The sequence below is a fragment of the Maniola jurtina genome, chromosome 20, assembly GCF_905333055.1.
Source record: "Maniola jurtina chromosome 20, ilManJurt1.1, whole genome shotgun sequence".
Classification (NCBI taxonomy): Eukaryota; Metazoa; Arthropoda; class Insecta; order Lepidoptera; family Nymphalidae; genus Maniola; species Maniola jurtina.
Genome location: NC_060048.1, coordinates 12,742,139 through 12,814,227, shown reverse-complemented (window position 1 = coordinate 12,814,227; position 72,089 = coordinate 12,742,139). Strand labels below are relative to the sequence as shown.

Genomic DNA, 72,089 nt, shown 5'->3' with positions numbered 1-72,089 from the left:
ACTTTCTGCAGCCAGGTCTTACTTTCGGTAGCCAAGTCTTACTTTCGGTAGCCAAGTTTTACTTTCGGTAGCCAAGTTTTACTTTCGGTAGCCAAGTTTTACTTTCGGTAGCCAAGTTTTACTTTCGATAGGAGTACTTTCATCTCGTTGCTCGTTGAGAGATCTCCCTGCAAGGATTTAAGTGAGATTCCTTTTCAAGTCAGAGTAATAGCATTCACAGCTTCACAAGAAGCTATTTACTTCTTTTCTACAAGCCAGTCTGTTGACGGTTTTTCTTTCAAAAATGTCTCTAAAGTAAAACGTGGAAAAATAGTACAACTGAAAACGATAATAATTTATAAATTTATTTTTTATTTTTTAAAGTAGACAAGATTGCAGTTTAGATCACAAACCAATAGCATTGGATTAGAATTTTGAAGAGTTCATACTGACCACATTTTGTAAAACCATTTTGTAAGACAGCGAAAGGATATCGCTCATCAGTAGTGTAGGTACAATTTGATTATTACAGATGCTTTTGCAAAATTTGTTATTAGCCGAAAACGATCAGTTTCGTAGAATATTATACATAATTTGCCTTATTTGGACATCCTAGTAAACTTATAAAGTGACCGTAAGAATGCTTTTACTAGTAGACATTTTGAGTTTCCGAGTGTAGACTGATTAATAGGTATGTTTTGACCTCCATGATACTACCACGAGCCAAGTGCCTAGTCAAGCCAAGCCAAGCACTAACCAGACTATGTTAAACGCGTTGTGCCACAGGTCCTAGCGAAACTGCGAATAAAATGATTGGACAAACTGTTAACTGATATTATTTGGACTACTGACAATACTCTCAATGAATGTGATATCCATAATTTGGTATTTACCTAGGTCACGATGCCATGTTACTATAAATGTAAAATTAGCGAACTCGGGATGGTTATGCGTAACAAGGCAAATGCTCGGTAAAGGATAGCAAGCGATAGGATAAAGCTAACTAGATAATGTAACTGACAAAATTAATATTTCATTTAATTATAACAAAGGAATTTAGTTATTTAGTGGCAAGTTCCCACAAGCATTGCGATAGAAGTAAACACTGATAGCATTTACTCAGGTTCATTTTCGTAACCAAGCTGGTAGGCATTAAGAGAACCCGAAGTGTTAAGGGGTTTCGAGGCTACGAAGCTTGTACATGCCTGAGCAGACTCTTTAAAGCCATATCACAGCGCCTACGGCTCTTATATCCAACAGTGCTAACTGTTCCGATAAATAACTTGAAACCGAAGACCTTGTTGAGCTATTGTCTACCAGAAAGCTAACCAAGCATTTTCCCATTGCGGGAGCAATTCATTATTTCAGGACGGCCGAATGTAACGCCACACAGCCAATCGCAACGCGCCAACGCCAACCAGACTATCCGAATCAAGTCAAGCTGGCCAATCACCGCCTGTTACAGCAAATAACCGCCAAGACGGCCAATCATAGCCTACTGCCGCCATGACAGCCAATCAACGCCAGCGCCATTGACAGCCGAACGCAACTCAGCCACCACTGCCGAATGCCTTCGGAGGGGATAACGCCATATAAGGCCATGCGAGCTCATTTTTAGTATTATTGTTCTATCGTACGCATTGTAAGCTGAAACTATTTCCATTTGTGTAAACAAGTGTAAATTATATAAATAGTAACAAAGTAACAATAGTAATAAAGAAATGAGTGATTTGTATTAGTGTGTTAAGTGAAGTGATATAATAAATTTGGGCGATTATACTGATTTGCTCTTTTTATTTAAACCCACTGTTTCAATAGCTTATAGACAGATTACTGATGGATTAATAATGAATATCGGCTGTTAGTAAAGTCATAAATTGGGAGGTAAAAGTACTCTCCCTTTCTTTCTATGTCTAGGTCTACTCCTAAACGTGATGCTATATTTTGAAGGCGCCGTTTGTAGGTCTGGTACACAATCAAATTATAATTTACATATTTTACTCTGTAATTTATGAGAAAAATTTGATGAAAAATTGTCATGACGATCTCTAGGGCTCTTAGTAAACCAGATTCCAAATATTTCTTATTCGGTGTAGGCATTTACAAGCTCTTTTGAATCCAGACCAGAGGAGGTAAAATGGCATCTATTTCTTTCTTTTCATTTCAGAGGCTATCTGGTTTAGTATGGTTCAGCAAAAGAATTAATTTTTGAGAAAACATGCGGGTTTGTACAGTATTGTTTTCTTTAAAATCTATCACGTCAATCAAATTCCTGTTGTTCCTCACAAATCGCGTCCAAGATTTAATTCTATAAGTTACATTTATATATTTTTATATTCTAACGGCCACGGGTGCCAAATCGGTTTGCATCAGCTAGTGTAGGTTGGAGTTGATATTTCGTAACCCCTGAACGAAGCAACTCTATACAAATAGGTGCAGCAGAATTAGTGAGTATTTGTAGTTATAAATTGCGCGATCGGATCGTAGAACTACTGTTACGGGCAATTTGATAAGTCCGGGCACTATTAATAAGGGCCGGTCTGTATTAATAATGCCCGACTCAATTGGGCAATGTGATTAAAACAGCATAATTAATCACTTTTCCCGGCCATTATGAATAATGCCCACCCTGTCTTGGGCAAAGTAATAAAATAGGTGAACTGTAGTGTTTTTGTTAATTAAATGAAAGAACCTAACCTAACCTAAGCTTTTTTTTTATACGTGGGAAAATCCTCATGGATACCACCGTGCTCGGCGAGGCGAGGTGGTTATGTCGGACTCTTAACGACTAAAACCCCACGGCTTACCGTCTCAATCGTTGTTGCTGGGCACAGGGACACGAGCGTTTTGAACTGCGACCCGGCTAACGGTGCCCGCCAAGGCAGGCACAGCTCTGGGACTAAAAGGGGCCCCAACACCGTTTAAGGCTCGCTGGAAACAAGGGCTTGCCTTCCAACTCGAGGACCTACTCTCCCGCGGGTAACAGACTCCCCGTGTCTTACCCGTACCGTGTATTACCCGTACCGTGTATTACCCGGAGGCCCTACTCAGGGGGGCAAGCGACGGTCGTGTGCAGCTCGCCTGCGCCCGATTCTCTTGCAGCGCATGGGATGAGAGCTTTCGGCTTCCTCTCTCAGCCGCTCCGCTGCCTCCTTCTGCGTCATTACTTCCTCGCTGAAGGAGACCATCGCTTGCCAGGCTCTGTCACTGTCCACCATGGATTTAATCACTGCGGGAAATGTGAGCTCCTGCCCCATAATATCCACCAGTGACTGGCGAGGCTTCGTCCACGCCTGGCACTCTGCCAGCGTATGTTGTGCCGTGTCTGAGACACTACCGCACTGGTGGCTTTCCTCTGTGGGCTCTCTTCGCGCCACCCTGCACAGGTATCTTCCAAAGCACCCGTGCCCCGTAAGAACCTGTACAAGGTGGAACGTGAGTGCTCCATGCTTCCTCTTCGTCCAATCCTCGAGGATGGGATGGATAGCTTCGATAATCTTATGACCAGCAGTGGGTGACTCGAGCTTCCTCTGCCAATGGAAGAGGAGCTAACCTAACTTAACCTTAGCTAACCTAACCTAAGGCCCTCCCCCCGCACGTACGCGCCCCTGCCAACGGCCGCGGTCCAATTTATCACATTGCCCGGCTACAAGTAGGGAATTATTCATACAGCCCGGTCCAAGTGATAAATTCAAGCTATCTTAAACACTGATTTATTACATGGACCACGGGCCGTCGGGAATTATTAATAATGGCCGGTCAAAGTGATAAATTAATCACTTTGCCCATGGCTCTTGGGCATTATTAATAATGGCCGGTCCTTATTAATAATGCCCAAATAATCACGTTGCCCGTAACACTACTATCTCCCAACTCGCTGACGTTCTGTTTGTTCGCCTCGTCTGTTCCACCCGACGATCCCCTACTGCTAATCCATCCGCTATCTTTAGATTAATATTCTAGGCAAAAGTTAGTTATTAGGAGTGCCTAATAAGTATATAGTGCGCGACAGGTTGAGATGAGACGCCCCGCACACCCGCACAGCCCCCGTTTACAATTACAATGTCGTTTACAATTATTTATTTTTGGTACAACACCACGACAAACTTTACCTACTTATGACTTTAAATAACGGAGTGGTGTCAGCAATGGTATCATTGATAAGACAGTGGAGCATGTACGCGAAATCATCCGCATGGACTTATATTTTTAGGTATTTCATGAACTAATAGGTAGAGCTCCCTGAAATAGCAAACTCCTGAAGTAGTAACCACTCCTTGGGTGAATAGATGACATCAGGCGAGTCGCAGAAGCCGCTGGATTCAGGCGGCTCAAGACCGTGGCGTGTGGAAGTTCATACAAAGACCTCTGTCCAGGAGGGATGATGATGATGAATATACAGTTGAATTAATATTCACAGTGTATATTTCTATAGCCGTTTTCATACGTAATTTAAAATGGTTGTCGTGGTTGTCATGGAAATTAAAAAATATTAAAAGTAAATACATTCAATGCTCGGATACAAACCTAGGACCTTCCATTTAAAAGAATAATGATCAGCACTGTGGCAGAAAGGTTTACTAGAATAGTCGGTGAATTTCATAAAGCAACGGACAGTACAAAATAGTGTTCATATTTCCTTTGCAGCGACATTGCCAGTGTACATTGCAGCGATCATCAAGAAATGCGGGCGATTCGTTGTGAAATGTAATTAAGCCGGGCAAGTGCAAGTCCGGCCGGCCGGCACTGGTAGACGCTGTTAATCCGGATAATAAAGAAAAATACCCGGGAAGCGGCGGCTAATTGTTATAAAGTGGGGAAACATGCAAATTACTCCGGCGGACTTCCACGCCCTTTTAATTCTCCCAGTTATCTCGGCTTGACTGAAATCCTTGACTCATATCTTAGAAAAATTATGTTTTTGTATCTACCAATAAACTTTGGCCTTTTCACTGACGATCTCTTCGTTTACTGTTTCATAAGAATAATAATAATTAATCAAATCCAAAGTCAAATTAATTTATTCGATTAGGGTTTAACCTAATATCTACTCATATTTTATAAATATTTAAATGAATCAATTTCATTTAGTTACCTATTTTTAAGTAGTACTTTTATAATCATTTACATTTAACTTTGCAACATCACATTGACTAGAGTATTTTATTCGAATTTACTTATTCTTATACTAGCTGATGCCCGCGACTTCGTCCGGGTGGATTTAGGTTTTTAAAAATCCCGTGGGAACTCTTTTATGTTCTGGGATAAAAAGTATGTTACTCTGCGTCCTTTCTATAATAATAATCTGTATGCTAAAAATCAAGTCGATTGGTTGCTTAGTCAGGGCGTAAAGGAAGAAGAAACAAAGAAACAAATACACTTTCGTATTTATAATACTAGTATGATATTACGGTTATTCTAGTTTTTACTAAGATATTATACTGATCGCGATCGATTTACTGTTATCCGTTGAGGAGTTGGAACTCGATTTTTGATCATGATCCTCTATTTCCAAAACTGTTCATCAAATCTTCACCAAATTTACATGGTAGCAACCTGACAGTAAAACCTTTGTAAAGAAAAAATAATTGTGGAAACTGCTCATTGCCACTTTAGCTTCGCAACCCGTTAAGCTGTGTCGGTTACTCTAACTCTCCTAAGGATTTTCTCATTTCTATTTTGATCACGTAGAGAAACTCCAAGCATAGCTCTCTCCATCGCCCGCTGAATGACTCCAGGAGCTTTCTCATGAGGCCTATAGTTAGCGACAATGTCTGGGATCCATATACATATCATAAATCTACTTAATGCAATGCCTTTTAACCGACTTCCAAAAAAGGAGGAGGTTCTCAATTCGTCGGGATCTTTTTTTTTATGTATGTTCCCCGATTACTCAAAGACCCCTGGACCGATTTGGAAATATTTTTTTTGTTTGAAAGGGTATACTGTGCAGTTGGCCCCATATAGATTTGTTGAAGATCTGATGAATATCTTCGGAGATGGAGAACAGAACTCCTCAAATTGCTCGCGATCAGTGTAATAGCTTAGTAAACAGTTAGGGTTTTAACTGGGCATAGCATATTATAGTACAGTGGGGCCACTAAAAATTGTGAAATAAAAAAATTTCAAAAGAAAAATAAAACCGACTTCAAAAACCAAAAAAACACTAAAAAAAAATTTCTTTTGAAATTTTTTTTTTGTGAAATCTAATGAATAGTTGGGCGTTAAGTAAACAACAAACCCTGACACTTGTGGTTTAAAAACAGTCCAAGTCCAAATCAATACAAGGGAATATTTTCCAACCTTCCTTTACCCCGGATCTTTCTACCACTTTGTCGTCAGTTGTTCGGCTCTATTTTATTTTCACCCCGACAGGAGACGACGACGCCCGCGGCCAAGTTTCGGCTATAAGCGGAGTTGACAGGAGCATCTTCTGCCAACTTGTTACTTTGCCACAGTTTGCTACTCTTTGCTGTTTTTCCTTTCCCGTTTACTTAGCTTTTTACTGTCTAACCTTGTTTTGTTGACTTACCTAAAACCAGACTTTTTTCATACCAAATTCATTTGTTTTTTTGTATGAAATGGCCGCCATGTTGGATTTGCATTGATGCCATAACCTTACGCCTCATTTATCGAAAGGATAAACCTTGGCGATACGAAGAAAAAGTACCTATTTACAGACAAACAACTGGTAAACTAATGACTCTTCGGCAGCGTTCCGTAAAAGCAGCTAAGTCCAAAATGTAATGTGAGGAATAATTCCTGTCTATTATTTATCTTGGATCTTTTTGCCACTTACTTTACTGTCTAACCTTATTTTGACTACGACTTTTTTGCTACATCTGCTACAGGATACAGGAAAACTTCGACGGTTTGTTAAAACGACAGTTGAAATCACCTTGTAAATTATGCCTGCATCCTCATTCATATGTAACCATCAATCTGTACACTTTTTGTGTGTACCTAAGTACTTTTTGCTCGTCACACGTATTTGAACATTTGACTCTTGAGCCGTTCAAGGTTAGAGTTTAACTATTTTAACTTACAAATAATTGTTACTAAGTACCTATTTCAATAGACAGCAAAAACCGCATTCACTTTTAATAAATAATAATCACGGACTGGATTTTTCGTTTTTATAAAGACTCTATACTCTGGCCAGATTACTGAATTTTGCGGGATTTTTAAGCTAGGGGATGGTTAGGGGCAGTGGATTCTTAGGCTTCAGATCTGTAGGTAAAAAAAATTAAATTAAAATCTAAACAAAATCGAAGTAGTTAGATCATAGATTTCAATTTTAGAAAAAAAAATACTCCGCAATCAATAGCTTCTTCTGGTAACATGAGAACCGATTAATTTTTTGCGTCAAGAATTAGCTCAGCTGCTTAGAATAAAAATTTCATAATGCCACGCGGACATGACTTCCACATAAATTGATATGATTGAGTCAGGTCATAATATTTATTGCAAACATGTTCTTTTAAAAACATGGCTCCTAACTCATTACTCATAAGAATTATAATTACCATACATATTATGTATCTAGCTTATCATTTGCAATCTTAGATTTCATCGCCATTTAACACGTGGTACATTACGCTCATGCGCAATAATTGCCAAAATACATGAAGATAAAATCATAGTTACAATGTAAAACTATTAAAAAAAAAAAAAAAACACGAGAAGACCCTTGGCAGTGCAAGAGGTTGTAAAGGGAGTAGAATAGGTACCACTAAGATAGAAATTATTCATGAAAAAAGTTATCTAGGACTTCTTATAAGCGCGAGGTGCTCTGATATAGTCGTCAATTAGCGCTGATAACTAAGAAACATAAAAAAACACATTTAATATACTATTTATTGAATCTTAAACGGTTAATAGACTAGATATATATCACCTTTCGAGAACATAAAAACATTATTACCTAATTATCACAAACACCATAATGACTATCCTTAATTACTTAATTTGTTTTTTATTACCTTTTGGTGTCATTGTCTATGATTATATCGACTCTATCATAAAATCAGGACATTATAATTTAGTGAGCTATAAACTATTACGAAGACATCTGCAGGCTTTTTTGAGTTTTTTACCCGACTGCGGCAAAGCCATAAGAAGGGTTATGATTTGGAACTTACGGAACTTATAATAATAATAATAATAAATTTTATTGAGCAAAACATAAACACATAAACACACAAATTTAAACACTGTTGAACAATGTACTAAGACTAGATTATTATACAATTTGGTACTTAAAAAATTTTTGATGACAAAGTAAGATAATTAGTAATTAGTAACATAACTTTGTTTTTGAGTGTTGCAAGATCAAGGACTGGCTAACCTAGCTAGATTTTTTACATCTGTGTTAAGGATAGCCAGCCCTCTCCCTCAGTTATCAAAAATAAATAGGGAAATAAAAAAGTAGGGTGCACAGTGTGTGGGTGTGTGTTTGTATGTGAATTTCAGTGTGTATGTGTGTGTGTGCGTGTGTGTGTGTGTGTGTGTGTGTGTGTGCGTGAGTGTGTGTGTGTGTGTTTGCGCGAGTGTGTGTGCGTGATAGAGAGAGTGAGTGAGCGAGATTATAAGAGAGTGAAAATGTGTAGGGGTGCGTGAAAAAGCAATTAATTAAAAAGTTAAAAATTTAGAAATCTGTAAAATGATTAAGATAAAAAATAGAAACAATTAATAGGTTTCTTATTTTAATTCACGTTAATTATTATTTTTTATGGTGAATATAGTAGATTTACTGATAGACTGTAAGAAATCTTCTGTTTCTTCATAAGATTTATTCATCAAAAAGGATGTAACTTTCTTTTTACACTGAGTAAGCGGTAAGTTATAAATGGGTAATTCTGCATTAATCTTATTATATAAAAAAGGGCCAAGATAATAGAAGAATCGCTTGGTAAAAGCTAATTTAGGCGCACGTAAAGTGCAGATCTTATCTTGACGCCGCTTTTCAATATGTCTATATGGTGTGTTTTTATGCTGATGTAAAATTATATTTAAAATAAAAAGCTTTCTGACACTAAGGACGCCACAATCTTTATACAGTATGGTAGTAGGAAATAGGATAGGCCGAAAAGTTGCCACCTTTAGTATGGCTCGCTGAGCAATTTCAAGAGGCTTTAGAGTAGTTTTAGCAGTGCCACCCCAACAAGTGATGCAGTATAGAATTATTGATTGGCATAAAGCATAATACACATTACGGATTACAGTGGAATTTGCAATGCTTCGTAGGTTTTTGAAAATAAAAATTAATTTTCGCACTCTACTAGTAAGTAATTCGACATGGTCTTTAAAGTTTAAATTTTGATCCAGAACAATACCGAGATATTTAATTTTATCAGTAGGAGCTATACAATCACAATTACAGTTGGTATTTAGCCTATTTGAGCAAGAGTGAACTTTGATGGTTAAAGGAGTTGTAGGCTGAGTATTTGTACGTATTGAATAGGTCATAAGTTTGGTTTTGGTAATGTTAAGAGTTAAAAAGTGAGAAAGTAGCCAATCGTACATAGTGTCAAATCCAAGTTGGGCGGCTTTTTTAAGATCAGCCCAAGATTTAGCATAAAAGGTAATGGCTGTATCATCGGCGAAGGAGACTAACTGGGCATTTGGAATTTGAAGGTTGCAGAGGTCGTTGATAAAGACGAGAAAGAGAGTCGGGCCTAGTATGCTACCTTGCGGAACGCCATAAAAAATTGGTAACTCATCACTCATGTTATTATCAATTTTGGTCATTTGTGTTCGCCCAGTAAGGTAACTGCGGAAGAAATTTAATTGATTACCACGAATACCCATTCCTTCTAACTTGACCAGGAGAGTAGGAATGGGTACTGTGTCAAAAGCCTTGGCAAGGTCCAAAAATACGGTTAGAACTTTATCACCGTTATTTAAGTGGTTAATAACATTATTTGTTAGTTCAAGGACAGCATCATTTGTGCTTTTATTTTTCCTGAAACCGAATTGTTGGGTAGAAATTAAATTGAAGTGCTCAAGATAATGAACTAGTCTTTTGCAAACCAAGCGTTCAAGGATTTTTGACAATGCCGTAAGTATAGCAATCGGCCGGTAATTATTTATTGATTTATCATCACCACTTTTGAAAATTGGAATTATAATCGCCTTTTTAAAGGCTGTTGGGAACAGACCTAAAGAAAAACTTTGGTTGAAAATGTGACACAGAATAGGCGCCAAAATTTGTGAATATCGTTTTAGTATTGTTGGAGAAATTCCATCCCAACCAGTGGCAGCATTAGGTTTTAACGATTTAATAACAGAAATAATTTCCTCAGTATCTGTTTGAACAAGTACAAATGATGACAAGCAAGCAGCAGAGGTCGAGACTGTGGTAAAGGTAGTAGTTGCTGGATTCTGACTTACTTTGTCAGCAAGATCTTTGGCTACGTTTACGAAGAAGCTATTAACATAATTACAAGATTGTAGTGGAGTATAGTCACACCTTAATAATTGTGGACTGTGTTGTTTAGGTTTTGAAGTGAAACATATTTTTTTGAGCGTATCCCATAACTGTTTCATGTTATTTCCTGCATTATCTATTTCTTGTGATTCATATAACCGTTTTGCTGTTTTTATAGCTTTAGAACAAAAATTTCTGTACCGTTTATATGTAAGTTTAAGGACTTCATTATCTGGAAACTTTTTAACTTGTTTGTGCATCGAATCTCTGTTACGCATACATCTTAATAACCCTTGGGTAATCCAGGGTTTTAAGGTTCTCTTTCTATTGGCGATTTTTAAGATAGTTGTATTTTCAGTAATAGCTTGGGTCAGCGAATTTATAAGACAGTCAGTAGCTATGTCAGGATTTAGGATATTATTAATATATGATAAATCTAGTTTTTCAATAGTTTTATCTAGTGTTTCATAATTGACTTTTGAAACTGTATGATATACTGGAGATGTGTGAATATGCTTTTCAAGGGCTATTAAAGTTGAATAATGATCAGTAACAGTAGTATCTAGAATAAGCGTTAAAGCTGGCGATTTAGTACGTAATATGACATGATCTAGACAGTTGTTGTCTCGCGTTGGTGATGTGTGGGCTGGCAAATAGCCATAGAAAGCGAGTGTGTTAAGGTAATCCTGAGAACGAGAATCTAAAGAACCGGGCTTGATGTCTAAGTTTAAATCACCTGTAATCATTACGGTTTTAAATTTAGCGAGTGAGCTAAGTATGTTGCTAAGAGCAACAATGAACGTATCAATATTATTATTCGAGGGAGATCGATAAACACAAAGAATTGCTACGTCACAGTTTAGTTTAATAATTAATCCTGAGGCTGAAAGTTGAAAATCCGGCTCTTCAATGCTATGTCGTATATCTGAGTCAACAAAGACGACAACACCGTCACTCTGATTGCGGTGCTTAGTTGTGTGACGCATGGAGTAGTTTTGAATGGGTGGTATAATTTGATTATTATTACACTGCAGCCAGCATTCCGTTAAAACTATGATGTCGTTATCAAACTTTAAGCGCTTTAAAAGTGTTTGAAAACTGTTAAAATTACAACTTATAGATCTAATATTTTGAGTTAAAACTTTTAGATATATTTCCGGGGTTTGTAGGTAGGTATGTGCTATTTCAGGAGTACATGTGTAAGAATCCGATACAGAAAATACGTCAACATGTTCATTTAAATTATTGATTTGATTATGCATTGGAACAGATATAATATTTAAGGGTAGAAGGTTGATGTAGAACAGGAATAATAATAATTTCTTGGTCATAATGAATTGAGAGAAAATAAGTGCGGTTTATGCCAAATACGTAATAATACATAGCAGGCGTTTTAAATATGTATTAGGTATGCTCATTGAGGAATAACAATAATAATAATTGCTTTTGTGTTTCAGTTTGTGTGTGTAACTTTTGTATGAGTATAAAAGTGTTGTAATTGGAATTTGTATAAAATGTATAGTGTAAGTTAAGATTTCTTGATATAGTACATCTCAAAGTAATAACAACATGCAATATAATAAGAGAAGGAAAAGAGAATAACTTATATCGATATCCTACTAGTCATATTTTTTGAGGCGGCTGAACAAGTTGTTGGAGTTGTGGCTCGTTTTTAATAACGATATAAGGGCTCTCACTGTCTTTCCTTATCATTACTCGGCCATTGGCCGTCCAACAGTATTTGAAGTTATGTAATTTGGCAAAATTGCGGGTGACATAGAATAATCGCCTTGCCTTTGAAGTCAATTTCTCAGCTACATATAGTGGAGCCTTGGTGTCACTGAGGCCGACATGTGATAAGTTCAGTTTATTTGACGGATTTTTATTATTAAACTCCTTTGAAGACTTTAAAAATTGCGACTTAATCAAGGTATTCGAGAATTCAACCGATAGGCTGGAATTTTTGTATTCTTTTTTTGATGGTTGTCTTACCACGTCACGGATGTCCGATCTATGCAAATCAATATTTAGAGTTTTTGAAAAATGTTGGACCATGGCATATAAGTTTTCCTTGGTTTCTCGCGGGTTTTTGGGTATATTGCGCAACTCGATGCAAGTTTTGATGAGGCTGTGGTCTAAAATGTCCATTTTTTCATCAATTTCGGATAGATGGCTTGCAACAGAAGCTTTTTCTTTTTCTAAGCAGGTAATTTTTGCCTCCAAGGAACTCAACTGGTTAGACACGAACGTCATAGATTTTTCGATTTCTTTGTTGGAGTTTTCAATATAAGAGTATTGTTTCCTTATTTCAAGAATGTGACTTTCCAGCTTATCCAGACGCGAGTTTTGTGCGGATAGTAGACCGCTTATTAAGTCCCTTATTTCATCCTTGAAATCGGCCAGCTCGTCGGCAAAATCTTCGTTAGACGACCGGCGGCGTTTTGCTCGTTGAGATTTTGCACTGAATTCCGGTAGTATTTCACTTTGACACAATTTACGGATATCTGTGTCCGAGTGCCGTGTAGGTGAATTTTTCGTAGACATTTTGCATCGGAAATCACTAAATGCAATAACAATATCGCGTTGGCCGCATACGAGACTTCACAGTTACGATTTTTATTTTACAAATCACTATTTTTAACCGCACACTGCACCACAAAACACGTCCATCGCTCATGACGTCCGAGGAGGGATTTAAGCAGTCTATGTATGTATGTTTGTATCCAAATTCTGTACCGTATCCGCACTATCCACCGTAGTGCCTAAACTACTGGACTACGTTTATTAAGACGATCGCAGTCGGGTTTTAGTTTTCAACTTTATCTTGTTATATTTCAGTGAATATGTGCTTTATGTGGTTTTTCGATCAACGTATACAATATACTCGACAAATGTACCTATACAGGGCCCTTTCTGAGGACCAGGTCTTCGTCATCTATGTATTACACTTCTATAACGGGTCTACGAGTTTTGGACTATAGATGTCCACTATTGAATAGATAAAGGACTAAGTAGTCAGCGCCACCACCTTCTAGAACGTTCAGCCGCTTTCCGTCATCCTCTTTATATCGTGAGTCCATCGTGCTGGAGGGCACTCCACAATATTCTTACTTGTACTCGGTCTCCACTCTAGGCCTTCTCGGTTTATGGTTTTCGCAATAGTTTCCAATACTTGCTCACAAAATATCTAAAGTCCTGATTTTGTGACATAACATACCTGTCCTGAAGACTTGAACAATACGATAAGTTAATAATAGCCATAAGAATCGTTGCTAAGATGTCTGAACCCGTATCGCCTTCGCCTGTACTTGGAGTAGGTGCAGTTCCAGAAGCGCAGCATGTCCTCGTCCCACAGCGGCGCGGTGCGCAGGCGCCGGTCGATCACCAGCGCCATGGGGTTGGACGAGCGGCTCGCGCGCCAGCGGATGGGGATGAGGCTGGACGTCTTTGGCGTTGGGTCACTGGAAAAAAAAACTATTGTATTCTTCTCAGTCGACGAAGACGTATAAGGGGCCATTTCACCAACGTAAAATAAGTCTTATCCGAGAGTGACATTTTGGCAGATTTTCGTACAAAAATCGGTCAAGTGCAAACTGGACTCGCACATGAAGGGTTCCGTACCATCGTACAAGAAATAACGCTTTTTAATTTTGAATTTTTTATGGCGGCCATTTTATAAATTTTTATAGTATTTGTTGTTATGGCGGCAATAGAAAAACAAACTTTCTGCCTATTACGGTTTATGAGATACAGCCAGCTCAGCTTTACTCAATAATATGAGTATCTAGCTCTTAAGAGCCCGCTTCATCGAAGCGATAACTCGTTGGCGGGTGGAACCTAAAATAGTTTTGTTTCCACAGATGACGGAAACAAAGTTATTTGTGCATGCCACCCTTCCCCTCTCTAACTGCATCCACCCCTGGTGAGGCAGAGAGAGAAAGGCCTGTTGAGTGAATTTTGCTTGTGAAGAGCTGGCCCTCTTAACAACCAATAAAAATTTGCATCAAGTTAAGGAAGGTTAAGATTTTTGTTTTTAAAATGGGACCAAACAAGGAAAACCGAGCACACATTGCTTAGCATTCAGCATTGGAGCGCTGAACGAGCGGGCGGCGTAAATATATTTGTCGATATAATAACGCGCGAAGACGTGACTGCCGTACCAAATCGCGGCAGAGAGGAGTTCTCACTGAATCCACATCCATGCTAAATTAATATATAGGGAACTTACTAAAAATCTATCAAAAGTATGTTCCTGCAGAATTCTCTACCAGATTAAATCAGAAATGACGGGATCCATAGAAGAACCAGAGTAACCGACATACATAGCTCAATGGGTCGCGATGCTGAAGTGGCAATGGGCAGGTCACATAGTTCGAAAAACCGATAGACGTTGTGGTCCCAAGGTGTTGGAGGACCCCCCCCCCCCACTAGGTGGATAGACGGCATCAATCGAATCGCAGGGAGCTGCTGTGTGGACGCCCCAACAAGAGACCTAATATGTACAGCAGTGGATAATGATGATGATGATGATGTTACTGAAAAAAGGATATTACACGACCGATAACAGGTTTTTCAAATTATGTGCCCATTGCCACTTTAGCTTCGCAACCCGTTGAGCTATGTTGGTTACCCTGGTCCTTTAGGTAGATACCTCAACAGAGAACGATGGCATAAGTTCTTGGAGATGGAAGATAAAGACTTGATTTTTTACAAAATGTAACCAATTGTAGTGATGAGAGAAGAGATGTTTTTTTTAATATATTTTTTAATTTGATGACAGTTAGTTCTTGTCTGCGGTCACAGCTAGTGGAAAGTGATCTAATGTAGACTGAAGATGGGAAGCAGGCTTGCCTTGGAAATATGTATATGGCAGGGTCTACCTACTGGAACTCTATTAAATCGTTGAGCGGCATGCCTTTGCCGGAGAGTGGATAACCAGCGAAGGCCGAAGACATAATTTTTATAATAATATCTAGATTCTAGACTATTCAAATTAATTAACGCTAGACTAGGATAACAGTCACAAGTAGACCTCGTCTAGCCATTTCTCAAGGTTCCGTCCATTTTCGTGTTATTGTAGTTATAACACGTAATATCATGAGGTCAATTGTGATTCAATATAAAACCTTGGCCTCCTTAGTTTTCGCCGGTTAAATTTAACGACAAACAATTCTGTGACGCATCGGTGCGAATATTAATGTCCTGTATCCGATTTCTGAAAACGGTGATATAGACTAATGATTAAGACGTGGGCTTGCTATTCGGCAGGTCAGGGTTTAAATCCCGGGCACGCACATCTAACTTCTCGGAGCTAAGTGCGTTTCAAGCAATTCAATTTTTATATTACTTGCTTTAATGGTGAAGGAAAACATCGTGAGGAAACCTGTATGCCTAAGAGGTCATCATAATGTTCTCAAATATCTGTGAATTCTGCCAATCCACACTTGGTCAGCGGCGTAGGACTATGGTCAAACCCTTCTTATTCTGTGAGGAGACTCGGACTCATCAGTGAGCCGACGATGGGTTGATCATGATGATGATTTTGAAAGCTTACCTATACTTGGCGAAGTTCGTCCACAAAGTGACCATACGTTCCACCATCTTCATTTCAAAATATCTCGTGGGCAAAGGAAATGTATACGGCTTGAACATGTACATGAGCTCATCGCCATGTGAAGCTCCTCCATTGAACATAAAACCTGATATAAACTTCGCCATATTTATATACCCGTTGTATTTAAAGAGGTAGTAGTATATAGGTTGGTCTGTTGTCTTAGCGTACATACTGGATTCTATAGCACTCGGATACTTTATATGAAGATCAGATGATAAGTCTACCAGTTGCATTATCAGATCTTTCTTCGAAGATAAATAATGATTCAAAATATTTGTAACTGTATCATTTTTGACCGCTTCCGAAGGGAATTCTAAGTCATCTTGAATGAAATCGTAAGGGTCTACTTCGTCTTCGATTTTGCTTATTTCACTACCGTGGGTTTTACTTACGAAGTATATACCTTCGTTGTCGTTGTAGCCAATTATAATAGGCATTTTGTTATAATTCCCTGATTCGATTATATCAGTTGGATATTCAGTTATTATTGAGTTAACTCCTGGTATATTCTTCTCCACGCATGGAACGAATAGGGTTTCTGCCGTAACATACTGTCTATGTTTTGAATATTTGATAGCAGATATTAATTCTTCAACACTTCTATTTGAAAGTACATTGTAGATTTCATGAGGATCGCTGCCATAGTAACCGAATTCTTTGGAAATTGTACCCGCTGTTTTTATTGGGTCATGTTGAATTGCCCAGGGAGCTACTGTGGCACCACTTTGTAAAATGGCTCTGTGAAACAGACCTTTGGCTGCTGGTGATAGAAATAAATATGAGATGGATACAGCTCCTGCGCTTTCTCCAAATAATGTGATATTATCAGGGTCACCTCCAAACGCTGCTATGTTTTTTTTCAGCCATTTCAGAGCAGCGATTTGGTCTTTCAACCCAGCGTTCCCAGGCGCTTCTTTGATACCTAGACAAAGGAATCCTTCGATATTCAATCTGTAGTTGATTCCTACGAAGACAATTCCATGTTGCACGAAAAAATCTGGTCCATATAGAAACGTAGTCCCAGCACCTTCGAGGAAGCATCCTCCATGGATGAAAACCATTACTGGGAGAAGTTTCTCTGGGGTTTGGCCCACTGGGGTGTAGACGTTTAGTTTCAAGCAGTTTTCGTCTCCGACTATGATGGGGCCAAACATTCTTTGAGGGCAACGAGTGTTTTCGTTTCTTGCTTCGAAGATTCCTTCCCATTTTGGTGGAGGCAGTGGTGCCTGGAAAGTTAAATTAATGGGATTTGAATGGGATATAATTTGAATTAAAGATTTTTGACTGATATTCATATTGTGATTAGCGAGCAAACGTTGATTTTGTTATTGCTACCCTTGAACATTCAATAGGTACCGGCCGGCTTTTTAAAATTCTTTATATTTTTTTTTGTTAAAATCAATTTCTAAAGTTGCCATCTGAGTATTTAAAATTAGTTGCCACACATCAGTATCTCTACATTGCAACCGTGCGAAGCCGGGGCGAGTCGCTATAGGATATAAGTTGTCACACGGACGAAGTTGCGGGCATTAATTAGTAACTCATATGAAGAGTTTATTAAGTTGCAGGCATGCAGAAATAAAATACCAATAAGTACATAGTCAAGATACTTAAGTAATTCACTTTATATGGCAAGAGGTCGTCATAACAAATTAATTATGCAGGTATTTTATTGCATTGATATTTTATTTATGTGAAAATTTGAAGACGTTTGTGTGTTAGTATATGTTAGTTATTAGTAGGACCTAGTAGGTACCTACTTACCGTACCTTCCCTCCCTTGTATCTCCCAAACTATCGCCTATGTTGTTTGAACCTCATAAATGCAGTGGTTAGGAAGTGGACCGAAATCTTCAAGGTTGACTTCGATCCCCATCCCTTACACTACACACGCACACACACACACACAAGTCCCACAAGTAACAGGTCTTAGTTGTAGGGGAGGTGCATTATACTAGTCTTAGAAAAAATTGAAAATATAAACTTAATTAGATACCTACCTGAAATCGATTCCTTTTATCGACACTGGCATAAGGGATCCCCAGATACATGTAAATCCTTCCATCGTCACTCACTATCCCTCTGACTAGTCCACTCCCCACTCTCACCACCGGCGCCGGCTCTTTTACTAAGTTCGCGAAAATCAGCGACAATAGCGCCACCCACTTCATTTTCTTTCACTAACTTTCAAATATCGAACACACGCACTGTCATTTTGAAAGACCTAACATTTTCAAGGAGGCATTTTCAGAGACCGATTCACTTTTAAAAGAAAATGTTTGTTATTTACGAACTTTCACATTTTAAAAAACACTCGAATCTTGAAACATTATAATCCATAATTTTAAAGAAATAATTATTTTCACAGGCCCAAACTTTCCGCTCCCGATTTTTTTTTAAAGTAACGCACTACTTGCACTTTTTGAACGAAACGATGAAGGATTTTCAAATTTCGAACATTGTTTTGAGAGACCCGAAATTTTCAAGGCATTTTGGGAGACCCGATTTTCGAAAAGATCCTGCACATCGTTGGTTTAGTAAACTCGTTAATAATATTTTCTACGCGATTTGTTGTCTGTTTTTCTTGTCAAGGGCACACACCAACACGTTCGGAACTTAGCGAGTGGAGCAATACAATGTGTAATGTTAGCGACGATTAATGTGTGCGTGTTCCGTTCCAAGTTTAACTTTTAAAATAACTAGCGACCTTCCCCGACTTCGCACGGGTTGGATTTCAGAAAATGTTATAGTAGCTTTAGTAAGGTCTAAAGAAAATCTATATGCCACAAGTTTCTAGTCACAGGCGGCGTTTTGAGAAGTATCCACTATTCATATTCATATTCTTTATTTTGCATACTACATAACACATGAGATCCTGTAAGGGTATGGCAAAAATAAAGATACTTACATTAAAAATTAAATTTATATCATTCTTAAAATAAATAGTAAAACAATAATTTGCTACTCAAATTGCACATTTATCATTAAAATATGAAAGTAAAGTAGTTACGTTGATAAGTCAGTCTGTTTATTATATGCCTACATAATATTATTATAAAATAAACTTTCCTGACTAATGCCGGACTAATTTATCAACGTACTTACAACGTATTTATAGGCGTACACCCTAAACCACTGGGGTTAAAACTTGAAAAAATAAAAAGCCTTTGGTTAAAAAATAAAGAAATTATCATGATTTATGATTTTTAAAAATTCTTTTGGAAGGGGGAACAAAGTTTGTGTAAAAGCACGTCATATAGCATAGGCTTTCGGGCCAAAATGGAGAAAGATGAATTTCAAAAATTCCGGCCCAGCGAAGCCGGGGTGGGTCATCTAGTCTTTATTATATTTCTAGTTTAAACTATATTATTATAGTTTCATTTCTATTTTATTAATATGACACGCAGTTATGATAGCGCAACCCCATTTTCTTATCAATTTGTTTCTATTCAGGTCCTTAAGAGATAAGAATATTATTTAATAGAGAATAATATTACTATTATTCAGTAACAGACATATTTAACAAAATATATTGTCTGTTGCCGAACACATCCACACTCATAGGTCTCTTGCAAGGATTTTCACTCGCCACGGTCTTGATTCCAATGGCTCCCTGCTCGCCGCAATTTGTTTGATGTCGTCTGTCCGAGCGACTCCTGAATTTACACAAGTTTAATAATCTATTAAAACTATGCTCCTGAAAAAGCATATTATTACTACCTACAATCGAAGATTATGTGATTGATAAAAAACGTGGATTTCAGCAAAGTGCAGGACTACAATTACTCATAAAACATGGCATAAAATTAGTTAGTAAGGGCTGAATTCTTTCTAGTTCTTCTCGGTAGGAATGGCGTTCTGAAACAGTGTTTGAAAATACTTGTACAGTTTGATTTTTCTGTAAGACGTGTGCTCCTCCTAAAAAACGCAAAGCTCGCCAGAACCGAAGACGAATGTGGCTACAGGTTATTAAGTATTATACTTTAGCAGTGACTTTTTTGTGATATGTCTGGGATACTTACGAGTACAAATTACAATGACTTTGCAGAACCGCGCAAAACTCACTGGCAGAGTTATTTCCAAACGTGTGACATGTAGCGTACAGCAAAGTAACAGATGGACACTTTTGCTCAATATCTAGATTGTGAAACTGTTGCGTTGTGCGAAAGTATTGAGCCTATATAGTGTAGGTAGGCATGGTATACAGTAACTAGTAGTTACTATGCACCATTACCTACTAGTACTAGTATTACAGGTGTGCCAATCAACATAGTCATTCATCCTGCCCGCGTTTCCAATTTCATCAATGTATCTGCAATGCTTCACTAGTTTTACGAAGGATTACAGATTGCTATCTAGTCTTAGAGACCGAATTTCGTAGCTTATACCACTTTGTATTACTCCATGAACTCGCATTAAACATCTTTCGGCGTTAGTACAGAGTCGCATACTAAAGTTCGTCGGACTCGTTTCTCGGCCATCACCATCATAATTCTCAAGTTTAGCTGCGTTTAATTTTTTATTTATTTACTAATTCTACTGTATACTGTTACATTTCCTATTAGCATTTTGGAATAGTATAAATAAAGTGGCTAGGAATTGTATGCAATACCTAGGGAATGTATGAAATTTTGTCAAAACAGGCCCGATAACTTCATGAAAAGACTAGGTATTCTAGAGAATCGCTGAAATATAAACATTTCCGGTAACACATGCAATCTTTACATATTATTACCAACTAAGGTGCCTACGCAGGTAATTTTCCCTTTACATTGTTTAAGGCGCCCATGACATTGTCAAGGGCGAGTTGCGCACCTACCATCGGTTATTAACGTGTTTTTTACGCTTTCAAGTCATTGATATGAAAACCAAAGACTAGGACTATAAAAAGCTGTTACTTTTAAGGGCAGCTGTGGAATACCCATAGTACGATTTATAAAATCTATACTGTTTTTGACATATTAAACTACGGATGGTCGAAACTTTTTACTACACTATTTCCCTAATTAATTTATAAAATGATTGTCTGCTGAGGAGTTTCATCCCGTCTCTATAAAAATCTTCATTTTATCGCTAGGTACCTAATTTATATAGGACCACTCTAATGGCAAAAACTATGCACCTACCTGTAATTAGGTAGAGGTATATACCTAACTAGCTGGCGCCCGTGACTTCGTTCGGGTGGATTTAGGATTTTTAAAATCCCGTAGGAACTCTTTAATTTTCTGGAATAAAAAGTAGCTTATGTTAGTTAGTTAACTCAGAATATAATCTATCTCCATTCCGAATTTCGAAAAAGTAGTTTTTGCGTGAAAGAGTAACAAACATAGCTACACACATACATACACACAAACATTTGCCTCTATAATATTAGTGTGATAGTGTGAAGTGTGATATTCAAATATTTTTTTAAAATTGCAGGAAAGGCTTGGGAGAACACTTACTTGGAAGATAAATATCATGCGATTGAATGATGCTATTTAGATTGTAGATAGGTATATCTTGAGTTTGTATATCAATGCTTCGAAACTCAAGTAGCCAGTATTCCAACATTCCGTGACAAGCAAGTTATGACGACACCCTATTTACTTGTAGCTGCAGCTTGGGCAACTGACTTTGACTTAGATTCCGGCTGTCGGTCTGTCTCACCGTATACACATCAAGGTCGACGCTGCGCATGAGTTTATTGCACCTGTTAGAATCTTATAGCAATCCATACTAATATTATAAATGCAAAAGTGAATCTGTCTGTTTGTAGTTTGCATACTTAATATTTTTTCTTACCGCGACTTCATCCGCGTGGATTTGGGTTTTTAAAAATCGCGTGGGAACTATTTGATTTTTCAGCGTCCAAATTAGTCTATGAACATCTCGAGGATGCAAACTATCTCTGTACCAAATAAATGATGCCAACAACTTCGTCCATGTGGATTTAGGTTTTTAAAAATTTAGTTGAAACTCTTTGATTTTCCGGGATCAAAATCCTTCCCTGGGAGCTATCTCTGTAACTAATATAATCAATATCGGTTAAACGGATGGGCCGTGAAAAGCTATCTAATAGACAGAGTGACACACTTTCGCATCAATATTAGTACATGGATTTTGCTTGGACAGCTCGCATTTTCGTCTATTGCATGCACTCAGTGCTGGAAAAGCAACGTTGATCTTAAACGAAATCTAGGAACTATCATATACGATCTAGTAACCGCAGGTCACATTATAACTTTGTCCCTAGATCGTACTTTAGGTAAACAAATAAATAATTACTAAATAAATAATATTTAAAGTTTTATTGTGTGTATTTATAAAACATTATTCTTACATATTTATAAAAATGCCATAATTATTATCTTTAAATCTAAAAGTTTACAGCACCACAAAAAATTATCTAAGTATTACATATTCACGTTTTTCTCCTATATTTAGTGTAAGTTCTGTTCCAAAACCGTAAGCTGGGATCATTCCACAGTAGTTCTGTTGAAAACTCCTTGTCTATGATCAGTAGTTCTGGTTTCCTTACATCCAGTGGATACCATTTCTTTGGCAAGAGTTGCGTTACATTGGGCGTGGGCATTCTGAAAATAATAAAAACATCGTTTCTCATATTATCCGACTACGGTATGATTCAAGTACTGAGGAATTTTCAGTTTTAAAATAGTGCGTGCTGTTAGTGATGACTGATGGAGTACAAGCCTCACGAGAAAGAGTCAGAGTCACTCTGTGGGCAATGGGTAGAACTACATAGTATTATGAAAGTTTCTCTACGTGACCAAATCCAAGAAATAAGGAGATCGGTAGAAGAACCAGAGTAACCAACATAGCTCAACAGATTGTGAAGCTGACGGTGGCAATGGACAGGGCATCCAAAGGACCTTTAGAAGTTGGGGTTCTAAGGTGCTGAAATGGCGATGCAGGACAGAAAAGTACAGCGTTGGGCTGGTGCACGAGCCCAACGCTGTGCTTGTGCTCTGTCCACAGAGAACATCAAATAAGGCTCAGAGAGCTGCTGGATTCAGGCGACGCACGCAACACTGCAGCGAGGAAATCCCTACAAGAGATGCCCAGTAACGTCTGTCTGTTGATGACAATGACGACAACCGCGACGGTAGAGTATAGAACATAAGAATCATTTTAAGAGTGTTAAAATCCGATTATTTATATAAAAAAGTACACCTTAGAAAAGGGCTTTTTGTGCGCATTGATATGACCCGCCAATTTTTTTACATTTCTGCTAGATGAAGTTCAAATTCACTCACCCATATTTTGCAAAATTTGTCCACAAGGTGGTCATTCTATTTATAGTCTTCATTTCAATAAACGACTGAGGTAAAGTGACACCAATTTTAAAAATATAGAAAAGGTCATCAGCATGAGTGGCTCCAGGATACCTCCAGAATTTGAAGAGTGCTTTTACTAGATTCATCCATCCATCCCGACAAAATTTGTACATGTATACCGGATAATCCATAGATTGTGATAAAAGCACAGCTGTGATGGTAACGGGGTATACAATGCCTATGTCACCTTCATATTTAGATAATTTTGCTAAGAAATCATTTTCTGTATCATATTCATTAAAGTAAAGCCTTTTAAGTTGATCTGCTGTCTCTTTCTTTTCTAAATTAGTCGGGAATAATAAATCTCGTGGAAGTGAGCCAAATGTATTAAAATTACGCATGGTCGTATCATTCTCCTTCCCGACAAACATGTACCCTTCAGCATTAGTATGCCCTATAATAAGTGGAACTTTATTATAATTTCCTTTGGTGATTAAATTATATGGAGAATCAGGTAGGAACTGGTTAGCTTCTGGAATTTTTTTCTCGATACAAGGAACGAATATATTTTCTGATAACACTATATCTCCATTATTTCTAGGAATACGTGTACTTAGCAATTCTATAACAGATTTGTTCTTGAACAATTTGTATAGCTCGTGAGGATCCTCTATATTGTAACCCATTTGATTGGCTAATAATTTAGCTGTTTTGATTGGTTCAAACTGTAAGCTCCAAGGAGAAATAGAAGAACCACTCTGCATTATCGCTTTGTGGAACAGTCCTTTAGACATCGGTGATAATATATGGAGTGACACTGATGCCGAACCGGCACTTTCACCAAACAGTGTTATATCATTAGGGTTTCCTCCAAATTTTCTTATGTTCTTTTTTATCCAACGTAAAGCTTCAAGTTGGTCCTTAAGTCCAACGTTTCCTGGAGCTTCCTTGATGCCAAGACATAGGAATCCAAGAATTTCTAATCTATAGTTAAATGTAACTAGTATAACGTCATGTTTGACTAAATATTCTGGTCCGTAGAGAAAGGGTGATCCTGAGCCATCTCTGAAACCTCCACCATGGATATACACCATGACAGGTTTTAGTTCATTCGTAGTTTCTAATGGTGTGTAAACGTTAACAGTGAGGCAGTCTTCTATACCTGAAATCAGGTTTTCGGTAAATCTTTGGGAGCATCTAATATTTTCTTCGGTTGCATCTAATATGCCTTTCCAGGATACGTTGGAGTGTGGAGCCTGAAAATAGAAAATAGAAAATACCTCTTTTGAGGTACGGAACCCTAAAAAGTTAATGAAATGGTACCTGGAATCTGTCTTCATACGCAGCATAGGGTATGCCCGTGTATCTCACATGAGAGCCGTCTCTCGCCACCTGGCCGCGCAACCAGCCTCCGCTGACGAGTACGGGCGCCGTTGGCTGCCGCACCAGTCGCATCGCCCATAGTGACCAGAGTATCACCCAATAAGACTTCATTGTTCACTTGTTATGTTTGGGGTACAAGAGTTCAGATGTATAAACTTTCTGATGGTTCAGCGTTGTAGATTTTATATATTTCATGATTACAAATGTTCTGAAAAAGAGAAAAGTTTTGGATTATATTTTAAACTAGCTTATGCTTGTGAATTCGTCCGTGTGATCTACATACCCCTATTTTACCCCCTTAGGTGTTAAATTAAAAAAAAAAATCCTAAGCGGATGTCTATGTCATTATAGCTATTTGCATGCCAATGGGGTTTGAATATATGTATTAGTATGGAGCCTGGCCTAAAAGTAAAATGGCGGATCACTAGGGTAGGCGAAAATCTTCAAAACCCTTTCAGCCCAATCCATCCAATAGTTTTTTTTAAAAGAATATTAGCCATACTAATCATGACTAATACTCCCCTTTCCCCTCCAATTAAGCGTAAAGCTTGTGCCAGGAGTGGGTACGACAATAGTGCAACGGGTGGGTTTGAACTGCCGACCTTTCGGTGTTCAGTCTGCTCCTCAACCGTTGAGCTATCGAGGCTTAACGAGGCTCAGTTTAAGCTGTGCGTTGAAATTTAAAAGCGCGATAGAAAAAAGGTCAGAAAGGTGATTCCTTACACCAATAAATATTATTTTGATATGTAGCAATTTGAAGTGGCGAAAAACTTAGATATATGTATCTACATATTTTACCTAGGTCACAAATAAACTTATTACAAGTGAATTATCCCTATCCTGGATACAATAATACTCTCGACGTGAAGAGGTGAGGCGGATCATGTTGTATATTATTGTACTCGTATAATTTACATAATATTATTAATGATTGCGCACAAGTAGGTACAAGCTTATCTTCATTCATTACAAAAATACCAGCGCGTTACAGTTTATACAGGAAACAATTAACATCAAACCAAATCTATTTTACCTAATTGATCTATACTAGTTTAGAATATAATATGATAATACTAACTACTATGTTTTAACATACACTAGTAACATTTTCTATATATGATACAAAATACGTTGTTTTAACTCAATAATTTTAAACCTTACCTACTTTATTTTCAGGATTCCGTAATGCAATAGATGGCACTGATAGTTTCAGTTTGGTCACCTAATATAATACTGATTTGCTCAAGTCCGTATAACCACCTTTAATAGTATGAAAAATTATATAGAATAATAAGCATTCAAGATCAAGTAAAACACTGATTGAATTCAAAAGAATATGTAAAAGTGACTGTACACACACTACGTCCGAGTTACTTCGCCGCTAAAGAATGAAGAACGGTAGAAAAAAAGATACACGTAACCTTAGTAGGGTCACCGCGTCCATTGATGTAAATCGGGAAATGTGAGGAGAAAATCCAGAACAATTATTTTATTCGGCCGACCAAGCTAAACTACCTGCCTAATTCTAGGTCAACCCTATGGGTTTTCTTGACAGACACGACAGACGGACAGACAAACAGAGTTTGATTTCTATTTGAATTTTTCAAACAATAAACTCAATGAAATGCAGACACGTTCCATGGTGGCTTACACAATGGCTTAAATATTTGTATGAAATTCTGTGAGCCCATGTTACTTTGAACTTATGGAAATGTAGCAATCCAAATACAGGTACCTACCTAATATTAGTAGAAGGTCTTCACAAAATTGTATTGAGTTTCTTTAGTCAATATTCAGATATTATAAAAACCAGGACGTGTCCTGGAAAATCGGAAGAGCTGGCCATCCTTGTGTACAGCGATTAAAATTCCAGTTTTACCTGTTAACCTTTTATTACACGATTTAAAACTTTACTGTATCGTATTTTAAGATCTATTTTTGTATACCAAATGGATATAAAATAGTTATGAACTGGTTTGCCACAAAACTTCTACATCTATTTACTAACTAGAATCGAGTGATACTATAGAAAACAACTTTATGTATATAAAGAAAAGTGTTGATTTTCATTTGGAATCGTTGAAATGGATTAATGTCATGCAAATGAAAGTGATCAGTATACATTTGAAACGAAGCTGCTCTATTATATAGGTGTGTACTCTACTCGAATATTAATACCTAAGGTACCTAGGTAGGTCAGGGTGATAGCCTAGTGGTCGGTGGAAGACGGACGGAGGGGTTGGGGGTGTCCAGCGATTCTACTCAAAATTCAAAATATTTTTATTCAATAAAACAAGTACATACTTTCGAATCGTTAAATGCCTAGGCTGGTTCTTCTCAGTAGGAATGCCTTTCCTACTGAGAAGAACCAGCAAAAAACTTGGACCCTGACAAAATTACACTAATTTTTTGGGCTATCATCCATACCTACTAATATCCATACTTGATATTATAAATGCGAAAGTGTGTCTGTCTGCCTGCTACTTTTTCACAGCCCAACAGTTTAACCGATTCTGATATCATTAGACTCGGACCGGCTCATATCCCGGGGACGGAGATAGGCTACTTTTTATCCCGGAAAATCGAAGAGTTCCCACGGGATTCCGAAAGACCCATCCGCTTAACCGATTTGTATGAACGGTACCGAGGTAGCTTGCGTCCAGGTAATTGACATACGCAACTTTTTATCCCAGAAAATCAACAGTTCCCACGGGATCTTTAGAAATCTAAATCCACACGGACGAAGTCGCGGGCATCCTCTATATAATTAATAAATAATTTTGATTTGATATAGGTAGGTAGTTAGTGGGTGTACTGGTTTTAATAATGATTCCATACTGCATAATAACTGCACAGGTGAAAATACATGATTATCTTACAAGGATACACGGAAACGTGATAATACGTACATACATAAACGATAAGATAGCCTTGAGCCAAACCTTTGCCCCACGAGCGAATCGCGTCGAGTGATTAACTCAGTTAACAAAATCCTTATACAAATTCTAGTTTATATTAATGTCATACATCGTCCACAGGGGCCGTGAAATTTGTGTCCAGTTGTGTGAGATTATTAAAAAAATTGTGTATTCATATTGTGTATAGTGAAAAGTAGAAATAAGTAATTGAATCTGTGGTGGACAGTGGTTGTATTATCAAGTTATCATGCAATAACTACGTAATATTATGTAAGTGTAGAATTATACATATACGTAACTTAAGTAGGTTACTAGCACAGTGTAAGGAGAGAAATGTGAATAACAACGCAAAAATGACAATTTAGTTTTTTGGGGAGTCCAAGATATCTACCTACAAAGTAATTATTATCATTAGGTAGGTACCTTAGTCGATTTGGCTATTTTGAAATAAAACAAGAGAATTACTACAGTTAAATTAAACTTTTAATGTGATTTACGAACGCAATATTACAGTGGTACAGTCGAGGCAAAAGTGCGAGATCACAGACAAAAGACAATGATGTAAAACGACCACAGACTAGTGATATTGTATGAGTTCTCATGTAGTGTTGTATTTATTTCCCATACTTTGTGTTAATTTATCTACTTATTTTCTAATGATTGAGGTGTTGGTGCCTGTTGGCGATGCGCACTATTGCTAATTTTAAAAATCAGTTTCTTTTGGCGAAATTATGTTTTTTTTTCACAGGCGTTTTTTCCATGGAAAATGGTTTTTCAATTTTCATACTTACAAAATTCAAAATATTTTTAATCAATGAAACTTTTACAAGTGCTTTTGAATTGCCAAAATAATCTACCACTGGTTCGGAATGCCGTTCCTATCGAGAAGAACCAGCAAGAAACTCGACAATCATTAAGTACATTAATTTAATTAACTAGGAATTATGGTCAAGATCAATAATTTCCGATTTCCGAGGTCGCCATTCCTAGCATCTTCAAAAGAAAATCGAAGAATTTTCATGCGATTTTTAAAAACTTATATCCATGCGAATGAAGTCGCGGGCATCAGGTAGTAGTATAATATAATAAAGATATTATTTTACTGCATTTTTCAGCTTTGTCTGGCTATGAAGAATCAGTGGTTAATGCTCTGGTCGCTGTGGGCAGCGCGACTGGTCCCGCAACCAACGATACCAGTGCGAGTCCAAGGAGGCTGGTTGCGTGGGTTCATATCGCCTAATGGCGCTTATAAGAGCTATGTTGGAATCCCCTATGCTTCACATCCGGAGAAACGGTTTCAGGTACCTACACTATTTTAAGAACTTTTCAAGTCGGAATCCTTAGCCTGAGAAATGAGAATCGACATCTATAGAGCGTACTTTGACTTTGCTTACACTAAGCTCAGTTAAAACGAGACGGTTTTATGTCAGCAGTATAGCGCTGTCTCGTTTTAACTGTATCTTAAGTCTGAGCAAATTCAAAGTGCGCTATAGATCTCAACCTAAGACTAAGGAACATACTCAAAATTGGTCTGTAATCTCCCAACAACGCGATGCTCAACGGCGTTTCACGTCAACGTAACATAAACGTAGAGTTAGCACGATCAACGTATAACGGCATTCACAATGCCGTTCAAGTTAGACGATTTTAACCCCAATGCAATTGGCATTAGACGTTCAAGTGTGACCACTCAGATTAACGCGTTGATTGTTGCGATAATTATGGCGTTGTTGGGCATTGATGTTAACCTTAATGTAGCCGGAGATTATTCGTCGTGTCGCGTAAAACGCGGGTTTCGCGGGTTCAAAACTAGTCTAGATCTATAATAACCCAAAAGGTCAGAGCACGTATCTACCTACAACCACCTATGACGTATAAACGTGAGCTCTAAACCCTTATAAATTTTAGTGAATCTGGTAGGTAATGTACTAAAGTTCAATAATAATTAATTAGAGCAAGTAATATCGTGTATACCTATTGCATATTTAACAAAAGAAAACCTTTTTCAGGCTCCCGGCCCTCCCCCATCATGGCGCGGTGTTTACGAAGCAGTAGACCAAAATACCAAATGCCCACAGAGGCTGGGTCAAAGCCTAGTTATAGGCCAAGAAGACTGTTTGGTTCTCAATGTTTTTACCCCTATGGATGCTACGGATGTTACGTCATATCCGGTCATGCTTTTTATTCACGGCGGGGGATTTTTCGACGGCTCGGCGTCATCGATGTACGGCCCAGAATATTTAGTTAAGAAGGGAGTTATTCTAGTCACTATCAACTATAGGCTCAATGTATTAGGATTCGCTTGTTTACGAATTAAGGAAGCACCAGGTAATGCCGGTATGAAAGATCAAGTAGCTGCTTTAAAGTGGGTCCAACGAAATATTAAAGCATTTGGAGGAGACCCTGACAACGTCACTATATTTGGAGAAAGTGCCGGCGCAGCATCTGTATCCTACCATATAGTATCTCGGATGTCCGAAGGCTTATTCCATAAAGCTATAATACAAAGTGGTTCTTCATCAGCGACATGGGCATTCCAATTCAAGCCAGTTTACATGGCCAGCTTATTAACTAAAGTAATGCAATACCTAACCGAAGATCCATATGAAATTTACGATATATTGATGGACAAAAGTGATGCAGAACTTATAGCTACTAGAGTTCCAAGAAAAGAAGGCAATATAGTAATTTCGGAACTGTTATACGTACCTTGCATAGAAGATGAAATAGATGGCGAAGAGTCATTCTTGATAGATTTGCCATATAATTTACTTTCGAAAGGAGAATACAATAAAGTTCCTGTGATGATTGGAACGTGTAATGAAGAAGGTTTACTTCTTGCAGCTTTGGAAAATGATACAACTATAGCCAAAATTGCAGTTGAGAAAGCGTTGCCTAAGAATTTACACATACCATCAGAAGCGGAAAGGAAAGAAGTAGCCAAAAAGTTGCACAATTTTTATTTAGGCGATGAAGCTATCTCACGTGAAACTTTAGCTAATCTATCAAGGTTGCATGGAGAGGTCTTCATGACATATCCTACGTTAGAAGAAGCTGAGTTATATCTTGATACCAATGATAAACCAGTATACAGTTACGTGTTCAGTTATTATGGATGGCGTAATTTGGTCAAGTTAACTATGGGCAAAGTACTAAAGCATATCCCGGGAGCTACACACGCAGATGACTTGTTCTATATCTTCAGTCAAAATGTTATCCCGTCGTTCTTTGAATATCAAATGATTGACAGGATGACGACTATGTGGACGAACTTTGCAAAATATGGGTACGTATGTGCATTCACCTTTATAATGTTTCTGTTGATGACTTCTTTGACTTAGTTGGCTGTGAAATCCTAGGTTTTGGGTTCAAATCCCGGGTCGAGCTAAAAAAGATATTGAGGTTTTCTATCAAAAAATCCCGTAGTTGGGACCTTGTCAGTTTTATAACTTTGCACCTCGGAGAGTGCGTAAACTTGTCGGTTTTGGCACGTTCTGGGGAGGTTCTGCGCGTCGAATCTCTGTAGCGTTAAATGAAAATGAATCTTAATGCCCTTATTTTAAAATTCAAGTTTATCCATACCGCAAGCCACTGAGCCAGCACTCCAAGCGAAAACCTTGCAAAATTTAAATCGGTGGTACTGAATGTTTATCACTTTATTCCAAATACATCCGCATTATCTATATCTATATGTTATCTTGCCTTCGACCACTTTTTTTAAATTGCACTTAGTTTGACCCCGTGAGCAAAAAGATGTTGTGGAAACCAGTAGAATCGAAATTTATCATCGATGTATTAGCCTTTCCCATACAATTCCGTCCGCAAAAATACGCTTAAATCTTACGTCATCGTCATTGACAAAGTCAAGAGACTTTTGCAAATTCTCTTGACTTTTTGAGCGCGTTTTTTATCTTCGAAGGGCCCATCCATATACATCGATGAAATTTATCAATTATTTGAATATAAAACTTTAATAATTATATTCTTTATTTTAATTTCTTGCACAGGTATCTCATAATTTTATTCTGCAGTTATTGTTTTATTTAATCTTATTTTTCAGAAATCCAACTCCGGTTGTATCACATTTGTTACCCATGCAATGGCCACCACTGGACAAGTCGAACCCTCAATCCTTAGTCATCAATAAGGACTTCTCCCTAGCTCCACTATGGAACACTGATTCTTTAAAGTATTTACGCCAAGTATACTCCAAATATAGGCGAAAACATGATTAACAATATTAGTTTTACGGTTATCTTTAAGTATTTATTTGTAATGTACAGTATGTAAAATAATAATTAGATGATGCCCACAATTTTGTCGGGAATCAGCAGTTATATTGTGGTAGAATGACAGCTGCAATGTCAGATCGCAATGAACTCTGATTGGTCGACGCTCGCTCACTATTGGCTACAATCCATTGTTGCAACAAGAATAGCATTTTAGCCAATAACAACAATTGCGATTGTAATAATGATTGATGCAGGTTTTATGGAATCGATCTACAGATCTTTTAAGAATTTCGTGGGAACTCTTAGATTTTTCGGTATAAAAAGTAGCCTACATCCGTACATTGGATGCAACATGGATACAAGCTATCTCTGTATCCCATACGAACTCTTTGATTTGGAAAAAAGGTGCCTGCATCCATCCTCGGGATGAGAGCTCTTCCAATCTCTTTCTCTCTCTCTCTCTCTCTCTCTCTCTCTCTCTGTAGCAATTCTGGCCAAAATCGCAATTGGCAAAATCGTAAAAGCTAGCGGACAGACACACATACAGACGGTACGTAATTAATAATTATATTCGGTAATAAATTAAATTATATTTTACTTTTTCGTGTTTTGTGTTAACATTTTTTTAAATAAAGAGTATTAGCTATGCTAATCATGACTAATATTCCCCTTTCCCGTCCAACTAAGCGTAAAGCTTGTGCTAGGAGTGGGTACGACAATAGTACAACGGATGGGGTTTGAACTGCCGACCTTACGGAATTCAGTCCGCTCCTCAACCGTTGAGCTATTGAGGCTCATAAACGATGATTCAACGACACTATTCTATTTTGTATTTGGAATTACATAACAATGTGTACACATATTATGTTATTTCCTACTATATACCTACCTACTACATTGTACATTTACGATAAAATATTATTACCCAGTTAAAAGATTACATCAACAATTTAACAGGGCTCTCTCCGTCACTCGCTTCATACAATCGTAGTTCCAATTTCATTTGAATATTAAGCAACCAAAGTCCATGGCAGACATATTCTAGAAACTAATATCTGTGCCTGTGGTGTTTTTGATTTTACTAAAAATTTGTAGTTTTAAAATTACAGGGGCTCAAAGATTTGTATGTGAATTTTTAAGACCGCGTAACTTTGAAACCGAATATTTTAACGGAAATCTGGAAAACCACAGGCATAGATATTAGTTTCTAGAATATGTCTGCAAAATTTCATGGACTTTGGTTGCTTAATATTCAAATGAAATTGGAACTACGTTTGTATGAAGCCGGATATGTACCTTAGCTAACAAACAACTCATAATATTTATGCATCTCTGTATTTTTGTATTTTTTTAATTTTTTAAAGTTGTTAAAATGTTGTAATGTAGAGTATAATTTAATAGAATAACCTATTCAATTTCTTAGGTTTCAAACGTCCACAATTTAAGTAAGATAAGTAATGTACATATTTAATATAAAAATAAAAAATACCGCACATAAATACTTAGATTATGATCTTAAATAAGATGAATAATTATGTAAAAAAATATATCTACTTCCCTTGAACCTTAGATGGTAGGCACTTAAATCGTTAACTGAGGAGTTAACTATACTCCTACTTGCGTACTCCGTGCGTGCGCGCTTGCGTGCTACGTGTTTTAAGTAATAATTATAAACATATTGTTTGTATACTGAAATAGCTGTTTGTAATATCTTGTGATCCTTGTGGTTCTCCAAGAGAATAGTATTCGAGAATTAAAAGTGACTTCAACGATTGATTTTTGAATTGAACGATTTTTGAATCTTCAAAAATACTGAATGTCTGAAAAGCCAGTGAAGCTGTTTTATGTGGATCGGGAAAAAGCCAAGAATCATTTTTATGATTTCAGTACGTATCAGATTCTTAGAAAATAAACATTTTTTGAGGAGTTGCATTTGCGATACGAAAAGCATAATATGAGTACTGCGAGTTGGGTGGTGCTTTGGTCCCTCTGGGCCACACGGTTTGTTCGGCAACCCACCATGCCGGTGCACACAGAAGGAGGCTGGCTGAGGGGTATGTTCACGCCTGATGGCTCTCACAAACAGTATTTAGCAATACCATACGCTACGCATCCAGAGAAGCGCTTCCAGGTATTTATAGTTTAATTTTTTATTCATTTTTAGCGTTCCGTATCTCAAAAGGAAAAACGGAACCCTTATAGGATCAGTTTGTTGACTGTCTATCTGTCTGTCTGTCAAGAAAACCTATAGGGTACTTCCCGTTAACCTAGAATCATGAAGTTTGGCAGGTAGGTAGGTCTTATAGCCCAAATAAAGGAAAAAAATCAATGCTTGTTGCATGACAAAAAAAATTAAAATGTGTTCATGAAAAAACAATTAGTATTTTCGAGTTTCATTGAAAGATAACTATACCAAGTGGGGTATCGTATGAAAGGGCTTTACGTGTACATTCTAAAACAGATTTTTGTTTATTTTTATGCATAGTAATTTTGATTTATCATGCAAAATGTCGGAAAAAATACCCTAGTACGGAACCCTTGGTGCGCGAATCTGACTCGCGATTGGCCGGTTTGTTTTATCCTGAATCAATTTTATCAGTGCTATATTTTTTACGTTTTAAGGCTCCTGGTCCTGCACCAATATGGCAAGGGGTGTTCGAAGCTGTAGAGGAGTATATTCGATGCCCGCAAAAATTTGGACCGAGCATTGTCAAAGGACAAGCAGATTGTCTAATTGTCAACGTATACACCCCACCTGACGCTACCCCTGCCTCAAATTATCCAGTCATGGTGTATATCCATGGAGGAGCATTCTTCGAAGGATCATCGTCAATATTTTTGTATAGTGGAGATTATTTAGTGCGCAAGCAAGTAATTTTAGTTTCTTTTAACTATAGGCTTAATATCCAAGGTCACTTGTGCTTAAGGATCAAGGAAGCACCAGGCAACGCTGCTATGAAAGATCAAGTTGCAGCTTTGAAATGGATCCAGCGTAATATTAAAGCATTCGGTGGTGACCCCGACAACGTGACATTGCTCGGAATAAGTTCCGGTTCTACCTCGGTTTCTTATCACATACTTTCACCAATGTCCAAAGGATTATTTCACAAGGCGTTAATGCAAAGTGGTTCTTCGCTAGCTCCATGGGCCTTGCAATTTTCACCGATATCCGCGGCTAGTTTATTAACCAAAAGTATGGGATACACCACTGAGGATCCAAACGAGATTTACAATATATTGGTAGAGAAAACAGACGAAGAGCTAATTGTTGCAAAAGTGCCCAGACAGGAAGGTAATATTTATTTATCTGAAATATTGTACATGCCATGCGTGGAAAAGGCAATTGATGGAGAGGATGCGTTTTTGACTGATCTTCCATTTAATTTGTTAGCGAAAGGAGAGTACAATAAAGTTCCTATGATAATAGGTCGCGCAATCGAGGAGGGGTTGTTTGTGGCGGCCATGGAAAATGATAAAACTATACCGAAAATTACGTTTGAAAAATCCTTACCAAGAGACATGACGATACCGAGCGAACACGTCCGAAAAGAGATAGGGGGAAAGTTGCAAAAGTTTTACATGGGGGATAAAAATATCTCTCACGATACAATAGTAAGTCTTTCACGGCTACATGGAGAAGTTCATTTTGTATATCCCATTTTAGAGGAGATTGAATTATACTTGAAGAGTAATGAGAAGGCGGTGTACAGTTACATTTTCAGCTATGACGGCTGGAGGAATTTGGCTAAATGGTCTACGTTGTCCTTGGCTCTATGGAGCTTCCCAGGGGCGACCCACGCTGACGATCTTTTCTATATGTTCAGCCAGCCCTTGCTTCCTACATTGTTTGAGAATAAAATGATAGAGAAGATGACCACAATGATGACAAACTTTGCTAAATATGGGTAAGTATCAGTAAATGCGGCTCTGACAAGTCTTGTGTCCATATCCGTCATAAAGAAGATGGCTTCTTCTTTATGAACCATCAAGAGGTCTGCGTATTAAACCATTTTTTCTAATATTACTTATAATACTATCCAACCAATAAATGCGAAAGTGTGTCTGTATGTCTGTTACTTTTTCACCAATATTAACAAAAGTTCGAAGAGAGCTTGAATCCCGGAGACTATCCATTAGAAACTGCTCAAATTATATTTGGTAGAAAACTGGCGCCGGAAGAGTGTTCAACACCTTAGCGGTTTGTTCTAGCTACCCGCCCCGGCTTCGCTCGGGTGCAATTTCAAGTTGGAGTTTTATTAATTATTATTTATTCTCAGATGGGACTAATTCACATTATTACAATTTTCATAGGGATCTCTAATTTTTTGAAAGTTAAATATAGCCTATATTACTCCCTGATAATGTAGCTTTCTATAGGTGAAAGAATTTTTAAAATCAGTTTAACAGTCTTTGAGCCTATCCATTACAAACAAACAAATCTTTCCGCCTTTATAATATTAGTTTAGATTAAGCAATGATAATCTTGTGTAATTTCCAGGAACCCCACTCCGGAACCTTCCGATCTGTTGCCGGTGAGGTGGCTTCCGCTAAATACGTCATCTCCGGAGTGCCTGGTCATCGACGCGGAGTTCTCGACTGCGCCGCTCTATACAAGCGATTCGCTCAAGTACTTGCGTGAAGTGTACTCCAAGTACAGACGGAAGGGAGATTGAATATTAATTATTATCTGACTAGGTGAAAGTATATGTATAAATATGGAAATGGAAATGTAACCTTAGTAGGTAGGTACGCCGTGATGAAAAGTTAAAATCTGTTTTTATCATAATTTAAGGGCTGCGTAATAAATAAAAAATATACCTACCTACTTTTTTTTAAGGAAAAAGAAACCCTTATAGGATCAATTTGTTGTCTGTCTGTCTGTCCGTCAGTGCGGCCATCCGTCCGTCCGTCTGTCTGTCAAGAAAAGCTATAGGGTGCTTCCCGTTGACCTAGAATCATGAAATTTGGCAGGTAGGTAGGTCTTAGCAAAAGAAGGTAAAGGAAAAAATCCGGAAACCGTGGATTTATGGTTACATCACAAAAAAAAAAATGTGTTCACGAAAATAAAATATTAACTAAATCATATACAGATGTATTTAACTGTTTAAAACGCACATAGATCCAATAAGATAGAGGTGTGTACCTGGAATCGAACCTCAGACCCCCCGAATAGGAAGCCGACGTTTTAACCACTAGCCTATTATCGTGAGAGACACTAATAACAAGCAATCAAAGTAAATTGCCTCGAGCCGGTATCTATTTCTATTGAAGTGGCAAGTTCGTGAATAAAGCCGCTCGGAGACGCTCAGAGCGAGTCTTATTAACCGCTGAATGGGAGCGAGTGAATGAATGGAGACGTTTCGGTTCCATCTCCGTCCCTTTTGATGAATGGATCCAATAACGTAGGTGAAAGCTTGAGAATATCGCCGATAGCTTTGGGTGTATTTATCTTATTTGTACTCCAGAGCTCATTAGGTACTAATCCCCGAATCACAGTCTCACTTGGACTGACTAGTAGTATAAATGTGATGATTTTATTTCATTTGCATTACCCGACTACGGCAAAGCCAAAAGGAAAAGTCATTATGGTTCGGGTGACAGAGGCTATAATATGTTATGCGAAAGAAATCGACTTGACCGATTTTGCATCCAAAAAGTAGAGAGGCACGTAGAGGTCTCCAAAGTTTCTTTTTGCTATTGTATCAAGTGGGGTTCAAGTGATACTCCAATTGAAAATACTAATTTATATTTATATGTTTATGAAAACATTTTAATATTTTTGTTTGTGATGCAACCACAAATTCACGGGTTTCGGATTTTTTCCTTTACATGTGCTATAAGACCAACCTACCTGCCTTTCATGATTCTAGGTCAACAGGAAGTACCCTATAGGTTTTCTTGACAGACGGACAGACGGACAGATAGTCAGCAAAGGCACACAATCTTGTATAGGTAGTGCTTATATTAAAGTGTATTTTAAATCTCAAATCTGCCACTACTCAGCGCCCGGCGTTTCAATTAGCCCACAATAAAGATTACCCGGGGTGGCGGAGAGTGTGAAAAACCCGCGAAACCTCGTCAATCCCGGGAAATGCCCGTAATCCCCGCCGCCGCATTAACATAAGCCGGCGGCCGATTGCAATGGCACAATCGGGATCGGTATTCACTTTGAGAAGAAAAGCTCAAAAACAATAGCCACCCTCGTCCAGCGTCCTCCCGAGGAGGACCTCCTTTCATTACAGAAAATCCTTTCCTTCCTTTGGATTTCTGTCTTAATATGAGGTAAAGTAAGCGGCGAAATTATGTCTCTCTTATTTCTGAGGCTCTGGAGCCATGGAGACTAAGGTTGAAATCTATAGAGCGTACTTTGACTTTGCTTAGACTTAAGTTTCAATTAAAACGGGACAGATTTATGCCAGCGGTGTAACGCTGTCTCGTTTTAACAGTGTCTTAAGTCTGAGCAAAAAGTTAAAGTGCGCTCTATAGATCTCCGCCTTAGTGCTGAAAAATTTTATGAGAAATTCAGTCATTTAAAACAGTAGCCAAACCGATGTCGATTGGTGAATGCAAATGACTCTGCTGTCAGAGTTATCGACGTGTGCAGAGCCTTAATGGCAATGCAGTGAGGGCGTCCTAAAGTACGGTCAGTCGCCGTGTAAAATAATGTGTGTGTGAAATATTACTGCATATCTTACGGGCTTTAAGTACAGAAGCTTGGTTTGTCCTACAATCATGCTTCAACGGAACAACGGATCGAAGTGATTTTAGCGTGGATTTTGGTAAAGACCTGGAGCTAAGCTACTTTTTACTCCGGAGAATTGAAGAGTTTCCACGTGAATATCAAAAACTTATACCCACGCGATCAAAAGTAGCGTGTATTGGTTAATATTACTAAGTTTTATTAGAGCGAAAGATGAGATACAAAATGCAATGCAATACAAGATGCAATCCAAATAATGAAACAATTTGCTATTGTATATTTTCCGTATGACGCCATTTGGCTAAAATAAAGGGCCACATGGAATTTAGACTGCAATCCAAACGTTTAAGCGAATTGCTAATTTATTTTATCAGGCGTTCAAAATTATTCGCGCGGTTGGTGTTCCAGTTCTACGCATACGCAAAGTTAAATCTAACTAAACGTATGTAAAATACGCAATTTTCAGGTGGCATCGTTAAAACCCTCCCAAATATAGATAACACCGGCCCTACATAATTCTGGGGGCTATCTCGTGGGCTCGCAAGTTCGCGCGAGTTATCATTTCGCAATATTTATTGGGTAGAGGCCGAGGTAGCGGTAGTAGGTAGCGCATTAGACGCAGGTAGATAACGTGACTAATGCGGGTCGAACGAGGGACATTTTTGCACGTATAACGGATAAATATTTTGTGGCACAAGTTTGAAGATACAACCGTGTGAGTCATCAAAATTTTACTCTCTCTGGGTATATAATTTAAAATTAATATCAATAATTGCGGATACGGCATTCGAACCTGCGTCCCCCTGGGTATCCTTTTTATTCCTCTCTCTCATCAGATCCTTTTCTTTTTTTCGATACCTGCGGCATTTCTAACCAGTACAGTGGAAAAACTTTCTGCTAGAATAGATGAGTATTTCGCTTTTCATAAACTGTTAGGTACCTGTGATACAAAAGAATACAATAATGATTAACTCAACTCGGTTTGTTTTACAGATTCCTTATTTTGACATGTCTAGTCTGTTCATATTTTGTAGTAGTGCACTGGTAAAGATAACAGATTTTAGCGAGGAAAAGCGGTTGATTTCGTGATGGGAGACTTTTTAGTTGCAAATCGCTTCTTCTTATACCTCGCAACACTCGTTTGCCATTTTGGCAGATTTGTAGGCGATGAGATCAGTTTTTACTTTATTTCGTTTAAATGACACCACACATTATTCCCTTACGTACCTCTCGACACACTCTCTCTTCGGCTATTTCAGCAGATTTGTAGGCGGTAAGGTTATGGTCAGCAATGGGCGGGCGGTTTTTAGTTTATTTCCTTAAAATGGCGTCACATATCGCTTCTTCTCGTGCATCGCACCACACGTCCCCTTTAGCCATTGCAGCAAATTCGTAGGCGTTGAGGTTATGGGCAGTTTCAGTTTATTTCCTTAAAAAGACGTCACTTATCGCTCCAACTCGTTGCTCGCACCACACTCCCTCTTCGGCCATTTCGGCAGATTTGTAGGCGGTGAGGTTATGGTCGGCAATGGGCGGGCAGTTTTTAGTTTATCTGCGTCGGGTTAAATCGACTGGCCGTTAACAATCCGTCTGGCTTAAACTATTAACATAAGGGTGCCGTATAAAGGCATATAAAATGTTCGATAGAGCTTTTAGCCTTGTAGATAGTAAAGGGACCCTATTTTCACAGTTTATTACATTTATCATGGAACTCTTATCATTGGCAAAATGAGTGAGTACTGAGTATGGTAAATATGCTCTGCTGTGAAATGTCTGCCAATCTGCACTTGGTCAGCGTGGTAGACTGTAGCCAGACCTGAGTGTTAAAAAGAGAAAGAGTTATATCGCTGGCATAAATCTGTCTCGTTTTAACTGACACTATTGTCATATTATCAACTTATTGTCTAAAGGCAATAAGTTGATAATATGACGATGGTGATTGTTGGTGGAATATTCCGGCCTAAAATTCTGGTGAAAGTGTCATCGTGCGGTTTTATTAATATTTTAACTCAGTGGAGCCTACCCGGGTCTCTGATTACAATTCATCACGGTAACTTAACTTCTATCAACTAGTTGATAAATATCAAGTAAATACAAATAGAAAAATGAATAGTTAATGTACGAGTATGTCCGTCGTCCGGGCGAGGTCCGGGGCCGCTATAAACAACGCCGCGCGGAATTAACGGCGATCCCTGACCTCCGCTTGAGAAATGTCCTTACTTACTCCTATAACTTCTAAATACGTTTTTTTTTTTTTTTTTTTTAAAAGAATATTAGCCATGTTAAATGACTAATATTCCCCTTTCCTCTCCAACTAAGCGTCGGCTTGTGCTAGGAGTAGGTACGACAATAGTGCAACGGGCGGGGTTTGAACCGTCGACCTTTCGGTTTTCAGGCCACTCCTTTACCGGTTGAGCTATTGAGGCTCGAATTACGTTATTATTTTATTAATGTTTTAGAAAATATATTATACAGTATCTATTTTTTTATTCAGATACAAGTTAGCCCTTGACTGCAATGCAGTCTAAGATGGAAGCGGGCTAACCTGGAAGCAGTATGGCAGTTTTCATTAAACCCACACTCATTTGGTTTCTACACGTCATCGTACTGGAACGCTAAATCGCTTTTCTGCACAGCTTTGCCGGTAGGCATGGTGGAATAAAGAAACTGCCATACACACATGAACCCTGAAAACATTACACCCTTTTTTGGGGCAGTCGTGTAAAATTCGATATTCAGGAATTATACGTGGAGAGAGGGAGTCCAAACTTTAGAAACATGTAGGTATTTACATATTGAGTGTTCCTAAGGTTGGGTCCCTTCAAACAATTATCTCGGGTACAAGTTATATTAAGTTAGCGAACATCGGCTCTTTATCGGCGGCCGTTTAGCGACGTGCCCGCGGAACCCAAATCAACTATATCTCACAGACTAAAAGATAAGATAGAAGGAGCTCTCGCATTCAAACGTAATTCGTATTTATCAAAATGAAGCCAGCTAAATATTCAGCTATAAGTTCGAAATTAATAAATAACATTCAAGTATAGAGTCCACGATCTCGTTTTTACAGGTGATTTATATCTAAGCACAGTGAAACTGCCCGTCTGACATCTTTGTTTCCAATAGGTTAAATAACGATATTACTGGAAAGGGTTAACCACAATGGTGGGTAATTTTAACCCGTTAAATACCTACCCTTATCTTTCGATCACTTTTGATCCCTGTTTACAGAACCATAGTGCAACCATGCACTATGGTTGCACTTGTTACACTATGCACACACATACACATACACGCACCAAAAATGTGCGTGTATGTGTATGTGTGCATGCGTGCGTGCCTGCGTGCGTGTGTGCGTGTGTTTCCGAAATTCTGCATTATTCTGTCAATACGAGTGGTGGAGCAGACATTTCTCATTGCATTAAATGTTATGTTATCCGTCAGTCACAGTCGTAGATAGTTCTATTTTGTGTAAAACTCAAAGATCACAGTTGTGACTGTGGCTGAAACCTGTGATTAGTTCCGTCAGCTAAATAATACAACAGGAGGCTAAAAAATACATAAACTAGATAACCTTAGTTACAGTTGAGGATTTGATTTCGCTGTTTGTAGGCTGATTTCCGTCTACCCTTCTCCTCTAGTCCTCGGCATACCTATGTAATTAGTTGATTGCCGCGTGCCATAGTAACTGCGGTGTTGGAATAACTTTGATCGTTATTAAACTTTGCATATTTAGCGAGGCGAGGCCAGCGATATCAATGGTCTACTAGATGCGATAAATAGTAACAACATGTGTCCACACTTCCGTCAATCGTAATCCGGTTTAAAAATTGAATTTGCGCGGTAAGTTTAAAATATACTTAAAATAAAATAAAAATATTTTTTATTCAATTATTTTACTTTTACAAGTACTTTTAAATCGTCAAATTCATCCACTACTGGTTCGGAATGATTTTCCTACAAAGAAGAACCATCAAGAAACTCAGCAGTTGCTCTTTTCAAAGATTTGATGTACAATATTATGTCATGTATAAAAGTAATTGAAGTCCCGCACATTGCTGGAGCGAGCTGCAGGTCAAATCCACGCTGTTTTATCATTTACATCTTCAATTCTATAATGTGCTTTTTTCAGGAGCCTATTTTTAATAGATTTTTTAAATTATTTTTATAAAATAGCTGTGTTTGTAGTAGCTTAGTATTCACTACATATTATCTATGTTCTTAAAAATGGACTAACGAACGAAAGCGGTTAGCGGATTACCATTGACAGGTGCGGACACCGATATTCGTTGGAACTTGTTCCTATAAAGCGCCTCATCTAGTGAAACATTTATATCGCTGTGGGAGGCTAATTAGGAAGTGCATTGCAATTAAATTTAATTAAACACGTACTGCACTTATCTGATTCTTATATCCCAGCTCTTAGCGTTTTACGGATGAAATACGGAACTCTAGGAAGTAAATTAAGAATATTAATAGCCTGAAAGTGGCGATAGCCTAGTGCTAAAACGTGCCTTATGTTTAGGAGGTCGGGGGTTCGATTCCGGGCACGCATCTCTAACTTTTCAGAGTTATGTGCGTTTTAGGCAATTAAATAAGTATCACTTCCTTTAATGCAAGTTCCCATGCTAAACGTTTTGACATTTTTTTATTTTTTTTCCCATTCATTATAGGCAAGCGCTTGAACAATCACAGCTGATGGAAAGTGATGATACGATCTTTGATGGGATGCGTTCACTTAGAAGATGCCTATTCACTCTTGTTTTAAAGATACTGGGATTGTAATTGGTAGGAAACACAAATTGCGGAAGAGTATTCCAAACCTTAGCTATGTGTGTGAGAATGATGACGCAAAATGTTTGATAAAATCCGATAAAATCATGGTAAAATGTTGCTGGTTTGACAAGTAGGCATCCATCCCTATTATAATAATAGGTACTAAGCAAAGGAAACCCTCAAACTAAATTTTTGCGGGTCTCTTTTCTTCAGAAAAGGTCTATGACTGATATTGGATGATTGTCGAAATTCCAAAGGTTAAAATGAAATAAATTAAATATTACTTAGAAAGCAGTCGGCCATATTGTTATCAGATTTCATTTTAGGGTCGAGCTTCGAGACTCAATTCCTAGACATGGACTCGAGCATGTTCTGAGAATTTCTTCGGTCTAGATTTAGTCTGTGTTTTTGTGCCCAAATCGAGGTTAACGACTTGCTAGAATGTCTGGAGTCTGGACGCTTTTTTGTTTGTTTGGCCTTGGTGGTTAGGAGAAACTCTTGTGTTCACACAGGCGCCCAAACTTGTAGACAGGTTCAAGTTATTGACCAACAAGTTATCTTTAAAAAAAAATATGGGACTGTATCTAGTACGTTTTTACATATATGAGCAGTGAGCAAACGAGCAAGCGGGTCAACTGATGTTAAGTGATTACCTTTATTTTTTCTTTTTTTTATTCATAATAGGCAAGTGCTTGGCCAAAATCACACCTGATGGAAAGTGACAAACCTTAGCCATGCGTATGAGGAATGATGACGCAAAACGTTTCGTGCGTGCAGATGGGATGTCGACAACACAAGGATGGAAACTCGGCCGACGTCTTGCGACCTTCCGTGCTTCCGCCTTATTAATACCTACTTCTTTAGCTCCTCCGTTTCTAGCTTAACACATAGTTGGAGAGGAAATATTTGTTACCAATGCACACGAATTCATTGTAAATGTTGGTTTTTAAAAACCCACGAATTCTTTGATTTTCCGGGATGAAAAGTAGCCTATATCCGTTTCCGGGATGCAAGCTATCTCTGTAACAAATTTCGTTAAAATCGATAGAGCGGATGGGCTGTGAAATAGTAACAGATAGACAGACATACTTTCGCATGTCATGTATAGCGAATATTCTATTTCGGTAAACTTTGAGAATCATTGTGTAATATAGGATTATAGCTGTAACTAAGTAACACATTCGAGTTTAATGGACGTCTGAGGTATTAAATTACAAAAAAGAAGTTCTAAATTAATATGAACAATTGAATCGGAAGATCAACAAGAACGCACCTTATCGTTCTTTAGTTTGGGAAAAGACAAAGTCACATAAATCGATTTTAGAATTTCTAGTATCGCTACTTTTGCTCAAGAGAGTTTGTAGGCTTTTTTTACTCCGATACAAGTTACCCCTTGAGTGCGATTTCACCTGGTGGTAAGTGATGACGCATAGTTTAAGATAGAAGCGGGTTGACTTGGAAGGGCTACGGAAGTTTCACTAAGCCCATACGTACCCTTGATCGGTTTCTATGCGGTATCGTGCCGGAACGCTAAATCACTTGGCAGCACAGCTTTACCGGTAGGGTGGTAACTAGCCACGGCCGAAGTCTAGACCAGACTAGACCAGTGACAATGTACAAATCACAAATTCCCAAATATCGCCGGGAATCGATCCTAGGACCTCCCACTTATAAGACCAACACGCTCACCACAGAGGTAGTCATAACTAATATAAACAATTCAATCGGAAGATCGAGAAATTTCCAACCTTATCGTTTAGTAGTTTGGGAAAAGACAATTTACTGCCGGAAATTGGTTTCAGAATTTCTTGTTTACTCGTGACTTCTGCTTAAGAGAGCTTGTAGTTCAGTTCAGGTTGAACTCAAAAGGAAAATAATGGAAAACAAGATAAACTCCAAAAACTGAAACGTGACTTCTAACCTACTCTATTAAACACATGCACTACAGAACAGTTGAGTTTTCTTTTATAATTTTCCTTTATATTTATAATTTATCACAATAAACTCAAAGATATAATATTCGCTAAATATTAATATTATACAAAATGTCAAGTCCTAAAAACTACTAACTAAAAATAATTATAAATTAATATTAATATTAATCATTGTAAAAATATTATTATCATACATATTATTACCTATTAGATTATTTTTTATCCTGATCGGTAAATCAGCGCTCCTTAAAAACGTAAATGCACACAGAGGAAATCGGGGCCACCTTTATTAATTCTATAAGGAATTGACAAAGAGGGTTCTACCTCTATTGGTACTTATTTTGTGTTAAAGGCTTTGATTGAGAAAACTTCGCAGAAGAGGAAAATTGAATATTATGTCAAATACTACATATTATACATAATAATCTATTAAACATTAGACTTCTAAATCGGAATTAAATGCACTCAAAATATGTTTTTGATACAGTTTCCCCAGCTCAGTGGAAAAAGCGATTGTAAATAATTTCCGCAACATCGCCCCATTACGTAAGCGTTAGCGAAACTTCCAGAGTTATTAATATTTACAATAAATCGGAATTAATCGCGGAATTTGCGTAATGGCCCCCGCGACCGGCCCAGTTTCCTGGCGCGGTAAATCACACACAGTATTATATTCCGAAAAGAATAAGTAACAATAGGGGACATAATTTATTTGATTCCCAAAAATTAATATAGTATAGTAGGTACTGTTCTCATTCATATACCTACTATGTTTATTGTATACTTAGTTTCAGTTTAATTTGTTTGATAAATAATATATGTATTTTAGCATATAGGTTAATTGTCTATGTAAAGGTTCCTCCTGAAAACCAGCGCTGCAGCTTTGCTGGGGCTTTGCGCTGAGAGGGGAACCATATTTGTTTGACGATTAATTATATTTAGGAAATAGTTTTTAATTATTTTTTGTATAAATAGGCATAAATTGTAAAAGGTTCGTCAACAAATAATTTTTTTTGTCTATCTATCCATCTAATTTATTTGTTTCCCAAAAATCCTAATGACCGCAGCTTTAGACAAAAATTCGGCATCTGAAATTCTGCTTACAAAGTGCATTGAACATTGTGAATATCATTCTCTAATTTGATTGAAACTTTTGTAACTTAAGCACGAATATTCTTTGGTTTCCTATATCAATGTCGGGCCGTTAGAGGCAGTGTGGACAGTAAAGAAAAACGCCTAATTCCTACGGTCCCATATAATATAATGCTTGGACAAGATTTAGTGGGTAGTTATTGCCGGGGGGCGGAAAATTGTGACAAAAAATATAATCTGCTTCCAGGATGCGATCACAAGGCATGATTGCTTTGGAACATAATATATTATTATTTGTGACAAATGTTTTGGTGTATATTGCTATTTTCCGTCAAAAAATCACAAAAGTTCTTGCCCTGGAAACCATCTCCAGATCTTCGACACTTTCTCAGCTATCCATAGATATGTACAGCTATTTAATAATGTACAAAAATCTACAGTAAGTTTTTTATTCACATACAAGTTAGCCCTTGAACGCAATCTCAGCTGGGGTAAATGATGATGCAGTCTTATGGAAGCGGGCTAACATGGCGATATGGCAGTTTTAAACTCATACTCCTTATCGGTTTCTACACGGGGTGTCGCGTCGTATCGGAACGCTAAATCTCTTGGCGGCACGGCTTTGCCGGCCCCCCTTTACTTAAAGCGGTCCACCAGACCAGATCTGAAGCAATTAAGACCACAGCGATCATAATCATCACCTCTGGGCCAGGAAGGTTGTCAAAAAACGTCCGCGTCGCGTCGCCGGGTTATTACGGTGGGACCTTCTAGAGCTTGTCCTTTTTGTTATGTAAAAGATCCGTGAAGGAACCATAGAGAATCACCATACACTCTATTAACATTCAGAGTTTTACTGTAAAGACCTACCTTCAAAGGAACAGTGAATGGGCGCCTTCTGGGCAGACGCGCTCCACCTTAGGACGTATCATCACCTATTTGGTGTGATTGCAGTCAAGCGCAATCTTATTTAGTTATTAAGAAAAACTGTTTTGGGCTATCCACCTATCTATGTTCATAAGCTTTTGATTAAATACCCGCAGGCCTATAACATACTATCACGAAGGGTAACTTAAGCAACCTTCATTGGAACACACAGAATCTGGATACAAACATGTATATATACATAGACTGCAAAAATCGTAACTCTTCCTTTTGCCTTTGCAGTAATCGTATAGAAAAAAACTGTTTTGGGCTAGTACCTATGTTCATAAGTTTTTGATTAATAAACCGTAGGCCTGGAACACACTATCACGAAGGGCATAACATAAGCAACCTTCATGGCCTTCATCAATGCTCTCGCAGTTATAGGAAGCGTTCAATCATTCACGAGACATAGCCTCTCCCCGGTCAGCCTTCACGTAAACACGAGATAGTTAGACACCGGCCGCGCACGCACGGCTGGCGCTCAATGGGCCGCGAGTCATTTGACCCAGACTGCTCGGACGCTGAGGAGGCGCACTAAATATCTGCACGAGCCGAAAACAAATTGAAGTAAAAGGTAAACAAAATCACTACCCGTATTGTAGATGCAAAAGTGTGTCTATCTGTTGGTTTGTCCTGCAATCACGGGGCAACGGATTGATGTAATTTTTTTGCATGGAGAATATAATTAAAGACATGGAGAGTGCTTTTATACAAGTTTATAAAATCTATTAAAATTATGCTCCTAAAAAAGCATATTATTCAATGGAAGATTATGTAAATGATAGAAGAGCGTGGATTTGATGTGCAGCTCGCTTCAGCAATGCGCAGGACTTCAATTACTTTTATACATATTGTATATCAAATCTTTGGAAAGAGCAACCGCCGAGTTTCCTGCTGGTTCTTCTCAGTAGGAACATTTCGAACCAGTGGAAGTTACACTTGACGACTTTATTTAGAAATGTAAAAATATTTTGAATTAGTTTGAGTGATATAGGCATAATTTATTCCGGAAAATTAAAGAATTTCCACGGGATTTTCTTCCTTAATTACAAGGTAATTTCAGCTATGATAACCAGAGCAAAAATAAGGATTTAGAAACAAAAAGGTTTATCATAATAATACCGTAAGTTAATCGTCGGAATCATATTATTACAGCTAAGCTCTCCACAAAACTCCGGCCTGAGGGATAAAACAACGCGATTCAAAGCGGGAGGATATAATTCTTACAAATAGGTAAATATGTTTCTAAGTAACACCATAAATATCACTTTCCTTCCGGCAGTTTGTTAATACCGGCTTATGTCCGTTATCCGAGGAAAGCCCGCAGAAATAACCCTTGAAAAGCCTCGCAGACGGGCTACAAAAGTTGCTGAAAACTATAGCCCAGCAACAACAAAGCAATATATATTAACTATTTTTTTTTCAAAGCTGAAGGCCGTGACTCGTGTCCAAAATTAAATGTTGCAACTTTAGTTCCATAACTTTTTCATTTGCTGAGATATTTTAATGATTCTTTTAAATTTTTTGTTATATTTTACTTAAATATCTTTTGCAATTTTGTGCATTGTAAGGTCTACATGCGTGGTGGTACTTGGGACTCACTTGGTGGCTGGTTTTTCCTGCATGCTTAGCAGTGGGAGGGCGGGTGGTGCATGTTGCATGCTGCATGTTGTATTACCATACAGATTTGCCTTTTTCAGCGGATTATAGCAAATTAAGCTTTTGATTCCTTGTAATAATACGTAAAAAAAATGAAACATTTCCACTATTGTCATGTGCACTCTCATATTATTTAGATGCTCATAGACACATTATGTAAATAGCGGGTAATTGGTAACAGTAAATAAGTGACAAAATTTGATTTTTTGATTTTTGGAAATAGAGGGCTATTAAAACACCTATGTTGTGAATAAGGTACATACACAGTGTCTGGAAAATAAAAATTGCCCAAAATCTAGCCGGTTTATGAACCCCATTACCTACCTACGAATTAAATAACACCTTGCTTTACAACAAGCTTAACCCTCGAAGGATTCTCTGTGATGAAGAATCTAGGATTATATTCTACCTTTTTTAATGTTGTTAGTAATTCATGTTCATACGAGAATATAATGTAAAGTCAATGTCTAAAACCAGTTTTTTTGGATTTAGAACTGAAAAATTGTTCCTAGTTTTTCACCAAATATTTTGTGATGAAAATTTACAGATTTGTCGCAAAAAAACTGTCAAAACGCCCGAATTTAACCATAATTTTAATAATATTATATGACTATAAAATTATATTGAAAAGAAGAGATTCTAAACATAGTTAAAAGAAAAAGATGACTGACTGACTGACGATCTATGAGCGCACAGCTTCAACTACTGACTGGACTGATTGGGTTGAAATTTGCTAAGGGGTTTTTGAAAATTCTACTCCTAATGGGGTAAAATAGAGGTTTAAAACTGTAAAACACGCGGACGAACTTGTTGTCATAACTCATACATCATACATAATTAAACCTCAATAGCTCAACGGTTATAGGAGGAGCGGACTGAAATCCGAAAGGTCGGAGGTTCAAACCCCACCCGTTGTACTATGTCGTACCCACTCCTGGGCCCTGGCACAAGCTTTACGCTTAGTTGGAGGAGAAAGGAGAATGTTAGTCATGATTAAAATGAGTAATGACTAATAAATAAAATCATTTAAAAAAATACAGCCGTTTGAGTTTCGGTATAAAGTATAATCTAAAAATGCCCATGAAAAATGCCCATGTTTTTAAATCCATAGAGTGAATTAATTTAGTGTATTACCCCTTTGATTAGAGGTTTTCAAAAATATGCGGATTAAACCGCGGGCATCATCTATTTAAAAATAGCGAAAGTGTCTGTCTGTAACGATAGATCAAGCTCCTCCAGTATTTATGTCACACAACAGCGAAATTTTAGCGCGCTGCAATAGTTAGACAACGCCATCTAGTACGAGGAAAAGAAACCTTATTCTTGGCAATGAAGTAAAATGTAAATCATGCTTTACAGTAAATTTTACTTTGTGTACCTTCCCGGGCTCTGGTCAAAATCCGTACACCAAAGGTTGCCTGTAAGAGATTGCTATAACAATAAGGCCGCCTTTGCACCATTTAGCATTTAGTATAGTTTTTCTTTAATAATTTCTCTATATTATGTTTGTGTGTGCAATAAAGTTTTTAAAATAAATAAATAAACAAATCAATATATATTTTTAGTTTGGACGTCACAATTTATGATGAGCACGATGTTTTCTATAGACTAGCGATTGGCTGCAGTCAGACCTGCTTGCAAGTGATGATGCAACCTAAGATGGAGCGCGCTTGCCTAGAAGATGCCCATATTAAAAGTGGGGAGGAAAACTGACACCGAAAGGGCGTTCCATATTTTAGCGGTTCGGATTAGTAACGAGGAAGCAAATCGCCTCGTAAGTGTACGAGGAATTTAGTCTACATACGGATGCAGACCTCGACGATGCCTTGCGGTACGATGGTAGAAAGGTGAAAGAGGAACCAGCAGCTAGATTACGAAAGGGCTGCATCAATCATTTAATGACTGCATCAATGTCAAAATATACTTTTCGCAGCATGGTTCACTGATGGTTCATTAAGAGAGCCCTTAAAGGATCGATGTGGTCAAAAAAATGTTTTGACAGCAGGTCAAAAAGTGCACACTCCTTACAATATATCCAATACACAACAAAATTATCGACAAGTGCTTCTTTCCCTTAGTTTGGACGCGTAATATATTAATTAGTTCTTAAAATAAAATATTGAAAAAAATAGAAATTACATGAAAAAAATACATAGTTAACTACCAAACCAGTAGCAATTAATTTTGATTTAATACTACAATCAATTATCCACAAAAACAATTTATTTACAAAGTAAGCAGAATGAATATTCATATCGTAAAAAAAATCGTTTTAATGTTTATTCATAATTCCTTACGCAATAAAACGCAATTAATATCCGTTACACAACGATTAATAACAAAGCCTCAGCGGAATCGGGCAACACTTGACGTATTTATTAAGAAAACGATAAATCAAAGCAATAAACGTCTTCTCCTGCGCAGGGTTGCCACATTTCTTTCTGCTTAATTTTAAAAATTCACGCATAATAATTTTAGCAGTTATGGTGACACTAGCCGATGCCCGCGACTTCGCCCGCGTGGATTTAGGTTTTCTGAAATCCCGTGGGAACTCTTTGAATTTCCGGGATAAAAAGTAGCCTATGTGCTAATCCATGATATTATCTATCTCCATTCTAAATTTCAGCCAAATCCGTTTAGTAGTTTTTGCGTGAAGGAGTAACAAACATACACACACACACACATACAAACTTTCGCCTTTATAATATTAGTGTGATAAAGAAGCTCACATAAGTACATACATTAACCCTGAACATATTACACTGTGTTTTTGGGCAGTCGTATGATTACATTTGCCTACTGGTTATAGCACAGTTTTATATACCTACTACATCGTAAAATTGTAGCCGTAGCGATCTCGTCGGCCCAAATGAAAAACTACATTGGTTACCAATTTCAGTAGTTCTGGCCTCCCCGTGATCCAAATAAGGTTTACTTTTCAACAGTTCTTAGAGCATGACATGCAACAAGCATTCCGAACCAGTGGTATGTGCATTTGACGATTAAAAAGTACTTGTAAAAGTTTAATCGAAAAAAATTATATCTATTTTATTTATTTTAACAATCGATGTCAGAGCTATGTATAAATAAATAAAATCAAAGCTGACACCGTAGCTCGTCAAAAATGGCTTAGACCCTGATGCTAAACAGGGTCGAATTATTCTAAACCGTTGCCCGATATTAATCAGGAAAATGCAAGGTTGAAAGGAAGATTGGGTGTGGCAACCCTATCCCCCCACTCCCGGCGGCGGGTGGGGAAATTTTGCGGAATAACTGGCAATACATCATTGAAACGTTTTTAATAACAGCAACACTAAGTTGTAGCTAGTGGAAGGAACTTGATTTAAGAGAGTTGAATTATGATTGATGACTGAAAACGTTTTTTTGTGATATCTATAGAAAATTCGGTGCGTTTATCACAGATCAGGGTTTCCCTTATCTCTTGGGTTTATGGTATTGTGGCTTACTCTATAATCTATTGTACACAAGTGATGATATCACAGATAACGGGAATAAGGTGATACCCTAGTGGTTTAGGTGTCGGCCTCTTATTCAAGGGTTAGGCGTTCAATTCCGGACACGCATCTTCAACTTTTCGGAATTATGGTTTAAGAAAGTGAATATCACTTGCATTAATGGTGAAGGAAAACATGTTGGTTGGTGACTCGAAATGGTTAGCGCCTACTGAAATTTTTCGCCTCTATCATTTGTATGGGATTAACAGAGAAAGCGTTATAAGTACTAACTTCGAATAGGGTAAAGATTTTGAAATCTCTTGAGAGCATCCAATATCAAGCAAAATATAAAGTACCAGCATTAAATCTCTCCGTGAAATTATCTGAACGCAAAAAGGCAAAGCTTCCGTTCCCGGCCAATCCCGGGGAGCTGTCGATAGCTTGAATGGAGCTACATTTTTACCCGGGACACTGAATAGCCCGAGCCTGGCTGCACTTTGTATGTGAATTGCTTTGATGCAACGAGCTTCGGGCTAGGAGTTATAGGTTTTTGAATGTGTTAGATGGTTTCGATTTATTGGGGGTTTTTTAAACAAAATAAACTTCAAAACTAAAATCTGTTACAATACCACCGGAAATTATATTTTGAAAAAGACACGACTTTCGTACAAACTTTCATTCGGTATTTAACCGGTAGAGGTAGAATTTTTAAAACCCAGAAAAATCTAGGTAAGTATTTAACCAAAAAACCAAATACCAATTTTCATAAATATACCTAAACATGGGGTAATTCATGGGCCGGACCGACAAATTCCTGAAAGACTGGCAACGCATCGCTCGGCGACTCCTCTGGTACTGCAAATGTTCATGGGTGGCGCATGTAATCACCCGCTTGCTCGTTTGCTTGCGAGACTTGAAACAACAAGACTCGAGAAAAATGACGGACCTCCGTACAAACCTTTTATCCTCTATTACCTACGAGTTCAAATAGAAGAACCCAGATAGCATACCGAAGGCTTTAACCATGAGGCTATCATCACTTTCATCGCTTTTCACTATGAAAGCGGTGAAAACCAAATGACAAAACTAATAGCCATAATTGTTTGTGTGAATGTTTGTGTTTTTTATTACTCTTTCACGAAAAAACTAGGTACTGAACGGATTTAGCTGTTTAGAATGAAGATTAAATTAGGCTACTTTTTATTCCGGAAAATTAAAGAGTTCCCACGGAATTTTAAAAATCTATATCCAAAGGAACGAGATCAAAGAAAGGTTCGATGTCTCAGGCATTAGGTAGTAATTTTATAAATCAAATACGCCAACATATCTGATCTTTCTCCAAGGCCTATTAGACAAATACTAGTCTCCCCCCAGAGGCTAGTATTCGTAATAGGCCTTCGAAATAACCTCTTTATCACCTTTATCCCTGCATAAAATATCGTCCACTTTCCTTAGTATATTTTAATCTATGTCTCCTCCCGACTGTCGTATAATGTTTCTATAGAGTGAATAGTAGCATTAGGTCCCTCGTCAAATTATCCGAACATAAAAAAGCACAAAGCCAGGGTCTCAGGCAATCCGGGGAATCCATTGACGACATGAATGGAGCTGCATTTTTAGCCCGGGCATTGAATAGGCCGGGACTGCGATAAATTTTGAATTCGAATTGGCCTGATGTATTCGATTTTCGGGTTAGAATTTGCATGTTCTGAATGGGTGATGAAATTGGAAGTTTTGCGTTGGGGCTTAGTAGTTTTTTTACTAAAATCTGTACGTACTAGTGTAGTGTGTTTTTAACAGAGGCCCAGTGAAAAGTTTCAAGTTAACTTTCATCATCATTTCTCATAGCTATCTCTACACCATAGCTATTATGACGTAGGCTTCCGTACCTCATAAGGAAAAAAAGGAACCCTTATAGATTCACTTCGCTGTCTGTCGTGTCTGTCAAAAAACCTGTAGGGTACTTCCCGTTGACCTACAATCATGATAGGTGTAGCACAAGTAAAGGGGAAAATCCGAGAACCGAATCCATCGCCATAAAAAATAAATTTATGTGTTCATGAAGAAATAATTACTTTGCTAAATCACATAAAAGTGTTATATCTTATACGATATAGAGGTCTTCGTGTGCGACCAGTTTTTGAAAATTCAACCCATAAGAGGGTAACATGGGTTAACTAGAGGTTTTGTGTCGGGGGTTTTTCAAATGATTAATTTAATTTTTCCTGTGAAATAGTCAGTATTTTCATTAGGGAGACAATCGGCCCGTTCGACGGGTGTCCCAAGTTCTGTAGTTTATGTAACGCGCCCTGACGCAGGCTCTAATGTCCACGTTGACGGGGGTCGCCAAATATAATAAAACTTATTACATTACGCTCACTACAACCAACTAGTTTACACCAGTGCTAGAAACGCTGACTTGAAAAACGTGCATTGAATAAAATGTACGAGACAGGTTGAAATGGCAATCGGGGTAAAGACGAAGGGACGCCCCGCACACCCGCACGTCACTCGCGCTCATCCGCAGCGACCACATAGGTGTGGATTCCCTTGACGGATCTTGACAGACAGACAGATAGACAACAAAGCGATCCTGTAAGGGTTCCTTTTTTTCTGGAGATGCAAACATAGGTACATATAATATTATGGGTAGTGACCTATTAATGAATATGTCATGTTTCCTTTTGATTCATTTCTTATTAGTAACGAGTGTAAATTAAAAATAAATTTATATCACCCCCGGGCCCCGACAAGTGAAGGTTACAGTAACTAGAAAAGAGCTGATAACTTTCAAACGGCTGAACCGATTTTCTTGGATTATAGCTAAGAACACTCTCGAATAAGCCACCTTTCAAACAAAAAAAAAAACACAGATATACACACGTCAAACTTATAACACCCCTCTTTTTGGGTCGGGGGTTAAAAAATAGTAAGTAGGTATTGGGTACATAAAACGTGACATGACGTAGCCATAATAGTTACTTGAAAACTTAATTTTTCACCCCAAACACTGCGCCAGGCCAAGTGCCGCTTGACTAGGTAAGGGGAAAAACGGAGAAAATAACGAATTCAGAAAAAAGTAGGGGAAGGGAAAATTTCGAGACTACAGATGATAAGCGACTGGAGTGTTAGCTCCGGGCATTCCTGAACCGCCCCGCGATGGAGAAAGCGACTGTTGTTTATGTGTGGATATGGTATTTTCAACATCAACCCATCACCGTCACATCTACTGAGCACAGGTCTCCTCTCCAGAGTGAAAAGGGTTTCTAAAGGGTAGCCTTTGCACACCTTTGAGAACATTATGGGGAACTCTCATAGATGCATGCGCGAAAAGCAAATGAAAACCCAGACATACAATCGAAGATTATGTAAATGATAAGAGAGCGTGGATCTGCAGCTCGCTCCAGCAATGCAATGGCATAATATTATATATCAGTCTTTGAAAAGAGCATCCGCCGAGTTTCTTGCTATTTCTTCTCGGTAGGAAAGGCATTTCGAATCGGTGGTAGGTAAATGCTTTTGACGATTCAAAAGTACTTGTAAAAGTTTGATTGAAGAATAAATACTTTTATTTTATTTTTAACCCCCGACCCAAAAAGAGGGGTGTTATAAGTTTAACGTGTGTATCTGTGTATCTGTCTGTGGCATCGTAGCTCCTAAACGAAGAACCGATTTTAAATAAATTTTTTTTTTGTTGAAAGGCGGCTTGATCGAGAGTGTGCTTAGCTATAATCGAAGAAAATCGGTTCAGCCGTTTGAAAGTTATCAGCTTTTTTCTAGTTTTCTTATAGAGGTTTTTGTGTCGGGGGTTTTTTAAATTTTCAGTTATCTAAAGTAAGTATGGATGTCGCATCCATTTTGATGTAACTCGCATGGGTGAGTGAAGGGGCGAGGTGTCGTCGCGCGCGCATACATTATGCATGCTAATGCATTGGCGGGTCAGAGCTTGGGCTCGATTGCGGTAGATGACAGCTACAATGTCACGATCGCAATCACCTCAGCTGGTCGATTCCGGAAAACCTGCGTCAATCATTATTTGAATCGCAATTGTTGTGATTGGCTGAACTTTAGTAATTTTTTTTGCAACAATGCATTAGCCAAAAGTGAGCGAGTGTCGGCCAATCAGAGGTGATTGCGATTGTGACATCGATGTTATTCTACCGCAATCGAGCCCGTGATTGGTTGATGCTTACTCATTATTCGCTACATTGCACTGTTGTAACAAGAATACCATAAATTCAGCCAATCACAACAATCATTATTGAGATTGTAATGGAGTGGCCCCACTGCCTGAATGTTTCGAGTTTGGGCGAGTTCGGCAAACAGCAAATCTTCTGGCCAGTTGTACAGTTCACAGAGATGGTACGAGTAATCGGTGATAACTGATGGTAACCTACCCCGGTTGCCGTCTCGACGTGTCAGTAATGTTATATTAAAAATGTTAGTCAGTCATAAACGTAACAGTTTCGCGTTTAAATATTAATGGCGACTCTACACTCTATTGTGTAAACTGTAAAACAACTTTTAAATAAACCGACCAACTGTAGTTGTAAACGTTACGACCCAAAGTTGGCTTTATTACTCGCCGTTCTTGCATTACTACGTCCGGTTTTCTTTTAAAAGATCTTTTAAATTCGGCCAAGTGCGAGTCGCACTCGCAAACAAAGGATTCCGTAGGTCTAAGAAACTAGCTTATGCCCGCGACTTTGTTCGCGTGGACGACACCAAACAACTATTAAAGTGTGCCCTCTTAGTGGAAGTCTACGTCATAATAGCTATCTTCATGCACAAAATGTTCAGCCCGATCCATCCAGTAGTTTGAGCTGTGCATTGACAGATCAGGCAGTCAGTTAGCACAATACATAGTACAAAAAACAGAAACTTACAGAAACAAGTGTAAATTAAAAATTTATAACAAACACCCCCGACAAGTGAAGGTTACAGTAACTAGAAAAGAGCTGATATCTTTCAAACGGCTTAACCGATTTTCTTGGATTATAGCTAAGAACACTCTCGATCAAGCCAACAAACAAAAAAAACTAAATTAAAATCGGTTCATTAGTTTGGGCGCTACGGTGCCACAGACAGATACACAGATACACAGATACACAGATACACAGATACACAGACACACAGATACACAGATACACATGTCAAACTTATAACACCCCTCTTTTTGGGTCGGGGTTAAAAAGATCACGGACGGAGAGCGGAGGCTTAGTAATAGGGTTCCTTTGACCCCCTTCGGATACGGAACCCTTAAAACTAAGTTGGACAAAAAGACGTGTGAACGATACTCTCTGTGTTCCGACTTGTTCGAAAGTGTCTCAGTTAATATGAAACTTTTGTCATACCGTAATAGAACTTCTGCTTGCATCTTTGGAATGCTTTTTACTCGACTACTGCAAAGCCAAAATAAGGATTATGATTTTATAGTATAACCGGATGAGTTTGTTGTGGGCTCTTCTCAGACTTGGGCGCGTTTGGAACCCTCGTAGCTTTAGTTTTAAGTTTACGTAGGTAATTAATGACCACCACTGTAATAATAATTCTGACCATCAGAAGGTAGCGCCTACTTTGAATATGATTTTGATTATAAAAATATAATATAATAATATACATATTACACAATGAATTAAAATTACATATCAACAAATGGTTTTTCAAAAACACGTCTGTCAGGTGCCATTTTGAAGAAAAAAAATTATAGTGTCACTCGGGACGATGTAAGAATTCTAACGATAGCTTATACCTACTTCCAAATCTGTTCAGGTAAGTATTTAAAAGTTTTGGTGGGATAAAGAAACTCACATACATACATACATACAACAACCCTGCAAACATTACACTCCTTTTTTGGACAGTTGTGTGATCACCTGTGGAAGCTTCTAGATCACGAAATAACGATTTGCCTCAAATACCGGTCTCGTAACTCGTCATTAGCGGCGACCGCTAGTCGCACGTTCGCGCACTCGAGTGACAATTAGTCGCTCATGAGTTGCTTGTGCGATTACGTGAGACAATAAAATGTGTTGAGCTGAAGGCACACCGAGTACATATAGTATAGTATTGTTATTTGGGCTGAAATCTATAGAGTGCACTTTGACTTTACTCAGACTTAAAACACTTAAAACGAGATAGCGCTATATAGCTGCCATAAAATATCTATCACGTTTTGTCAAAGTACGCTTTATATATGTATTATACACTAGCTGACGCCCGCGACTTCGTCCGCGTGGATTTAGGTTTTTCAAAATCCCGTGGGAACTCTTTGGTTTTCCGGGATAAAAAGTAGCCTATGTGCTAATCCAGGATATTATCTATCTCCATTCCGAATTTCAGGAAAATCCGTCCAGTAGTTTTTGCGTGAAGGAGTAACAAACATACACACACACACACACATACAAACTTTCGCCTTTATAATATTAGTGAGATGAGATTATACACACTAGTTGTTACACTAGTGTGTATCTATAATGTATCTATGTGTAGAGTCTAGACTATCATCGCTGTCGAGTACGGAACACAGGCGTAGACACTTTTGTGTCTTGTGTCGAACACAAGCTACAAATAAATATTTGATTTCTCTATAACCAGTATGAAATCAGGTACTCCTTGCGCAGACGTAAAGATATTTGTTTTCAGTTGCTTCCACTTGACACATACCTACTCGTTGCCGATCAAAAGTGTTCGGTGTCTGTAACTGGAAACTAAAAGTCGTCAGTCGAAGACACAAGCAACATTGATAAAGTTCCATGCAATTATACTGAGCTTTGAATTGAAACAACCACTAAAGATAATGTCTCTTCATCGACACTCTGAAGAGCTCTGAAGCAAGTCCCTTGCGTCCAGTTGGCAAGCAAGCCAGCACTACAAACAGCAGATTTACGTGCAAGTGCGAAGCGTCCGTGCGATTAACCCTCAGTGCTCCGCGTTTATGGGCGCCATAAAAGTCCAGCAGGGGGCGGCGCGTGCATTATTTACCGGCTCGGGAGCAGTTTATGGGCGACGCGCGCTAATTTCCTACTAACTAGTGGTTTGATCTCACGCTAGACAAGCAAGTTTGAGGGTTTGTACTTTGTACCCCAAGAGTGCCAAAGCGCAACGGACCTCGATTACTAAGCCTCCGCTGTCCGTCCGTCCGTCTATCTGTCGGGTTGTATCTCACGAACCGTTATTGGTAGATGTAGAGGCACTAGTAAATAGGCATTTTCGAGCTACGCCGTGTGAGCCGTAGCAAACTTGGTTAGTTGCCTCTAGCCCGTTGTATTGTGTGGTAGTCTACAAGAATTGTAACTTTAAATAGTGAATTATAATATATATATTTTTTAGTGTTCATTTCTTTTGTTTTTATTACTACCCTGGTAGAGAACACGGCGCTACTATATATCCAGCAACATCAGTCGTACATTAAATATATGTACATAAAATACCTGTACAAATATACCTGTACATTGGTGACTCGGACTTTGAACTACCAGGGTAGCGCGTGTTAATTTTCTTAATTAAAATAAAGTAAAGTAACGTAAGCTAGGGCAACTCAAATTAACACGTGCAAGGAAGTGAAAAACTAAAAAACTGTAAAAATGGCGCAACCTACGACAGTAGTGAAGGACGAAGACACGTATCTAGCGTCAATATCTCTCACGTCGAAGATCCCGGAGTTTTGGACCGACCAAACTAGGGTCTGGTTTATCCAGCTGGAGGCAATACTGGCACCACAAAAACAAGGAGATGCATCCAAGTATAACATAGTGGTATCCAAGCTGGGTAAGGATGTCATTCAACAGGTGACGGACATCCTGATCAATCCTCCGGAGGTGCATAAGTACGAGGTACTCAAGGAAAGGTTGCTGAACATATATGAAGAGTCGGAGAACCGCCAGATACAGAAGCTCATCGGGGAGATGGAACTGGGTGATCAGAAACCCAGCCACCTCCTCCGAAAGATGCAGGATCTGGCCAGGGGTAAAATTAGTAATGAGACCCTAAGCGTATTATGGCAGAATCTGCTACCAGCAGCACCACGAGGCGTTCTGGCTGCGACAGAAGCTAAAGATCTAGACAGACTAGCCGTGATTGCTGACAAAGTAATGGAAACTATGAAGTCCCAACCAGTAGCAGAAGTGGCAGCAAAGGAGGCGGTACCCGGAACTTCGTCGATGGCAGCTGAAATAGCCAGGATCCATGCGAGGTTGGACCAACTGGACAGGTCCAGACATAGTTGGCGAGGCAGGCGAGGTCGCGGAGGGTTCCGTGGTCGTTCGCGTTCCAGAGGACGAGACGACAACAGGTCCAGACGTACCCCGGATAGCCCGGACTGGCTCTGCGTGCATCATTTTAGATACAGGCAGAGAGCTAATCGCTGTGAACAGCCGTGCACCTGGAATAAGCAGGAAAACTAGTGAAGATGCAGGTGGAACCGGTGGGTACCTGCGTCGAATTAGGGAACCACCGTTTATGTGTTACGGATAAGGACAATGGCATACGCTATTTAATAGACACAGGTGCGAACATTTCAGTGTTGCCTAAAAGTTATAAATCAGTGTGTGACAGTGCAATGAATAATAAATACAAACTTTATGCCGCGAATGGTAGTGAAATACAAACTTTCGGAACAAAGACTCTAGTGTTAAATTTAAGATTGCGTCGTGCGTTTAAGTGGACTTTTGTAATAGCCGACGTTAAACAACCCATTTTAGGAGCGGATTTTTTAGCTAAGTATAATTTGTTAGTAGACTTAAGAAACAGACGATTGTTAGATCAAGAGACTAACATGTATGTAATTTCCACTATAGTAAACTCGGAGCATTCATCTATTTTTACTATAGCCGAATCGCATCCATGTTATTCTCTCCTAAGTAGGTTCCCAGAATTGACAATGCCAGCGACGTTCAAAGAACCACCACGTCACAGTGTAAGACACCACATCGAGACTTCAGGACCTCCGGTGCATGCGCGCCCAAGGCCGCTGCCGCCGGACCGATTTAAAAAGGTAAGAGAAGAATTTCGCCTTATGCAGGAAATGGGTATTTGCCGCCCGTCAAAGAGTGCGTGGGCGAGTCCTCTACACGTTGTACCTAAAAAAGATGGTAATATAAGGCCGTGTGGAGACTATAGAGCGCTGAATGCAATTACGAAGCCTGATAGATACCCAATTCCTCACATAAAGGATTTTACGTTTATTTTAGCCGATAAGAAAGTATTTAGCAGGATTGATATTAACCGAGCGTATCATTTTATTCCGATAGCAGAGGATGACGTGGAGAAAACAGCTATCATTACACCTTTTGGTTTGTTTGAATGGCCATGTATGTCTTTCGGTTTAAGAAACGCAGCACAAACGTTTCAACGTTTCATGAATAATTATGTTTTACAGAATTTAGAGGCAAATTTTCAACAAAATAACCCGGATTGTGCGAATTATAAAGCAGAATTTGTTTTTTCATACTTAGACGATTTAATAATAGCTAGCGAAAATAGTTCGCTCCACGAAAAACATTTAGAGGCCGTTTTTGAAAGACTACAACAAGTTGGGTTAACTATTAATTTAGCAAAGTGTGCCTTTTCACAAGATAAAGTTGAGTTTTTGGGTCATGAGGTGTCAGCCAGTGGCTTAAGGCCGTTACCAAGCAAGGTCCAAGCCATTGTAGACTTTCCCAGACCGAAAACGGTAGAGGAACTTCGTAGATTTCTGGGCATGGTAAATTTCTATAGAAGTCATTTGCGTCAGGCAGCCGAATATCAAGCTGAATTAAATAAGTATCTTCACGCAGCAAAGAAACGTGACAAAAGTAGTATAGTGTGGACAGAAAGTGCTGTTCAAGCTTTCGAACAATGCAAGTTGAATTTACAGAACGCTGCTTTGTTAGCGTATCCGATAACAGGTCAAGTGCTTGCTATAATGGCAGACGCGTCAAATACTTGCGTTGGAGGCACATTGCAACAAAGAGTAAATAACGAATGGGTTCCGTTAGGTTATTTTTCGAAAAAATTGACTGACACGCAACAAAAGTACAGTACCTACGACAGGGAGTTACTTTCGCTTTATTTGTCAGTGCAATATTTTAGGAACATGTTCGAAGGTAGAGATCTCATTTTGTATACAGATCATAAGCCGTTAACGTTTGCGTTTAAAAAGCTAAGTAGTAGTAAAGAAACGCCGCGAAGGACCCGTCAGTTATTATTTATTAGTGAGTTCACGACGGATATACGCTATACAAAAGGCGAAGAGAATGCGCCCGCGGACGCGTTATCGCGAGTTGAAACAATTTCGTGCCCGTCTGTACTTGACTTCACAGAAGTGGCTATTGCGCAAGCGAACGACAAAGAGCTTACAGAATTGCTAGGAACAAGAGATGGTAATACGAAACTAATAAAAATAGACTTGCCGAGTGTAAATAAGCCGATTGTTTGTAACTTGCGAGGCGATAAGGCTAGACCTTACTTACCAAAACAGTTTAGGCGTATCGCATACGAAACAATACATAACCTCAGCCATCCAGGCATTAGAACAACAAGGAAAATGGTAACTAATAATTATTTTTGGCCTGGGATGAATAAAGATATAGGTATTTGGGCTAGGTCGTGCATAGAGTGTCAAAAAGCAAAGGTTCACAGACACACTATGTCACCTTTAGGGCAATTTGCAAAAGTAGATAGAATGTGTCATTTACACATTGACATTACAGGTCCATTTACTATTTCAGAGGAAGGCTACAGGTATTGTCTTACAATGATTGATAGGGAAACAGGTTGGCCGGAAGCATTTCCAATTAAAGATATTTGTGCGAAGACAGTAGCCAAACTCGTGTATGAAGGATGGATTACTAGACATGGGTGTTTTATTAATTTGAGCTCAGATCAAGGAAAGCAATTTGAAAGCAGTCTCTTTAGACAGTTAATGAAATATTTAGGGGTTCATAAGTTTAGGACGACACCGTACCATCCACAAAGTAATGGCATGATCGAACGATGGCATCGTAGTTTTAAGGCCGCCTTAATGGCGAGATTAAAGGACAATAGATCGTGGGTTGAAGAAATGCACACCATTATGATGGGACTACGTGCAGCACCACGCAGTGACACAGGGGTAAGTGCCGCGGAATTAACCTTTGGGCGAACTCTGAGGCTCCCTGGAGAATTTTTCGAACCATCGGATAGTAAGATAACGGACGGTGAGGAGTACCTAAAGCAGTTGAAACAGGTAATTAGTAATTTAAGACCGAAACCCGAGACACACAGAGACTCTCGGACTATTTTTGTACACCCTGCCTTAAAAGACTGTAAAAAAGTTTTTGTTAGAAACGATGTAATGCGTAAGTGTCTACAACCACCATATGACGGTCCCTATGACGTCATAAAGCGGTTGGAAAAAGCATACTTAGTACAGTTACCCAATAGACAGGCCCTTATTTCTATTGACAGGTTGAAACCGGCTTTTGTCCTGGATATCGAAAATCCACGACAAACGCCGGGTGAAACGTCATGTAAGAAAAAATGTAGATTTAGTGACGATGACGTTTTGCCGACTCATACAATCCGTACTACTCGGAGTGGGAGAGTCAGCAAAACGCCCGTTAGGTATCAGTAGAATAATTCGAATAGTAACTAGCAATTAAGCAAATGAGTATTACGAAATAAGTATTGTAAAATGGCCCCGATCCGCATATATTATTTTTTATTTTATTCATGTATTATTTTTTATTAGAAGTCATAACTAAACCTTATTATTGAGAGTGTTAGAGTGGTTGACGATTGTTATAATTTATTGGATAGTGTGTAAATGTAAAATGTAATGTAACCAACATTCGAAGCGTTGAGTGCAACGAAGGCTGGATGGCGTGGGAATAGCAACAATTGAACGTGGTATTGCCACAGCGACCCCGTCGCCACCCGCTCAAGTTGTAGTGACCTCATCTCAAGTATGATGTGTTAAGAGATGTACCATGCATCGAATCAAAGGAACACTTTAACTTGGTGACGTGTTTAAATTATGATTTGTTGGGTAAGCGGATCGGAAACATTGTTAGGGTTGTCGAAAAATGAAGAACGAATATTGTGAAATAAAATTAAGGTTGCGGAAATTTGTATTTGTTTAATTTTTATTAAGATAAAAATTTGGGGTGGTGTGATGTAGAGGCACTAGTAAATAGGCATTTTCGAGCTACGCCGTGTGAGCCGTAGCAAACTTGGTTAGTTGCCTCTAGCCCGTTGTATTGTGTGGTAGTCTACAAGAATTGTAACTTTAAATAGTGAATTATAATATATATATTTTTTAGTGTTCATTTCTTTTGTTTTTATTACTACCCTGGTAGAGAACACGGCGCTACTATATATCCAGCAACATCAGTCGTACATTAAATATATGTACATAAAATACCTGTACAAATATACCTGTACAGTAGAGAGTTGAAATTTTTACAGAATATCCATTTCTATTGCCGCTATAACAACATATAATAAAAATTATACCTATATTTGGTCACATGTGACATTTTAATTTTAGTATATATTAACTTATAAGTATAATATTATATGTAGATGTTCATTCAATTAGTTTTAAGATATATTATATTGTAATGTGATGTAGTGATCAAATCAAAAAGTTTTCTTTCTTTCTTTCTTTCAAATAACCGCCATGATAATTAAAAAAAACTGTTTATTTCTTGTAAAATGGCACGGAATCCATCGTGTGCGTGTCCCACTCGCGCATAACCGATTTTTTAGTCCGGAAAATCAAAGAGTTCGCAAGGATTTTTAAAACACCTAAATCAACCCGGATGACGTCGCGAGAATCATCAAGTATAATACAAATAAATCAACTTTGCCTACCCGTATTCCGTATTTTGTATCGTAATTGAAACGAGGCATGAAAATTAATTACGCAGTAATTATTTATAAATCGGTTGATAAGATTGTATTAACGACCACCCCAGGGCTGCCGGTAATTAAGCTAATAATAATAATGTATGCGCGTGTGAGTACATAGCGCACACATGTATGTGTACACAACTTTGTATATGTAGGTAAATGTGCGCAGAGTAGTGCAGGGTAGGCTTTTAGCGCCAATACTATGTAATTGCTTTATTACTGGTTAACATGATGGTTTCTTGGTAAAATTGAATGTTGCTCTTGAATAAGCTCTAAGTAAGCAATGATGCAACCTACGATGGAGTGTGATAGCCTGAAAGAGGATCGAATAATAAAGACCCACAGCTTTAGTAAAGGCTCAGATTTTTGCCACGGGATTTTTAAAAGACCTAAAACCACGCGGACGGAGTCGCGGGCATCATCTAGTAATCTATACTAATAAATAAAATTGGAGTGTCTGTCTGTAATTTCGAAATAACTACCTCATATTAAGCTCATATGGTTATTTGAACGATACCATAACTGAATCACACGTTTTTAAAATTTTTGTCTGTCTGTCTGTCTGTCTGTCTGTCTGTCTGTCTGTCTGTTTGAAAAGGCTAATCTTTGGAACGGCTGAACCGATTTTGACGGGACTTTCACAGGCAAGTAGAGGATTGACCAGGGCGTAAAATAGGCTACTTTTTTAACCGACTTTTAAAAAGGGAGTTGTGTTTTTCTACCTATGTACACCGAAATCTCCGAGATTTCTGAACCGATTTGCGTCATTTCTTTTTTAATCGATAGAAGAACTTTGCGACATTGTTTCATAAAAAATTTGGATTCCAACTCTTCAATCCTGATGCTGCAGGGGATCTGACCAATCCAAGCGGGCGAAGCTGCGGGCATCAGCTAGTCTAGTAATAATATAATAAAATAACAACGAAATTCCACAGGTTTTAGATATTCAAATACCAGGGAGCTCAGCAATATAACCCTGTTTTACAATTTACATGCGTTTGTCACACATGCCGCCCCTTTTCCCAGTTTTTTTACGAGCGCATAACATGTGACTTACGACGCAATAAATTCACGGGATTTAATTATTAATAATGTCGCCCTCACCACGTGCGAGCCGAGATTCGGCTTCTTAATGCTCCCTAATTTGCGCCCAAACCGCGGCTTTTGGCTACAATACAAACTTTTTTAGCTCTCTTTATCTATATACATATAATAAAATTGTAGAAAAGTGGTGTCTGTACAATGGAAATATATAAAAAAAAGTAGCAGGGGTTGTTATTATATCGATGCTGAACCCGAAATTGTAATTAATTTTTTTTGTCTGTTTGTCTGTTTGTCTGTGTGTTTGTGCACGCTAATATGAGAAACGGCTTATTCGATTTAAATACGGTTTCCACTTATATATTGTAGTAAGCTTCACTTAACATTTAGTGTTTATTTCAAGTCAATCGGTTTATAAATAAAAAAGTTATGTCAATTTAAAGAATCACGCTGCCCGAAAAGTCACTATTCCACGCGAACGAAGTCGCGGGCACAGCTACTTACTACTTATATATATATTTTTTTCTGAAAATGTTGCATTTGGATGAAAACAACTACCAAAGTGGTCGTTGATATTCAGAAAATTATGTTCATCATCATTATAGTCAACCCATTGCCAGCTCATTACTGAGTACGGGTCTCCTCTCAGAACGAGAAGGACTTGCCCTGTGGTAGAACGGTGTAGGAGAATGTCTACGAGACGAGACAAGTCGAGTTCATAGTTGTTGTAAACTTAGTTTGATGGTTCATTGCAATTGGGATGATGCCTATGTCAAAAATTATTTAATTATTAGAGGGTAAGTAAGGAATTATAAATAGAGGGTGTTCGAATATTAGTTTTAAGTTTGCTAACCAATTTAAAGTATCGATTTAACTAAAAAAGTATGTCAAATTACGTTAAATGTTTCTGACGTCACATCTGTGTATTCCATACAAGCTCCCTTACTAAAGTGAGCGTTTTGAAGTTTGATAAAAAGTCGCTGATTTGACTAGTAGTCATCGTCCCTATTAATGGGTTCTTGCAGTAAACCGACGCAAACGGTATAGTCCTTACAGGTCCTTTTTTTATTCTAATATTTTTAAGGGGCTTTTATATTACAGGTCCTTATTTTTGCGCCGAAATAAAGTTACATAGACAATCTCTGTCGATGGTTAGTCTGCGTAAACCACAGATGCACTCCAATATAATAACATAAATCATTCCACGTCCGATAGATTAATTGCATCCCGTATTATATTAGTTGCTGTGACGCGGCAGACCCTATTGAATGATAGACCTTCTTTTGCCGATTGATAGGTACCTACATACCTACATAATATATTACTCGCATGTCAAGCCATGACAATTATATGTAGATACAAGGTATAACCATGGATCTTAGCTTGTAGCTTTAGTTTTAAGTTCGTAGTTAATTATCACCACTATATCGTACAAATATAAATTCTGACCATCAAAAGGTAGACCCACAATAGTAACTACTTTGACTTTCGATGCTAGCAAAAACAAAGACAGGCGACAGTACTGATAATTGTCAAGGTACCACAAAAAACACGAAAAAAATTAAGTTGTATTTTTTAAAAGTTAACAATGCATTGCAAACAAAGCATGCTAGAGATGCTACTTGCTAGAGATCAACGAACGTTACGTAAATATGCCACTCGGAGTCAATGCTGCGTTGTGGGTGAGGCATTGACCCGAGTTTAGCACGCTACACATTGCGGGTTTGAAAAATACTAAACTACTAAAACTACAAGATAAGGCAAATGGTCATTGGATTGTGTTTAGGTAGTATAATAATAACACTAAGTTTTTGGTAGCGTTCTAGTTACACCTTGTATAAATCGTTAGTGAATCATTTTACAGGAATGCATACTTAAAATCGAATAATCTACAAGGAGGCTGTTTTGTTTAATACAATATTTTGGATTTTATAAGGAACGAATGAGCAAATCATAGACAACAAAATCTTATTTATACAAGGATGATATAAAAGCTTGATTTGCTTTAATCCGCCAAACCAACGAAATCTGTATGGTACGCAGCACCACACAAATTTCAACACCACTCGACGCGATATAATACATTTAAAAACTTATTTTCATATTTTTTTTTGACATTAGCTGTTTTTCCAAATAACCGCTCAATTCGGTGATACTCATGCGAACAAAAGGAAAAATTTCATAATAATTACTTTTTTAATGAATACCGCTCAAAGGTGCCCCTAAGTTGTTGGGGAACTTGAAAAAGTTCCCACTGCTCAACTGTTGGATTTTGTCACTGATATAAAACAAAACGGAGATGTACGGTCGGCCTCAGAATTCGAGTAGCAATTTCGCGAAACTATTGCATCAAAAACCTGTCGCACTTATGACCTTTTTCTAAAAATACGCCACACACACCTAACGCATGTGCATAACCGTGCCACGCGAATGTGATCATTATGTGCTAAACAATTTACGGCCTTTGACTGTACACAGGGCCTTACAAGTGGCATTATTGACTGGAATCTTTGATTTCTAGAAGTTTTGATATGTACTTAGTTAATTCGTTTCGATAATAAAAAGAGATATTTTTAGCATTTGATGCACTTTGCGTTAAATTTTTTACAAATTAATTCACAAATCAAGTAGGGTTGTAACTAGCCACGGCCAAAGCCTCCCACCAGATAAATAGTTAGTGTGGACATCCAGTCACATGTCTCTGGTTGTGTATATCAATGGGTTTCATCTAAGAAGTTTCGTTTGTTTCAATTTACAATAGTTGATGTGAGCGCCTCGTTAGCGAAGTTAGGAACGCGTTCTCTTTAGCCGCTTGAAGACCATTATATTATATTGTAGTATTTTCAAACTCCACCATCAATACAATGTTAGCCACCTACACCTTGTGAAAAGTTTGGTTCTGGAAACTCGTAATAAAATCTGTGATAATTAAAAAATATATATTACTGCATACATACTTGCGATATACGTAAAAGCGGTGATAGACTAGTGTTCAAGACTTGCCATTTCAATTCGGGGGGTTCGGAGTTCGATCCTGGGACATGCATGTCTAAGTTTTCCCAGTTATTTGCGCAACTAAATTTCACTTGCTTTAATGGTGAAGGAAAACATCGTGAAGAAACCTGCATGTCTGAGTCCTCCATTATATTCTCAAAGGGGTGTGAAGTTTGCCAAGCCGCACTTAGATACGATAGTATGACTAATTTGTAACCTGTCGTTTGTGTTTCGTGGTGCAATAAAGAAGTACACTTCCCACCAACCTCTTTATGTATGTATGTATGATACATACATAAAGAGGTTGGTGGGAAGTGGCTGGATGAGGCAACCTGATGCTGCTTACAAAGGGAAGGTCTATATTCAACAGTAGACGTACACAGTATACTATTTGTGTGATACTATGTGTGTTCGAGGCTTCCATATACCTTTTATTATTCACATATTCACATAAATACATAAAAATATAGTAAATCATATAAGTTTGGCCCTCTATCATAGATAGAGGTTATAGGCCGCAAACCAAAGATATTAAAACATTACATTAGAGTGATAGATGAGACATAGCGCCATATCTATCTATTTCTGTGGCACCAATAAACAGTTTTTCTTTCTTTCTTCAGCACTTTCTTTCTTTCTTTCTTTCTTTCTTCACCCCCGCGCTAACTGAATGCGGGCGAGCGCGAGTGACGTGCGGACGTGCGGAACGTCCCCCCGCCTCATACTCCGATTGCCTCTCAACCTGTCGCGGACTATAGGTTATCGTATCAATAAACATGTCCTACGAAGAAATTCGTATCAAATAAATGCGCCCTCATATCACCTCGTTGATCTACGGTAAAAAAGTTCTAAATAGCCGCTCTATTACTGTATTTAGTTAACAAGTTAGGCCGCGTCGCTATGATCGTGGCGCCCGGGTCCTCGCGTTATTTATCGCGCTCCCGGCTCGCCTCTGTCCTCTGCCGATTAATCAATTCCCTCGCCTAATGGATGTTTTCCTTACACTAATGACTTGGACACACTAATATTAATGTGGGAGGAACAACAGGCTTAGTTTGCTGTAATCCGTAAGAAAAAGATAACAGATACAATATTATTATTGTCTTGTTATAGATCATACTCGTAAGCGTTGTATAGGTAGGCGTTATTTTGCGGAAGTCTATGATATACACAGAATCAAAAGCTTAGTTTCCGCTTAAAAGGCAAATCCGTATGGTACAACATGCAGCATGCGACATGCACCACCCGCCCTCCCACTGCTAAGCATGCAGGAAAAGCCAGCCACCAATGACCAAGCAAGCCCCAAATACCACCACGCAACACCACACAAAGCCACCAGAACACACAGTCAGTGATCTCACAATGTACAATCAGTTTGCAATTGTACACTGTAAGATCTACATCTCCTAAGAAAAAATGTACATTGTAAGGTCTACATCTCCTGAGAAAATGAAATGAAAATGTCCTTTGAATTATATAGAAAATAAATACGTAACATGTTTTACATGAAAATTACTATAAAGTCTAATCTGTTTGCCCTTGGTGGTACTTTTCTAGTCTAACAACAATGCTAGCCGCTATAAAATGCATATAACTAGGTTGAATTTGGAAATCCCACTTACAAGTAGTTTTTTGATCTTTAGATCGAGTTTTAGTTTTTCACTTTTTACTGAGTTTTTGTTGAGTACCGAAGTATAACTTTCAAGTTAAAATAAACACTTAGTTTAATCTCAACTTCGAGTCCAAAACATTTGTATTTCGCAGACAAAACAATATTATTATCTTAACGACTTTACAAAACAAGACGAGATTAGGAAAAACAAAAACCAGTCAAGTGCGAGTTGGACTCCTACAGAAGGGTTCCGTACCATCGTACAAAATTATAATTGTATACTTTTTAATATTTTTTAATTTTCATAACTGCTATTTAGATATATTTTTTTAACTTTTATAGCAGCAATAGAAATTTAATTTTGGGAAAAATCCAACTCTCCCCATTACGGTTCACGAGATACAGATCCATCCCGCTGACAGACAGACGGATGTTCGGATGGACAGCGGAAGCTTAGTAATAGGGTACGTTTGGAACCCTCGTGGCTTTAGTTTTAAGTTTACGTAATTAATTATCACCATTACATCGTTATCTTACAAATTCCAAGTTGACAATCATAAGTATACTACCCAATACCATAGTTTTACGATATAGTATATCGTTAATCTGTGCCAATACTATAAAATAATAGTACCCAAATTGAATAAGTGATTTGGTTTGTTCCCGTTGGCATCCTTCGTGTACGGACCCTAAAAATAAGAGAGAAATTTTTAAGGGAATAAACGACGTCGTGTCCCGGGGGTGCCGTAAAGGGTTATTATATTTATAAACTCGCCGACTTGGTTCAAGATTGAGAAACAAAATGTGGACTTGCCTGGCTTGCTGTGGCCGTTTCTGAAAATGTTTACGACGGCATTAGCTAGATAAAGAATAATGCGTTTCCGATTTTACGGTAAAAATAGGTGGCAATAGATTAGCGGAGGGTGTGGCTGTGTTGGGTGGTTGGTGATGAGCGTCACCCATCCAGTCACTGGTTGCCCCACCGTCCACCTGTCCAGTTTGGTGACCAGTAAGAGAGATTGTGAGGATGGGGAACGTGGAGAGGGAATTACCCTCCCCACAAACCCTAACCCACGGGAGGACCTGTGAATGATGGACACAGGGTGGTCCGTCGTTCACAGTGAGGTCCTCGGGTTGGTTGGCGTGCTGTGGTTCCGGGTTGCGGGGGGGCACATAGTAGCCCAGTGGTGGGTCTGCT

The 72,089-nt window shown here is 38.2% G+C and overlaps 3 protein-coding genes and 1 long non-coding RNA gene across 5 annotated transcripts; 1 reads left to right on the top strand and 3 right to left on the bottom strand.

Annotated features, from left to right (window-relative positions):
- Positions 1 to 13,133: 13,133 nt before the first annotated feature.
- On the bottom strand, positions 13,134 to 18,693 carry LOC123875983 (esterase FE4-like). The gene is made up of 3 exons (XM_045922123.1): positions 18,022 to 18,693; positions 15,963 to 17,248; positions 13,134 to 13,869 (listed from the first exon to the last, which is right to left on the bottom strand). Exons 1-3 carry the CDS (start codon positions 18,190 to 18,192, stop codon positions 13,656 to 13,658), a joined length of 1,671 nt encoding a protein of 556 aa, XP_045778079.1. The 5' UTR covers positions 18,193 to 18,693; the 3' UTR covers positions 13,134 to 13,655.
- Positions 18,694 to 22,296: 3,603 nt separating this feature from the next.
- LOC123875781 (acetylcholinesterase-like) lies at positions 22,297 to 26,084 on the bottom strand. 2 transcript variants are annotated; one of them, XM_045921815.1, is made up of 4 exons: positions 25,843 to 26,084; positions 24,622 to 24,889; positions 23,278 to 24,554; positions 22,297 to 22,596 (listed from the first exon to the last, which is right to left on the bottom strand). In XM_045921815.1, exons 2-4 carry the CDS (start codon positions 24,790 to 24,792, stop codon positions 22,425 to 22,427), a joined length of 1,620 nt encoding a protein of 539 aa, XP_045777771.1. In that variant the 5' UTR covers positions 24,793 to 24,889; positions 25,843 to 26,084; the 3' UTR covers positions 22,297 to 22,424. The 2 variants fall into 2 exon arrangements, with proteins under 2 accessions (XP_045777771.1, XP_045777770.1); XM_045921814.1 differs by having other exon boundaries at positions 25,847 to 26,084.
- A 1,516-nt stretch (positions 26,085 to 27,600) lies between these two features.
- On the top strand, positions 27,601 to 36,572 carry LOC123875884. Its single transcript, XM_045921950.1, has 7 exons — positions 27,601 to 27,869; positions 28,715 to 28,900; positions 29,609 to 30,885; positions 31,660 to 31,825; positions 33,744 to 33,962; positions 34,454 to 35,736; positions 36,330 to 36,572. Exons 2-7 carry the CDS (start codon positions 28,727 to 28,729, stop codon positions 36,502 to 36,504), a joined length of 3,294 nt encoding a protein of 1,097 aa, XP_045777906.1. The 5' UTR covers positions 27,601 to 27,869; positions 28,715 to 28,726; the 3' UTR covers positions 36,505 to 36,572.
- A 1,519-nt stretch (positions 36,573 to 38,091) lies between these two features.
- LOC123875787 lies at positions 38,092 to 48,929 on the bottom strand. Its single transcript, XR_006798219.1, has 3 exons — positions 48,856 to 48,929; positions 47,090 to 47,097; positions 38,092 to 38,102 (listed from the first exon to the last, which is right to left on the bottom strand). It is a non-coding gene; the product is annotated as an uncharacterized LOC123875787 (long non-coding RNA).
- Between the last annotated feature and the right edge of the window lie 23,160 nt (positions 48,930 to 72,089).

What these genes read in the sequence shown, in the direction of transcription:
- LOC123875781 (XM_045921815.1), bottom strand. Translation starts at nt 24,792, where the DNA reads ATGAAGTCTTATTGGGTGATACTCTGGTCACTATGGGCGATGCGACTG. An exon ending in CGTATGAAGACAGATTCCAG is followed by an intron (nt 24,555 to 24,621) that starts GTACCATTTCAT and finishes TTCTATTTTCAG; the next exon opens with GCTCCACACTCCAACGTATC. An exon ending in ACAAATTTTGCAAAATATGG is followed by an intron (nt 22,597 to 23,277) that starts GTGAGTGAATTT and finishes TATTATTTTCAG; the next exon opens with AATGCCCACGCCCAATGTAA.
- LOC123875983 (XM_045922123.1), bottom strand. Translation starts at nt 18,192, where the DNA reads ATGAAGTGGGTGGCGCTATTGTCGCTGATTTTCGCGAACTTAGTAAAA. An exon ending in ATAAAAGGAATCGATTTCAG is followed by an intron (nt 17,249 to 18,021) that starts GTAGGTATCTAA and finishes TTAACTTTCCAG; the next exon opens with GCACCACTGCCTCCACCAAA. An exon ending in ACGAACTTCGCCAAGTATAG is followed by an intron (nt 13,870 to 15,962) that starts GTAAGCTTTCAA and finishes TTTTTTTTCCAG; the next exon opens with TGACCCAACGCCAAAGACGT.
- LOC123875884 (XM_045921950.1), top strand. Translation starts at nt 28,727, where the DNA reads ATGAAGAATCAGTGGTTAATGCTCTGGTCGCTGTGGGCAGCGCGACTG. An exon ending in ATCCAGAGAAGCGCTTCCAG is followed by an intron (nt 33,963 to 34,453) that starts GTATTTATAGTT and finishes TTACGTTTTAAG; the next exon opens with GCTCCTGGTCCTGCACCAAT. An exon ending in ACAAACTTTGCTAAATATGG is followed by an intron (nt 35,737 to 36,329) that starts GTAAGTATCAGT and finishes TGTAATTTCCAG; the next exon opens with GAACCCCACTCCGGAACCTT.